General features: G+C 42.5%; 1 protein-coding gene across 1 annotated transcript; it reads left to right on the forward strand.

Annotated features, from left to right (window-relative positions):
- The first annotated feature begins 17,986 nt into the window (after window positions 1-17,986).
- Window positions 17,987-20,832, forward strand: LOC147458078 (uncharacterized). Its single transcript, XM_086512827.1, has one exon. The coding sequence runs from the start codon at window positions 18,332-18,334 to the stop codon at window positions 20,516-20,518; it is 2,187 nt and encodes a 728-aa protein (XP_086368953.1). The 5' UTR covers window positions 17,987-18,331; the 3' UTR covers window positions 20,519-20,832.
- Window positions 20,833-72,089: the final 51,257 nt, after the last annotated feature.

Consider the following 72,089-nt stretch of genomic DNA (forward strand, 5'->3'; position numbering starts at 1 on the left):
AGCCGGTCCCCCCTCCAATAGGCATTTGTATTATGATTTCTCCCATAAAGAGAGACTTGTTACAATACAGTCTTTGTGTTCCTTGTGACCTAGGTGATGCCATGAAGATGGAAGGCTTCATGCACCACAAACATAACATAAACTTGAAGAAAGCTTTAACTATCCCAAGCTTCAGTCCCAAGACCTCAAACACCTTCGAAGGTGGAGAGAGCTAGCAGGGAATGAGGGTAGGGAAGAGGAAGAAGAAACATTTCGTAGGAGAAAGAATTAGTTCCTCACTTATCATACTCTTGTTGCTAGCATACATAATAGCATATTAATGAAGAAGAAGGAGATGGCAAGCTTAAGCATTGAAGCATGGCTCTTGGTTGGATTTGCACTCCATAGCCAAGAGTGTTGGTGTAGGCTCTCAACCTCTACTTGCTTGGAGAGGGAGCTCTTGCACTTTGCATATCACACAATGAGAGTGCTTGTGAGTGTGTGTGGGTGAGTATACCCCCTAGGCACCCCCCTAGCTTGCTTGGGTCGACCCCCCCTTGTAGCTCATGCCTGAAGCTCATTGGACCCCTCCAGGCCTAGCCAATCACAAGCAGGAGCCATTACAAGCAACATGGGTAGCCTTGGGACAAGTGTCCCCCTTTCCCCTTTGAGAGAGAGGACTTGATAAATGCTAAAACAATTAGATAATTCATGTAATTTATCATTGGACCCCTTTGAAGCCTAGCCAATAGGCTTCAAGCAACACATGAAGGTAACATGGGTAGGGGCCTGACATGTGTCCTTGCTGCCTCTTCAAGATGGGCTTCCCTTGTGTGTGTGAGTGGGTGTTCTCTCTCTAGGCCCTAGGAAAAGGGCTCGCCCCCCCTCTTGTAGGAATGCTTTTGACTTTTAGGTGATCAAGCACCTTACTCACCAAGCATGACAAAGCACTTGAACTAGGGGGGGTTCCCACAAGCATCTCAGGCAAGCTTCTCAAGGCACCTCAAGTACTTTAATCATGCAGCAAGTCAAGCACCTCAAGCATGGAGCCAGTCAAGCACCTCAAGCATCTTAATCAAGCACCTCAAGCATGAAAAACACCTCAAGCATGACAAGCACCTCAAGCAAGACAAGCACCTCGAGCTTGGGCCGGGTTCCCACCTCAAGCTCAGCCCTAGCTTACTTAAGGTCAAAAGGACTTTTACACACATTTATTGGAGGTCTTCAATGAAGCTAACCCTAAGGTCTTATGCTCCATTGGTTAGCCTTGCTCTTTGATAGACCATCTCCCTTTTGGGCCCCTTTACATTGGCCCCGTGTTGAGATAGATCTAAAAGCACATACCTATATCTTAACACTTGTTCCCGTTTATTCTCCCACATTAAGTGATCAATTTAATATGAGAAAATCATTTGGGTTAGTTAGATATTAGATTTTATGACATCTTTGCCACCTCTTGAAGCACTTATCAAACATGTTTGTGAAGGCTATATTTTGGATAAAATGCAGCGTTCTAAGTTTCCAAAGGATGGTTTATTTAGGGCCACATACAGATTGCAGCTTGTGCATAGTGATGTTTGTGGGCCCATGCAAACTCCGTCCTTGGGCAATTACCTTTACTTCGTGACTTTCATTGATGATTACTCTAGGATGCATGGGTATTTCCGCTTAAAGCAAAGCCCAAAGTTTTTATGTGCTTCAAACAATTTCTACTATGGTTGAAAATGTCTCGAAATGTACTATGGGCACCCTCCGTTCCGATCAAGAGGGGGAGTATATGTCTCATGAATTCAATGCATTTCTGGCTAGTCGTGGGATAAAAGACCAATGTACGTTGCCTTATATGCCTCAGCAAAATGGTGTTGCTGAGAGGAAAAACAGGTCACTTACGAAAATGGCACGATGTATGGTCAAAAGTCAAGCTTTTGCCGTATTCTTTTTGGCTTGAGGCCATCATGTGTGCCACTTCTGTACTAAACAAGTGTCCTACGAAAGCTTTGCAGTCTATTACTCCATATGAAGCATGGCATGATAGAAATCCTTCTATTGAGCACATGTGTGTTTTTGGTTGTTTGGCATATGCTTTGGTGCCACAAACACAGCGCAAAAAATTGGATGATAAGGCTGTCAAATGTATTTTTGTTCGTTATAGTGCTGAAAGCAAAGGCTACAGGTTGTATCATCCACAAACAAAGTGTATTCTAGTTTCACGGGATGTAGTGTTTGTGGAAGATTTTGTTCAGCCCTTGTTGTCATGTACTAGAGACAGTAATAAGCTCATAGGACATTTATGTCACTTTGTTGCCTCTTTTTAGTGGTGGAAGTTCGAATGTAAATTCAAATGAGGCAAATGTACAGCCTATGGGGGTTTTCAAAAATGTTACATATTAGCCTATTATTGATGCAGATGTACATGATGTACTTGATGAGAAAAGGGCTGAAAATAAGCAAGCTAGAGGTATGCCAAAATGGCTGGTGCATACATTGTGTGACAATAAATTGGATGCACCTTTGTCTAGTCGTACTTATTCAGTTCAGGCTCTGGCCATGCATCTTATGCATCAAATTGTTATGCTTTGGCTGTGTCTAGCTTACATGATGTTGAGGAACCTCTGTCTTTTGATGAAGCACAAAATTCAAAAATTTGGATGGTTGCCATGCAATCAGAATATGATGCACTTATAGAAAATGACACATGGACTTTATGTGTTTTGCCTCCTGGCAAAAAGTCCATTGGTACAAAGTAGGTTTACAAGTTGAAACGCAAGCTGAATGGTGAGGTTGATCGTCATAAGGCTCGACTTGTTGCAAAAGGCTATGCGTGACAGAAAGGCATCATCTAGGTCACAAGGAACACAAAGATTGTATTGTAACAAGTCTCTCTTAATGTAAGAAATCATAATACAAATTCCTATTGGAGGGGGGACCGGCTCCACCTAAATCCGGTCCTCAATTGTTGTCATGTTCTCTAAATTCTCTCTCTTGCAAAAGTATTTTTCATGCCAAGCTAACTAATTGCTATGATTATGTTGTTATCTTCAACTATGTTCACCCGCTATACTCACAAAGTAATTTCTTAAAAGTATTCTCATTAATTTCCGCTACTCTCAAGTTAATAGGAAAATTCCATTACAAGATTGAGACAAGGCAGAATAAAAAGCACCCTAAAGGCTGTATAGGTGCTACTTGGGATAAGGACAAAGTTCTCTATGGTGAAGGACACAGTGGAATGGGAGGTTGCTGCTCTCTATTGGGTGTTTGGCAATAGAGAACATATTGGTCGAGAGTGAGAACGGTGTTGCTATTATAGCAATGCAGGAGCCTTTTTGGCACAATTGTGTGCTCCCAAGTGGTGTAGAGACTAAATGGCATTGTCGAGGACAAGATGGAAAAGTTGTGTCACATTGAAGTGGCTAGCTAGTTAGTGCTGAAAGCAATTGTGAGTTCCTACAGGATGACCAAGGGAGCGAGAAGTGAGGGTAAGCACCCTCAAAGCCAAGCAATGGCTACTGGTAGAAGCAGCCAGTGGCAAGAGGTTGCCCAATCAATTGTCTGAGAGTACGTGACTTGTAACCCTCACATGCAAGCTGCTCCATCGTTAACTTGGATTGTTCTTGGTCAACCTTGCTACACATGCACTGTTCCATCCTATCGAATCTCCTCATTCCCCTTTCATATCACCTGCTTATTTCTTTGCGCTTCACAAAAGTGACCCCACATCTGAGTTATGCTTGACTTTTCTTGGAGTATCGAATATCAAAATCATGCTTTGCACTCACACTCTCTCATCGTGAGGATTTATGATGTAATGGAAACGGTCTATGAACTTGGAAAGTAGCGGAATTAGAAAATTAGGTGAAGCACTTTTGAGAGATTACTTTGTGAGCATAGCGGGTGAACTTAATTGATGGTAGCAACATAAACATGGTACTTAGTTAACTTGGCATGCACAATACTTTTGCAAGAGAGAGAGTTTAGATAACGTGCCAATAGTTGAGGACCAGATTCATATGGAGCCGATCCCCCCTCCAATAGGCATTTGTATTATAGTTTCTCCCATCAAGAGAGACTTGGTACAATACAATCTTTGTGTTCCTTGTGATGCAATGAAGATGGAAAGCTTCATGCATCACAAGCATAACGTACTTTGTAGAAAGCATTAACTATCCCAAGCCTCAATTCCAAGGCCTCAAACACCTTCGAAGGTGGAGAGAGTTAGCAGGGAATGAGGATAGGGAAGAGGAAGAAGAAATATTCCATAGGAGAAAGAAATAATTCCTCACTTATCATCACTCTTCTTGCTAGCATACATGATAGCATAGTAATGAAGATGGAGAAGATGTCAAGCTGAAGCATTGAAGCATGGATCTTGGTTGGATTTTCATTCCATAGCCAAGAGTGTTGGTGTAGGCTCTCACTTCTCACAAGCTTGGAGAAGGAGGTGGAGTTTCTCAACTTTCACCAAGTGAGAATGATCCACAAAATGAGTGTGTGTATGGTGTATATCCCCCTAGCACCCCCTTGCTTGCTTGGGGCGAGTTGTGGCTTTTCCACATGCTTCAAGCTCATTGGACCCCTCTCCCCCTAGCCAATCACATGCAGCATGCAGTCAAGTAGATGGGTAGTCTTTTGACAAGTGTCCTCCTTACCCCTGAGAGAGAGAGAGAGAGAGAGAGAGAGAGAGAGAGAGAGAGAGAGCTTGAAAATATCTAGATATTTGTTGGATGGAACTAGAAGCTCATTGGACCCCTCTTTAGTCCAACCAACAACATTCAAGCACACCATGTGGTTAAGCTTAGGGAGAGGCTGACATGTGTCCCATGTGCCCTTTGAGAAAAGGGGTGCCCTTTGGGTGAGTGTAGGTCAAAGATTGCCCTAACTTTGATACTTTCATGCATAGGAAGCTTCTCAAGCACCTTCCTCATTAAGTTTGTAGGGTCTCTTTTTGACCCAAGCACCTTATCCCCCATGCATGGGAAGCTTCTCAAGCACCTTCCTCATTAAGTATGACAAGTACCTCAAGTACCTTAGTCATCAAGCATGACAAGCACCTTAGGTGGAGTTCCCACCTCAAGATCAGCCCTAGCTTGCTTAAGGTCAAAGGCAAGTTTAGGTCGGGTTCCCACCTCAAGCTCTTGCCTAAGGTCAAAGACAAGTTTAGGTCAGGTTCCACCTCAAACTCATCCCTAGCTTGCGTAAGGTCAAAGGACTTTTGACACTAACCATTGGAGGTCTTTAATGAAGCTACCCCTAAGGTCTTTTAAGCTCCATTAGTTAACCTTGATCTTTGACAGACCATCTCTCATTTGGGCCCCTTTACCATTGGCCCCGTGTTGAGATAGATCCGTAAGCACATGTTATATTCTAAACCCTGTTCCCGTTTATTATCCCACATTAAATATCAGTTTAATATGAAAAAATCATTTGGGTTGGTTAGATATTAGATATAATGACACATGATGATGCAGATTGACTATGAAGACTCGTTCTTGAAACCAAAAACTAAAAAACACAATTTTGAGAGATTTTTTTCATCACTAGTACAACGACGCCACCTTCGGTTGCAGCACTGCCTTCGGTAGTGTAATGTAGATTTTTTCTTAGCTCCAACGGTGCATAATTGAGGCTTCAAACCCCTCTACATTATGCTGCATGATCGAGCTCCTGTATGTTTGTGTACCTAATTGTACCTGTTCTCTCTCTCTCTCTCTCTCTCTCTCTCTCTCTCTCTCTCTCTCTCTCTCTCTCACACACACACACACACACACACACACACACACACACACACACACACACACACACACACACACACACACACACACATGTTGAGCACTTGGCGGTTGTTGACTATGGTTGGACATAATGCCTAAGCCTAGACACGGGGTTAGCCACTGGCACTCCATAGGCAACATTGCAGATAGGAAGCTCGTGGAGGATTGTGCTACACTTGACATACATGTTGACTAACGTGTTGCATAAGTATGTGTTCTTTTCAAGTAACCAACTATCAAAAATATTAGCATGCATCCTAATGCCTTGGTACAAATCCTTCTTCTTAGCACAATCTTTAAGTGATCTCACAAAAGAAAGACTTACTCCCTCTCTCTTACGGCAGTCTGTCTCCTATCTTGTGATCTCTCTCTCTCTCTCTCTCTCTCTCTCTCTCTCTCTCTCTCTCTCTCTCTCTCTCTCTCTCTCTCTCTCTCTCTCTCTCTCTCTCTCTCTCTCTCTCTCTCTCTCTCTCTCTCCCGTGTTAATCACCCGCATTACCTAACAACATTCTCGCTCTCTCTCTAGATTGTCTGGCTCTCCAGTTAAGTCTCTTTTTGCATCTCTCTCTCTCTCTCTCTCTCTCTCTCTCTCTCTCTCTCTCCAGTGTTAATCGTCCGCAAGTGCCTCTATACTCTCTCCATTTAAGTATGACTACATCAGCATCTTTCGCAATGCCACATGCCTTCAAGGTGCAAGTGTACGTGGTTGTATTTGGAGAAATGCCCTCTCTCTGGATCTACTAAAAACATCCGAGATCTTCCTGACCCTGACCCTGTTGGACATATCCTGCAATCAATGCACTCCATTGGTAACATTGCGGATAGGAAGCTCGTTGAGGATTCTGCTACACTTGACATACATGCTGACGAACGTGTTGCGTAAGTGTGTGTTCTTTTCAAGTAACCAACTATCACAAATATCAGCATGCATCCTACTGCCTTGGTACAAATCCTTCTTCTTAGCACAATCTTTTAAGTGATATCACAAAAGAACGACTTATTCTCTCTCTCTTACTGCAATCTGTCTCCTATCTTGTGTGATCTCTCTCTCTCTCTCTCTCTCTCTCTCTCTCTCTCTCTCTCTCTCTCTCTCTCTCTCTCTCTCTCTCTCTCTCTCTCTCTCTCTCTCTCTCTCTCTCTCTCTCTCTCTCTCTCTCTCTCTCTCTCTCTCTCTCTCTCTCTCTCTCTCTCTCTCTCTCTCTCTCTCTCTCTCTCTCTCTCTCTCTCTCTCTCTCTCTCTCTCTCTCTCTCTCTCTCCACAGTGTGTGTGTCTCTCTCCTGACATGGGCCTCGTCGCCATCGATGATGTAACTTACTTCTGATGATAGCCGACAGTACAATGGATGCAATGACCTTGTAACTTCGGCCCATTCTTGAGCCACCCTCTTCTAGGCATAGAGGAACTAGGCCCTCTGTTGGTTGTCGATGTTGCCCTCCTCCACCAAAGGAAACATGCGCGCACACACACACACAAATGCAGATGTACATGCGCACGGTCCCATCTCTCACACTCAAGAAGGGCATGTCTCCAGAATCTAGTCTAGTGATCATCATCAATCCCTACCCTTCTCAATTTCCTCCCCCCATCTTGTAAATCAGACATTGTAAGTTGTAACCCATTTATTTGTTACTTTTCCAGCTATCGTCCATGCATGCACCTTCAAGGCTGAGGGTGGTGCACTGTCGGGAGTGGGCCATTTTGTCCTGCACCAGAGAAGATTAGAGAAGTGCCCTGTCGGGAGTGGGCCTTCTTGCCCTGCACCAAAGAAGATTAGAGAGGTGGCCTTCTTGCCCCGTGTGTGTGTGTGTGTGTGTGTGTGTGTGTGTGTGTGTGTGTGTGTGTGTGTGTGTGTGTGTGTGTGTGTGTGTGTGTGAGAGAGAGAGAGAGAGAGAGAGAGAGAGAGAGAGAGAGAGAGAGAGAGAGAGAGAGAGAGAGAGAGAGAGAGAGTGCTAGGGGCATAAATGGCATGGAATATCTCTCTCTCTCTCTGTAGTGCGATGCCACACACACACACTCTCTCTCTCTATCATTAATGGAATTAGCCTTTTACCTTGAGTTGGAGCGGAAAGTGAATAACATATTGAGCATTTCCTTGAGCATTCCTTTGTGTGTAGATGTAGATTGAGAAAGAAAGTGCTTGGATTGAGAGAGCAACAATAACACATTACTTCATTAACATGGCATGATCATACTTGTAAAAGAGAGTGAGAGTTTAGAGAAATTGACAACAATAGAGGACCGGATTAGTTGGAGTCGGTCCCCCCTCCAATAGAAATTTGTATTATAGATTCTTCCATGAAGAAAGACTTGTTTACAATACAACTGATTGTGTTCCTTGAGAGCTTCTTGATGAGGAAAAGATGGCAAGCTTCATTCACCAAGTATAACATGATTAGCATGAACTTGGAAAATGCCCAGCTTCAATCCCAAGACCTCAAACACCATGAAAGGTGAGGAGAGCTGGCACGGAGTGAAGAAGAAGAGAGAAGTAGAAGTAGCTCTACGAGAAAGCAATAACCCCTTGCACATATTCACTCATAGATCTTGTAGCATAGCTTAGCATAGTGATAATGGACATTAGAGAGATTGATAAGCAAGCATAAGCATTCTCTTGTGTGGATTTGCATCCATAGCCAAGAGCTTGTGGTAGTAGGCACTCAACTTCTCAAGCTTGGAGAAGGAGATGGAGTTCTTGCTTCACAAGAGTGTGTGAAGGGAATAATGAGAGAGAGAGAGAGAGAGAGAGAGAGAGAGAGAGAGAGAGAGAGAGAGAGAGAGAGAGAGAGAGAGAGAGAGAGAGAGGTCGACCCCCTTTCCAAGGCTTCCCCTGAAGCTCATTGGGCCATGTAGCCCTCTAGCCAATGAGAGCTTGGCTCCCTTTGGGGCAAGATGTGTAGTCTCTTGAGAAGTGTCCTTCTTTCCCTCTTGTGAGGTTAAGCTAGCACCCCCCTTGCTTAAGCACAACCCTTTCCTGCTTGAGCAATGTGTCTCTACACTTGACATGTGGCCCCTTTCCTTTCATAAGAGTATGGGTCCTTGGTGACGTGCATACTTACTACACACATCCCTCCTTTGCAGGGCTCGCCCCCCTCTTTGTAGCAAGATATTTGATCTTGGTAAGCAGGCAGGCCCCTGCTTAAGCACATCCCTAGCTTAAGCAAGCTGCCCCCTTGCCTGCTTGGACCTTAGTTGACTAAAGAGTAAAAATTAAAGACTATGGCTTAAGGATTTTAACACTTACCTTTGGAGGCTTTAATGAAGACAACCCTAAGGTCTTTTGCTCCATTGGTTAACCTTGCTCTTTGATAGACCATTTCTCATGTGGCCCCCTTTACCATTGGCCCCATGTTGAAATAGATCTATAAGCACATCTATATCTTAACCCTTGTTCCCGTTTATTCTCCCACATTAAGTGATCTGTTTAATATGAGAAAATCATTTGGGTTGGTCAGATATTAGATTTTATGACATTACCTCTCTCTTGAAATCATAGTCGTCCTCGACTATGAGGTAGAAGAGATAAAGTCGTAGTCACTATCAATTTTACTTAGCGGGTAGAGGATCCCTTTTTACCCTACGACATCTTTCCAAGATGGATGACTAATCCATTTGGTGCTTGGGAGACATAGCTGCCGCAAGCATGTCTACTCTTTAGTCCATTTCATTCTCCCAAAGTAGAGTGACAATTTCTACTTGGTGTTTGAGAGACGTCGTCATCACAAACATGATTCTATTCATGCATACAATTAAAATTTGTGCACAATAAAAAGAGAATTAGTCTTATAAGACAAAAAAATGAGTCATTTAAAAGAAATTTGTACATTTGCTTACTCTAATGTAGCATTGTAAGCATTGACAAGGTTCATACTATCCTTAAGCTGTATTCCTTGCATCCATCTAGCATCTTCAAAAGGATAATTTTTGAATTTAATAAGATACCATCGTATAATCTTACCATGCCGTAGTACCTTGTCTTCATGCCAAAGTGTAGCTTCATGTTGTAGCACCTCTTCTTGGTCTTCAACTCCGGGATGGTCTTCAATAATTGGTTCACTTGGTGGCTCTCCTTTGTAGGGCTTGACTAGGCTCACATGAAAAGCATTGTGTATGAGCCAATGGTTGGGCAATTTGAGTTGATAAGCCATCTCATTGATAGGCTTCAAGATTTGGAAAGGACCATAGTATCTTTTTGCTAGCTTAGCATAATAATTTTGATGGCCCGTAGGATCTTTGCCCGTCGTTTGCCTTAATCGAGCCTTAGGAAACTTAAGTAAGACCCAATCATTTTCTTGGAATGTTAAGGCCCTTCTGTGCTTGTTAGCAACAGCTTTTTGCCTTTGTTGAGAGATGGATATAGCCTCCTTAATCTTTTGAAAAGATTCTTGTAGGTCACGGCTATACTCATCGGCGGCGAAGATCTTCCCATGTACTTTGAGTAGCAAGGGACTTTTTGGTCTTCCCTCAATGATCTCAAAAGGTGCCTTTCCTGTAGAAGTATGTACAGTATTATTGTAAGCATACTCTACAAGTGGTAAGTACTTTTCCCATTGTGAGCGTTGATCTACTTCTGTAACATAATTCTTTAGTAGATCGAGTATCGTAAGATTAGCTATCTCACTTTGGCCATCCGTTTGTGGGTGGCAGGCAGAAGAGAAGTTCAATCTTGCTTCTAGATTTTCAAAGAGACCTTTCCAAAAATTATTGGTCATTCTAGGATCTCTATCTGACACAACGGATGTGGGTAATCCATGGTGTTTGAATATATGTGATATGAAGAGAGTTGCCATTTGGTGTGCCTTAATAGTCTTTTTGACAGGAATAAAGTGTGCTTGTTTGCTAGACCTATCAACTATCATCCATATTCCCGTATTCCCATGGATAGACTTAGGTAATCCAAAGATGAAATCCATGGATATACTCTCCCATGGTGAATTTGGGATAGGCAATAGCTGGAGTAATCCAGGTTGCTTCCCTCTATCATATTTGGTCTTTTGGCATACTACGCATTTTGAAACATACTCTTGTATGTCCACTTTCATGGTAGGCCAATAGAAATACGTCTCTACTCCTGGAAGAGTAGGTTGAATACCTCTATGCCACGCATAGGAAGGAGCATGGGATTCATACATAACTTTCTCACGAAGGGAATGGGTAACACATAGCCTATTGCCGTGGAGAAGATAACCATCCTACCAGGTGAATGGTTCCTCTTTCTTCCCCAAAACAAGGGCCGATATTATGTCTCTAAAATCAGGGTCAGTAGCATACATTTCTATCATAGAAGATAGGTCATTGTGAGTAGCTATAGACACTGCATTAACTTTTGGTCGTTGTAAACGTTCACCAGCCACTTGATTGTGCTTACCAGCAATGTGAGCAATATGAAAATTAAGTTGCGAAAGAAAACTTGCCCGTCTCATTTCTTCTTTGTCGACATAGCTTTGGACATGAAGCCTCAACTTCCCAATCAAGGTAGTAACAGAGGCTTGTTGTCCCTTGAAAGCTGCGTCAGCCGTTACCATATCTCCCATCTCGAAAGCTTGAATGCCCAACTTGGTGGCCAACTCTGTTGCTATGAAGTTGTGAGTAGAGCCAGAGTCAAACAAGATGAATGCATCATGCTCTCTTACCTTTCCCCAAGCATAGGAGAGTGATGAGCCTTTGCAATGAGCATCCTCTTTTGGAGCTTCGATGGTGGAAGCCCTAGGAGTCTCATTGCGATTATTCTTCTCGGGACAAGAACAATAGCCGTGTCCTTGCTCCCCACACTTGAAACACTTATGGTCCTTGCGAAAAGCTTCAAGCTCTTCAGGAGAGAGTTTGTTTTTACCTTTGCAAACTCCCTTCTCCTTGGACCGATTGTTGTTGTTGGAAGTGCCTTGGGAAGAATTTTGAGCATTGGTCTTCCCCTTTGCATCATTTTTGCCTTTGTTGTCCATGGATTTGACATTACATCCAGCCCCTTGATGGAAATTGATATGTGAAGTAACCATGGTGTCATGGATTACTTCGCTAATAGTACCAGGGCTTTGAGAGTTGATGTATTCGGCCATCTCTTCAGGTAATCCCGCACATAATTGTTGCCTTTGCTCGGCAAAGTCTATCTTTTGAAAGAGAGTAGCCTTGAGATGTAAATACCAAAACTTGTCTACATACTTGTGGATAGACTCATGAGAGAGAAGCTTCAAGCTGCGCCATCCAGTAAGCACTTTGTCATTTGCATCGCTTGCAAGGAATTGCTTCATGATGGAAACACGTAGAGTTTTCCATGTCTCTAGGGCTTCACCGTTGCCACGAAGGCTAGCCCACCATTGATGAGCTGATTTTTGAAAGTGCATAGCCACATGGCGTAGCTTTGAGGACTCTGTAAAGCCCTCATCTCCAAAGGCCGCATGAAATTGCTGGATGAAGGTCAACACTTTGTCAGTAGCACCAAAGGTGCCATCATCATAAGTGAGCAAAGAGATACTCTTTCCTCCCTCCTTGAACTTCTTTAACTTTTGGGACCTTCTCCATGCAGGGAATGATTTGCGATGTCCTCCCCTCTTGTATTCTCTAGGAGAATATCCATAGCTTTCATCGGAAGAGGAGGAAGGTGAAGATGAAGGAGAAGAGGTTGACCTCTTCCTAGCCCTTTTCTTCCTTTGTTTCCTCTCTTCTCTTTCGGAATGACGAGGAGAAGGACTGTGTGCTGATCTTTTCCTCTTGGGAGGAGTAGGCGATCGTCTAGACCACTGTCTTCGTGGAGCCACATCTTCAAAGGAACTTAAATTTTCATTGCTTTCTTGCTCTTTGGATTCATCCTCTCATATGGGAAAGAGTCTTCTTTTGGGGTTCTCTTCAAGAGGCCTCCTAAGCTCTCTCTCCTCTTGGAGAGGAAGGGAAATTCCATAAGCACAAAGTTGTTGAGTAACTTCGGCTTGCAAAGCAGGGTTGCCCATAGCTTGCTGCAACCTAGTGATGAGATAATTCACAAACATGGGAGCATCCTCATTAGCACCTTCATGTGCAAAATCAAAGCTATCAATGTTCATTTTTCTCTCTTGATTATTGTCAGCCATGTTAACAAAATTTATGTATGTACTTAGTGTATGCTTTGGCAATTTAAAACCTTAGTTGCCACTCCTCTTAGCCTTTGAAAATTGGCTCTTAAGTATCTACACCCACGGCTCGAAGTGGTTAATTATAGAGAGTAGAGGAGTATGTCTAACATAGCAGAGTTGCCGAGGGCTAGCTCCTTTCGGACTTCTTATGGCTCAATAATGGTAAAGCCATAGGCAAGTCTAAAAAGACTCCATTATTAAGTCTAAAACTCCCGAGGTGTGCACCATACCCCACATAGTGGGCTCAACAAAACCGATAATAGATCCCAAATCCACTTACCCTAATATAATTAACAACATCAACCATTTATAGGCTACTTAAGGACCTCTCTCTTTAAGCAAGAAAAGAGAAACCAAATGCTCTGATACCAATGTAATGGAATTAGACTTTTAACTTAAGTTGGAGCGGAAAGTGAATAACATATTGAGCATTTCCTTGAGTATTCCTGTGTGTGTAGATGTAGATTGAGAAAGAAAGTGCTTGGATGGAGAGAGCAACACTAACACATTACTTCATTAACATGGCATGATCAATACTTGTAAAAGACAGTGAGAGTTTAAGGGAATTGACACCAATAGAGGACCGGATTAGTTGGAGCCAGTCCCCCCTCCAATAGGCATTTCTATTATAGATTCTGATTCTTCCATGACGGAAGACTTGTTTACAATACAACTGATTGTGTTCCTTGAGAGCTTCTTGATGAGGTGAAGATGCAAGCTTCACTCACCAAGTATAACAACAATAAACATGATTAGCATGAACTTGGAAAATGCACAGCCTCAATCCCAAGACCTCAAACACCATGAAAGGTGAGGAGAGCTGGCAGGGAGTGAGGAAGAAGAGAGAAGTAGAAGTAGCTCTACGAGAAAGCAATAACCCCTTGCACATATTCACTCATAGCTCTTGTAGCATAGCTTAGCATAGTGATAATGGAGATTAGAGAGATTGATAAGCAAGCATAAGCATTCTCTTGTGTGGATTTGCATCCATAGCCAAGAGCTTGTGGTAGTAGGCACTCAACTTCTCACGCTTGGAGAAGGAGATGGAGTTCTTGCTTCACAAGAGTGTGTGAAGGGAAGAATGAGAGTGAGAGAGCTCGTGGGATGCTCAAATGTGTGTGTGTGTGTGTGTGTGTGTGTGTGTGTGTGTGTGTGTGTGTGTGAGAGAGAGAGAGAGAGAGAGCTAGGTCGACCCCCTTTCCAAGGCTTCCCCTGAAAGCTCATTGGACCATGTAGCCCTCTAGCCAATGAGAGCTTGGATCCCTTTGGGGCAAGATGTGTAGTCTCTTGACAAGTGTCCTTCTTTCCCTCTTGTGAGGTTAAGCTAGCACCCCCCTTGATTAAGCACAGCCCTTGCCTACTTGAGCAATGTGTCTCTACACTTGACATGTGGCCCCTTTTCTTTCATAAGAGTATGGGCCCTTGGTGAGGTGCATACTTACTACACACATCCCTCCTTTGTAGGGATCGCCCCCCTCTTTGTAGCAAGATATTTGATCTTGGTAAGCAGGTAGGCCCCCTGCTTAAGCACAACCCTAGCTTAAGCAAGCTGCCCCCTTGCCTGCTTGGACCTTAGTTGACTAAAGAGTAATATTTACAAACTATGACTTAAGGCTTTTAACACTTACCTTTGGAGGCTTTAATGAAGACAACCCTAAGGTCTTTTGCTCCATTGGTTAACCTTGCTCTTTGATAGACCATTTCTCATTTGGGCCCCTGTACCATTGGCCCCGTGTTGAAAAAGATCTATAAGAACATCTATATCTTCACCCTTGTTCTTGTTTATTCTCCCATATTAAGTGATCAGTTTAATATGAGAAAATCATTTGGGTTGGTTAGACATTAGATTTTATGACACTCTATAACGTGATGCCAGGGATGGCGTTCTCTCTCTCTCTCTCTCTCTCTCTCTCTCTCTCTCTCTCTCTCTCTCTCATCTTTCATGGGGCTTGGGCCCGTTTTGCTACTCCCAGGAGCATTTCTTGCCTTGCGTGGCATGAGGCCATGGTGGTAGCCCCTTTCATGTGCTTGGGTCCGTTCTGCTACACTCTACAACCACCTGCATTTCTTGCCTTGCGTGGCCTAAGTCTCCATTGAGCTCCTAATTCGTAGCCCTGGTCATTGTCTGCCCTCAAAATTTGTGTGAAGGCGTCCTCAGACTCTCTCTCTCTCTCTCTCTCTCTCACACACACACACACACACACACACACACACACACACACACACACACACACACACACACACACACACACACACACACACACACACACACACACACACACACGTGCGCGCGCACTACAACCAGCTGCATTTCTTGCCTTGCGTGGCCTAAGGCCTCCATTGAGCTCCTAATTTGCAGCCCTGGTCATTGTCTGCCCTCAAAATTTTTGTGAAGGCGTCCCTAGACTCACAGTGTCTCTCTCTCTCTCTCTCTCTCTCTCTCTCTCTCTCACACACACACACACACACACACACACACACACACACACACACACACACACACACACACACACACACACACACACACACACACACACACAAGCATACATGCATGCACCAACAAATCTTAAGCGCGCGCGCACACACACACACACCCGTATGACTTTGCTCCGCTCTCAAACTCCCATGCGCAGTGACGTTTGAATGGATTCTGGAATAATGGAGAGGATCAATGATCGGCACGGGTTTGGAACATTGTGAGAGAGTGTCGAGACCAGTCGGATGCAGGAGGTGAGGCCACGTGTCGTGGGGGGAAGGCATCATAAGTAACATGGGTGAGAGTCATGGGATCTACGACGGAGAATCAATCCACCGTTGATCCCATCTCCGCCATGCAAAAATATTTAGCCTCCCTTCCGATTGCATCGCGACTCGAACCCCCTACCTCTCGCATTGGACTCGTGCTCCCTATCCAACCTGCCTATCGCAACACGTTGAAAGCATTGCGACGCTGGATCTATAAATCCTTGCCTCTCCCTATTGCATTGATCCGATGGTCCAAAGCCCCCCGCCCCGCCAAAAAGACCCCCCTGCCGTAGATCCCACACTCCCACCCCGTGTTACTTATAAACGAGGGCGTGCTCGTTTTATGATAGTATAGATTCATACGATAACTCAATTTGTTATCAAATAGTAAACTTTTCACCTGCACATAAAATAAATAGCTACATCTTCATGAATATACTTGTCAACAAATATAAATTGCCCATAACTCCATCCAATCGATGAAAAATGCTAGTGGAGGCAATCATGCAGGGGGGTCTCAAGTTCTTTCAACTATCTACTTTGCAAGATACAAATGTTTCTTCAACAAAGTGGGAGACCTTTGATGGGACTGCTTGGTACCTCGGGTGACGGGTCGATGGATAGGGTGTTGATTGGTACAAGTGCTGAGGCGTGATTGGATGGCCGCCGTCCGTGGGTGAAGAAATGCAGAAGGGGACCAATAATAAGAAGAGAGAGAAATAGGACGTTTGTTGACAGTTGATTTGAAGGGAAAGAAGAGACAAAATGGAGAATAGAGAGAGAATAGAGAGTAGAGAGGATTGCTTGAAAGTTGACACCGTCACAAGGGGTCAGAAGACTGTATTGTTGTGGGAAAATTACCAAAATATCCCTCTAATTTTAGGAAATTTCCAAAATACCCCTCAAATTTCAAAAATTTCCAAAATACCCTATTTTGGTTGGAATGTTCAAGATTTTCTAATCTTCATTCATTTTCGACAATTGAGATCCATTTTTGAGTGCTCAGCATGTAAGTTGTCACCGGTTACCGTCGCAAAAAAAGCAATTATGTCTAAAAATAATGAAGCAATTCATCTCCAAAGCCTACGTAACCAATTCAAATTGTAGTTTTAGCATCTTGTACGATAGACAATCACTCTTCTTGTGAAGACCTACAGGAAAATTTATTTTTTGAGAAATTTAATCTCACAACCAGAGGTATTTTGGGAATTTTGGAAAATTTGAAAGGCATTTTGGGAATTTATGACAAAATATCGGAGGCATTTTGAGAATTTTTGAAATTTGAGGGGTATTGTGGGAATTTCCTCAAATTAGAGGGGTATTTTGGTAATTTCCCCTATTTTTTTTTGGCGAAACTGACTTTTGAAGTTTTGATGAACCATATCCAGTGCGTTGGCCGGCCCATCGGTGGAACACACTAGAAAGAGAACGTATGAAGATAGACTCTAGAGAGAGGGTATGATATTCTCGGGAACCAGAGTCTGGAGAGAGAAGAGAGAAGAGAAGACAGTGGACTCTGAGTGGAGTATGAGCGTACACGTATATATGTGGTGCAATGAGACCTTGACGTGAAATCCTGAGCGTCTAAATTAGGGAATTTAATTAAATATAATTTAATAAAACTGGATAGAGGAAACAAGGGAAAATAGTTTCGGGGAATAAAATCAAATAAATAATAAAAGCAGTCTTACGTAAATTAGAACACTCCAGATTTCGAGAAGGTGACTCTCAGAATAGTAAAATCCTTGCCAACAGGGCACTCGTGCGGTGGATGCATAGAAAATGGTGGGGGTGGGGGTGCGGGGGGCGTGGTACGCGATATTTCGCTTGCATACTCAGGGTCCACGTGGCATGGTGATGGATACGGGAAAGGGCAGCTTGTGGCTGAGAAGTGAGCAGAAGAGAATCGTGATTGGAGAAGGTGCTCATGACGTGTCCGCTTTGCTCACGTGGCCATTTCTAGCGGGTCCCGTCTGTCCCTTTTCTGTAGATGAACTCGCGCGTGGGGGACTCTGCTTTCCATAGTTTAGCAGTGGACGCACAATCGCACACATGAACTACAGATTCGCGAGATTTTTACCAAAGCCATACACGTCAGCATGTCTCGACAAGCCCGCCGACATTGTCCTTGCTGGCCATACCTCATTGGTCGCCTGCTTGGCTCGATCGACGTGGGCCTGTTCTACAGCGCAACGTGGAAGGTCCTCACTTATCTGCCGGCGGCCGCAGCGATTGCGTTGTGAGTCTTGTGACGGTGGGCGTCGTCTTCGGCCATTCGGCCAAATTGGCCCCTTGTTTTAAACCAATGTGAAATGGATTTTATGGGTTTATAGTTGGGGATGGCTCTATTTAGGATTTGGTACTGCCAATCTGGTTGCCAAGTTGGCAGCTGAACACCGCTTCTCAAGCCCGACGCCTTTCCGCAGGTCACGCCTTCACCCGCTTGCCTGCTCCCCTGCCCAAAAACAAACTCCCCTCAGGCGAGTCGGAGTCGGAGTCCCCTGCTTCTCTCTCCTCTCTCTCTCTCTCTCTCACAATTGCACTTCTTTTTCCTCGATTCTTCTCTGCGCCCAACTTTCCGCCCCCTTCCGCCTCGCGCACACGCGATCTTGGATACACACGCACACTCACACCCACCCTTCGCACACACCCACCTCAGAGACTCTTCTGTGCAGGGATTCAATGTTACTGCCTCCCGATCCTCTCCGTCTCCATCCCCGTCTTCCCCAGCTATGCTTCCCTCCAAAGCAGAGCGGATCCTCTCCCGCTACCGCCCCATCGCCCCCAAACCCTTGCCCCTGCCCCCCTCTGGTAGCTTCGGCACCGATGCATCCTCCACCTGTGCTTCAGTTGACTCCTTCACCTCTTCGGCGAAATGCAAAAAGTCGCGTAAGCGGAAAGCAGACGATGCCACCTCTACAGCGAAAGCCCTCAAGGCTCCTAAGCCCATCGGCTCAGGACTCAGCAACACAGGGGGTGCTAGTTCTTTGACACAGGGGGCCTCCGATGGTACTGTCCCGCGCAGAGATCCAAGGCTGGCAAGCCAGGTTTCTTATGCAAGTATTCCCTTCGGAATGGAAGATTGTACTGAAATGTCAAACGGGGTGGCGAAGGAGGTGAGGGGTATGGCCTTGGATACCAGGTTCGCAGCTTACAGCGCCTTAGCTTCTCCTGTGTATGTCGGGAATGCAGAAAAAATGGTTCCAACCCAGGGATTGTACATGTCTGCAGAGGCGAGAGCTCAACAGCAGCACCACTATTCTGTGATGCATCAGCAGCTGAGCCCGGGTTGCAATCCTAATTGTGTGCCTGTAATGGATAAGGATGCAGGGTTTATGGAGAGGGCAGCGGCTGCCTCTGTGTCTGTTATGCCAGAGAAGTCTGCTTCATTGGCAGTATGTGATGTGGGATGTGTCAAAGGTTTGGGCTATAGTGGAGGTGGCTTCACGGAAATGATACGAGGTATAACTCGCCTTCCGACTGCAGCGGATGTGCAGTCTCTCATGCAAGCAAGGGCATCTCCATCTGCTGCTATTGGACAGGGTCCATCTATAGCTGTTGGGACCCCTGGGGTTTTACGCAGTTCACCCACATCCAGCAGGGAAATGCCGCATCAGAGGTTGGATCCACCTTCCCTGCCTAATACCGCAGTTCACAGCTGGATGCCAGGATCATCATCGAGTGCTGAGGTTGATCAGGTATGTGGCATTGATGCAGAGTTAGTTACCCTTCCCCTACTTCCAGATATCCCATCCAGGATGTGTCCTTTATTGACTTCGGCAACTTCATTAAGCATTGGCTCCCCTTCAGCTCAGGCCCCTGCCCCTTCTCATAAGATGGAGCCTTCTTGGCATCACCAGGTGTCCCCAAGAGTACTTGAGCCGCCATTGGCAGCCTTTGCTAGCAGAAGTGTCAGTCTATCACAGACATGCCCGTTGCTGTCAGAAGGTACTAAGAAGGTTGTAAGTGGGTTAATGGCACCAAGCATGAGCTCCCCAGTACTACATTTAACTTCCATGGCTGATGGAGCTGCAGTAGATGAAAGTTACTTGGAGCAAGTCTATGGGGGCTCAACGGACCCTGTGCTTCTCGTGGATGAAAACAACGAAGCTCTATGGTACAATAAGGCATATGATAAAGCTATGAGATCTGCATCAGATAGATTGACTGGAAAGGCAGTACCGGCCGGGCCGTATATTGATCCGCTCGGGCACCCAACACCTTTGGGCAGCTTTGTCTTTCCTGTCTATGGCATGTCTGTGAGGGCGACACTGTGGGGATTTCTGAAAAAGCTGGTGATTCAGGAAAGTGACCTTGCCGTGGAGCATGGTGCACCACCGCTATCTAGCCAGTTGCGTCTTAGCATGGAAGATGCAGCACAGAGAATGTCGCCTATCCGCGTCAAACCTGTGAGCCTGGTTAGCCCCGTGATTTGCTCTGGTAGCTCCAGGGTGACCAATATTACACTGGAGAGTATTACGGAGCTTCACATGGATGCCCCAGTCACATCAGAATGTGTCGAAGCCGCGGAAGTTCGGTTGGGGGTGGGAAGCGAGCCTGCCTTCATCACAGATTGTCTGAACAGGGTGAGATGGGCGAATGTAGCTTTGACACGGATGCTTGGCAATTTTGATGGTTCAAGTTCGCACGTAGTACCATGCAGTAAGGGACTCATTAGCTCCATGCCCGGTCTTGCTGAGGCCCTCGGTTTTGTCATATGCTGCACAGAGAAGGTTCCACACTCTGCATGGGCATTTTCCTGTCGATTAAATCTTGAATGGATGAAAGGTGGTAGGAGGCGGTCTATGACTGTTCCCTGTGATGTAACCCGCCTCGCTAGCAGAACGAGAGTCTCTGAAGTGAGTTGGGTTTGGCAGTTTGACATGGCAGTTAGCCTCTGCCTGAATGCATCATCATGAGAAAGCATCACCATGTGCATTTGAAAATCATGGAGAGAACTCTACTTTAACAGGCAAGCACATACGGAGTTTGGACCCATCGGCAGCATTTGCAGATATCTGGAAAAGGCCATCTTCATGCATCATATCATCAGCATGCGTCCTGTTTATTAGTTTTGTCTCTGCATGGCTGTAAATTCCACAACATCCCTCAATTCTTTTATTGCTTTGCCTCTTACAAAGACGTGTAACAGCTGCTCATCCGCACGCGTGAAGTCCTGAGTTAAGCTAACACTTTGTATGATTTGCGATAGTTGAGAGTACTCTTATGTGTAGCGGCTCCTTTTTTCTGGTTAGGGCTCACCTTTGCCGGTGTGCTGTGTATGCACATTGTGATGATATTTTCTTTTAGCTTTAAATTTCAGTAAATGCAAATGTCAGTAAGATAACAGGTGATTTTCCTGCTGGAAGAAGTGGAGGAGATGCTTTAGTTTCTTGCTGAACTTGACCTGGTGGTTCTCTTGTAAGGTTGTTACCGTTAGGTGTTGATGGTGCTTGTCGAGCGTGAGTACGGGTCGTTTTCTCTAGGGTGGTTGACCAAGAGCAGGAATTCTGTCCAAGAATGACATTGAGACACAGCAAGGGATCACATTCTACAAGGTGAGTGTAATTTTTTCAAAGATTCCAGTGGTCTGAGTTTAAAAATTTCTAGAAGGATCAACCATGATATTCATTATAGGGTTTATGAAGTATTCTTGTGTTGGTCATCACCCATTTATTTCAGTTTAATTCACCTTAATATGTCGCCCAAGTTATCTATTCCAAGACTTCTAGTGCCGTTAAATTAGAAAAATGTGATTAGTTTATTGCTTAATTTTAGAAAGTTTAAGTCATGCTATTATTATATGGTTCATCTTTCACAGCAACTCTTCGGTGGAAGAACTACAATGGAGGTTTGAAGGAGAGATGACAATCGCAATATATAGTGACTGATGTAAAGCAAAACAAAGGAGTGAGGCAAGGGAAACAATTCTGACCTTCATAACTGGATAGCTAGAAAATGGAGGAGGCTATTGCCTATTTAGAAGCCTTGAAAATGATGCTTGATCTTCATTAGGTCAAGAAATATGGTAGTTACATGTCTTGGAGATTCTTACTCTTAGGAGGTATGGGTGATGAAAGGAGGGTATAATGGGTGAATGTGTCAACGTCGACAATGCGGAAGTGTAGAGACCAAGGGGGGAGAGAGAGAGAGAGAGAGAGAGAGAGAGAGAGAGAGAGAGAGATTCTCTTGAACAATCAACCTTGGCAATGAACTTGTCACGAAACGGGCACCACGTGCCAATAAAAAGAATAGATTGAACAGACTTTTAATTTTCCAATAACAACTTTTAATTTTCCAATAACAACTGAGCTGAAAGAGACGGATGACACGTGACACGAAGTGGCGGAATTCCACCCCAGAGAGTATTGGCCCTAAACCTTGGCCCCCCTAGGTATTTCTTTACATTGCATCAACATAGTATAAGCCGGTACTCGAGACTTTGAGCCTTCTCCAGGAAGCATACCGGAGAATGAGCCCTAACTTCATATTTAAAGGCCCTTGGCTTTAAAAGCAATTACAGTGAAAAGCCTTCAAACTCAAAAGCATCTGGTCCATTTTCAAAGCCATAAAGCTTCCAACGTAAATTCTCGGAAATCTGTACACTAGTCAGCGCAAAAGTGGAAATCTGCGCAGCTTGCCATGTTAGTGGAGTTTTTGAAAATTTGCCACGTCATCGGCTTGTGTGTGTGTGCGCGCAAGTCTTGCTTTACTTTAATCCTTTATGTCACTTGCGGTCCCATCTGACGGGGTCCCCATAAGTTGGTAGGACTTCTTCTGTTACTTGTTCTTCTTAGGGTTTAGGCCCCTCGGCCAGCATCTGCAAGTTGGCTCTATTCTTTAGGGCTTTGACACGTCAGTAGTTTGTTACATCTCCCCTTTTTGAAAGAGAGTAATAGTTAGCAATTATAGTATATCTGCAAAACAACTTAAGTTAGCTTTGTTGCCTTTTTTTTTGAGGTCATTCTGAGGGACATTTCGAGGGACAAATCAATTTGCTCTTTTTGTTAAGGAGTTAGCTTCTCCTTTCGGCTCTTTTGATCAAGGAGTTAGCTTCTCCTCTAGTCGAGATCAGGACTTTTGATATTTCAGCGTAGTAAAATACTTATCTTCCACGGGTGTCTTGATGCACTAAAATTACATACCCAGGCAATCTTATCCAATTAGGAATAATCAATAATTGGCACATCACAATGCAACACAAATGTTTACATATGCATGTTGCAAGACACAACAAACGTCGTTGAGCACTCCCTCGAGACAGACGGTGTGCGATATGAAGCTACTCAATGACTACCTCGTCACTCCCCCCCGCAAATAACCTAAAAAGATCCGGACCACGAGCTTAGAGGATTGTACAACCAAACGCTCCCCAGACCGTAGTCTGTGTCGCTTGGAGGTTCAAGCATACAACCAAACGCTCCCCAGGCATCGGCCTGCGTCGGTTCGAGGTTTTGTAGCATACAATTGAATGCTCCCCAGGCATCGGCCTACGACATTTCGAGGTTCAAACAATACCTAAACAATATTCCTCACTTCTCCACCCGAGAGTATAATCACCAATTATTGAAACCAGTACTAAAACCAGTTGAACAATTCAAATTGGCACCAAGACAGGTTTAAAACATATAGCATTCATTTTAAACAATACTTTCTCAAACAATGTTCAAAAGTATCAAACTAGAAAACAAGTAGAGAGGTCATTCAGGGCTTTGTTCGGACAACCGAACTTTGAGGGTCTTGCCCTTCTGCATCACGTTGATCGTTCGGTTTCGAATCTGGACAGTTGCATCATTCTTGTCGTGCCAGGGCATGCCCAAGAGAACGTTGCAATTGCTCAACTTCATAAAGTGAAAATCGGCTTTTCCATGATAATCTTGTATAGTCACAGGAAGTGCACCAATGAGCGGTACCACTTTCTGAGTTTGCCCCGTGGCTAGCTCAGCTTCAATTTCTCCACCCTCTTCATCATAATCAAAGTGCATCTGCTTCAAGAATTCTGAATGGATGAAGTTCTCCGTAGCTCCGAGGTCAAAGAAAATAAGGGCTTTCAAGCCGTTGACTTTTCCATAAGCTGTGCATAATTCATTAAAATTGTCGAGATGTATACCATAAATATCGGGTACTAGTCTAATAGCAGGCTTAGCCTTCTTGGTTCGAGGTGGCCTCGGGGATCTGTCCGATGTGGGAGCAGAAGGTTGCACTGAGGGCGTTGAGGGTCGCTGAGGACATGTATTGAATGTATGCCCCGTTTGGAAACATTTGAAGCATCGGCCTTCTTGTAACAAGGTGTCTTGTTGACTTCATGTCAAACGAGACTGTTGAGGTTGGTTTTCACGAGATTCTCGAGAATTTGTTCGTTGTTGTCAGGAGTTCTGGTTAGTGGCCGGAGGTTCTTCTGTGGTAAACTCCAAATTTCCTTTCATGAGCTTGTAGTTGACCGCGGCATGGTCCATAAGCTCTTGCATGGTAGAGACTTACTTGGAGAGACAATATTCCTGCAATGGTGATGGTAGTCCAATGGTGTAGCGCTCGCACTAGTCCTCCAAGGGAATGAACTTAAAGAAGGATATCGGAAGGTACACGTCAAGGAACCTTTGGTTACAATCGTCCATGGTTTCGGTGGGAAGCATTTTCAAGTTGCCCCGCCAAAATTTGGACTTCAAACATCAAAGTCATGTTACTACGTGCAAAAATTGTCTTGAAAGCTTGCCAGGTCTTTGGAACATGTTGTTATGTCGCGATTGAACTCCACCATTGCATAGCATTATCTTTAAGAAATCCCGTTGCTCGAGGAATCTTGGATTCTTCTGTATAGTTCCCCAAAGCATAGATGTTGTCGAATTACATGACCTCAACGGCCTCATTGACGTTATGTCAGACGAGGCCGTTGAGGTTGGTTTTCACGAGATTCCCGAGAATTTGTTCGTTGTTGTCGGGCGTTTTGGTTAGTGGCCAGAGGTTCTTTTGTGGTAAACTCCAACTTTCCTTTCATGAGCTTGTAGCTGACCGCGGCATGGTCCATAAGCTCTTGCATGGTAGAGACTTGCTTGGAGAGACAATATTCCTGCAATGGTGATGGTAGTCCAATGGTGTAGCGCTCGCACTGGTTCTCCAAGGGAATGAACTTAAAGAAGGACATTGGAAGGTACACGTCGAGGAACCTTTGGTTATAGTCGTCCATGGTTTCGGTGGCAAGCATTTTCAAGTTGCACCACTGCCAAAATCCGGGCTTCAAACATCAAAGTCATGTTACTACGTGCAAAAGCTGTCTTGAAAGCTTGCCATGTCCTTGGAAGATGCTGTTGTGTCGCGATCGAACTCCACCATTGCATAGCATTATCTTTAAGAAATCCCGTTGCTCGAGAAATCTTGGATTCTTCTGTATAGTTCCTCAAAGCATAGATGTTGTCGAATTGCTATAGGAACTGCAATGCTTTCTTGCGATCTTTAACCTTTGAAAAAGTGAAAAAATTTGACTGTCATGTCCCATCTTTTGAAATCTTTGGGTTGGTTAGGCGCATATCCTGGATATGGATAATAAGGGTATCCATATGGGCCCCAACCATTGTAGCTTGGTGGCGGTGGTGGTGGAGGTGGAGGCAATGGCGGTGGCAAAGGTGGTTGCATTGGACCAGGGTCTGATGGCTGCACCATATTCCTGAAGAGTCCCCCAATCAGAACAGACGGCTGAGAAGGTTGCCGGTTGGAAGCTCTCGTACTTTCTAGTGCCGGAGGAGGTACCACCTGGGGCATCAGAGGGAGTAACATGTAGCTCAAAAATTGTTGAAAACTTTGTAGGATCGGAAGATTCTCCCGAGGATGCCGCGAAAGAATGTCGTGAAGCTCGTTGAGCAGAAACTGCAAATATTCTGCTGAATTCATGAATTCCAAGTCTTGGGTTCTTTATGGCTTATGCTCTGTAAGACACGGCGATGAAGACGGGAGCACGCCCGATGCGCGATGAAGTAAGGTTGGGAGTCGCTAATAAGTCCGGGTTGAAGGGCGAAGAAACCTCAAATAAAATCTCAATAGCTCTTTCTACTCTTTTGTAGGACCGGTATGCTTTCAGAAAAGCACACACCTGATGCTCTGATACCACTGTCACAAGACGGGCACCACGTGCCAATAGAAAAGAATAGACTGAACAGATTTTTAACACTTCAATAACAATTGAACTGACAGAGAGAGACGACACGCGACACGGAATGGCGGAATTCCACCCTAGAGAGTATTGGCCCCAAACCTTGGCGCCCCTTTCGGTATTTCTTTATATTGCATCAACACAGTACAAGCCGGTACTCCAGACTCTGCACCTTCTCCAAGAAGCATGCCAGAGAATGAGCCCTAACCTCATATTTGCGTGTCTTTGACTCGTTTGCGTGCACGCGAAGCAAAGGCAGTTCCTTGCTGGCTTGCTGGCTCTAGCCCAAAAAAGTAAAAAGTAAAAAAAAAATGAGCCCTAACCTCATATTTAAAGGCCCTTGGCCTAAAAAGCAATTACAGTGAAAAGCTTTCAAACTCAAAAATCATTTGGTCCAAAAGCAAAGCCAAAAAGCTGCTAGTGTAAATCTCGGAAATCCTTATAGTAGTCAGCACAAAATGCAGAAATCCGTACAGCCTGCCATGTCAGTGCAATTTTTGAAAATTTGCCACATCATCAGTTTGTGTGTGTGTGTGTGGGTCTTGCTTTATTTTAATCCTTTATGTCACTTGGGGCCCCATCGAACAAGGTCCCCATAAGTTGGTAGGACTTCTTCTTCTGTCACTTGTTTTTCTTAGGGTTTAGGCCCCTGGGCTAGCATCTGCAAGTTGGCTCCATTCTTTAGGGCTTTGGCACGTCAGCTATTTGTTACAGAATAACTGAATGTGTATACAATGGAGGCAACCCATATAGCAGCTGAAATAAATTGCCTTGCCCAGACTTTGACGAATAAGTAAACTAAATACCTAAAAACCAATAGAAATAATGGGATCACATTGGGCAGTTCACTTGATTTGCCAAAAATCTTTAACATCCTCTCTGAAGCTCATAGTGTACATCAATAGTGAGACCAAGTCGATGTAGAAGCTACCATGAACACCCCAACACTGGCCGGGATATTGGATACACCTTGGTTTTGCTACTCTCAACATTGTACCTTAAAAAAATGCCATCTTGAGCATCGACATCCTTTTAGAAACTTTGAACTGTAGACCATGCTACATCCAAGAATCCCCATTTGTGAACTATGAACACATCACGTCCAAAATATAAAACTCCAAGATAATGAAATGTGGAACACATCCTGACCATAGTGCGAACTATGTCCGCGCTCAACGTTGTTATATTGCTACACATTTATAATATGAAATATCGTGCTCTTTGAGTCTCTCTCTCTCTCTGTCTCTCTCTCTCTCTCTCTCTCTCTCTCTCTCTCTCTCTCTCTCTCTCTCTCTCTCTCTCTCTCTCTCAGACTTGGACACTCCAAGTCAAGAATCAATCGCGACAGCACCAAATAACCACTTCAAAACAATTCACAGATCACAATAGATTTGCACTGGCCCGGTGGAGTTCCGTGCCTAGAGATATTGGCCCCAAAGACTGGCGCCCCTTTCGGTATTTCTTTATGTATTAAAATCAATGTCAGAGTACAAAGAGAGGTTAGGGTTTCACTCTCAGACTCTACGTCTAGATGCTCTATAGAGTGAGCCCTAAATCGTGTATATAAAAGATTACAAGGGATGCTCAAAAGCAGAGCCCCAAAAGCTTTCAGTTCAAAAGCAGTTTCTCTCTCTCTCTCTCTCTCTCTCTCTCTCTCTCTCTCTCTCTCTCTCTCTCGCAATGAGAGCAAAATAAAGCCATTATGCCTTTCTCTCTCTCTATCTTCTAAAGCGTAGCCAAAAGCTGGGATTTGCGTCGCTCAAAAATTTATTTATTTTTTTTCCACTTCTGTGATTTCTAAAAATTAGGGTTTTTGCAAAATTAGGGTTTGCAAGAATTTTAGGGTTTTTGGCAAAAATTAGGGTTTTTGCTGTCGGTAGCCACGTCATCTCTTTGTGACATACCTCCCTCTTGAAAGCATTGTAATCGATCGTGATTACGCCTGTATGTCACAAAGTGATGACGTGGCGGACAGCAGAAACCCTAATTTCTGCCAAAAACCCTAAAATTCCTGCAAACCCTAATTTTTGCCAAAAACCATAAATTCCGGAAATCGCGGAGGCGGATTATTAAAAAAAAAATTGTTTTTTTTTTAATAGAAAAGGATGAGCGACGCGAATTTTGCTTTTGCTTTTTTTAAAAAAAAAAAAAAAAGAGAAAAGACTCTCTAAGAGAGAGAGAGAACTGATGCTTTTGATTTTAAAAGCTTTTGGGGCTCTGCTTTTGGGCATCCCTTGTAACCTTTAAATTAGTGGTGAGGGCCTCACTTCTCAGAGCATCTGGACGTAGAGTCGGAGAGTGAAACCCTAACCGCTCTCTTGTACTTTGATGATTGATTAATACAAAAAGAAATACCGAAAGGGGCGCCAGTCTTTGGGGCCAATATCTCTAGGCACGGAACTCCGTCGGGCCAGTGCAAATCTATTGTGATCTGTGAATTGTTTTGAAGTGGTTATTTGGTGCTATCGCGGTTGATTCTTGACTTGGAGTGTCCAAGTCTGTTACAGTGGTATCAGAGCACGGCCGATTTCTCTTTTACGGGAAATCCGATCCCCGAAATTTTTTTCCCGCGGCACCTATGGCTTCAGGCAATGATCAGTCGACTCCCTCTGCATCTGGAGATGCGGGGTGGGATCACAACGAAGATTCAGACAGAGAGTATGGCCCGCCTTGGCCTACTTAGGCGGAGCGGCGAGAGATAGAGCGCCGCCAGTTGATCAGCGATGCAACAATGATGATGCTCAATTTTGCCAAGGACCCGAAGATGGCAAAATATATGAACGAGACCTCTTTGAAAGAGCTACAGATGGAGTGGCAGAGAACCACAACACCACTCCCGAAACCCGCTCTCAAGAAACCTTCTGCCTCCAAGAAATATACGGAGAAGGAACTGGAGAACGTGGTTGATGCACGGATTGCTCAGCTTTTCGACGTGCAAAAGAAAGGCAAAAAGCACGGCAAAAAGCAGAACAAAGGTACTGACTTCCCGGGATATTTGGGTCGTCGGTCGACATTTGACAAGGCAAAGAAATTGAAGAAGCGCGTCAAGTTTGAAGACCTACCCAGTTCTTCTTCTTCTTCTTCTGACAGTTCTTCTAGCTCCTCGGATTAGAGCGAAGAAGACAGAAAAAAAGCAAAAAGCGAAGCAAGACACAAAGCTTCGGAACGGGCAAGAAAAAGGCAAAGAAGGCTACATCTCGCCCAGAGACTGACAGTTCTACTGAGGACTCGTCTACAGACAGCTCAGATTCCGATGACGAAAAGTTTTATGCGAACAAGAAGAATTTTTACAAAGCCAACCAGTATGACTTTCTCGAAGATAAAAGCAAGAAAGTCCGAGAGTTTAAGGAAGGTGGCCACTCGATCAAGTTTGGTACTTTTTCAGGATACTCAGATGCTTCGAAGGCTTTGTCTTTTATACAGCAGTTTGACATCGCTTTCGCGGGAGGACGCTATTCAGAGCACTCCAAGATTCGGAGAGCTGCCTCTTACTTTAAGGGGAATGCTCGTACTTGGTGGTCCACGCTTCTATTAAGCAAGACTGTGCCAGTTACATGGCTGAAATTCAAGAGGCTTTTTATTTCTTCTTGGTTGACTCAAGAGTTTGAGCGAGATATACGAGCTGCTTGGAACCATCTCCGGATGACCAAGAGCGATACAGTGAATTCTTATTGTGAAAGATTCTGGAGCTCTTTTCTACCCGCCTCTTCATTCAAGAAGATCTCGTTCAGAGAACAGATTAAGCGGTTTACCTTGGGTCTACCTACAGAGATCCAAGATCACTGCTTGGAACAGAAGTAGGCTTCTATTCAGGAGTTGATGAGTCATGCGAAGCGGGGCTTTGCCATTCACTCTGGCAGTCTGACCTACCCCACAGATAAGGCCATGACACAACGAGCCGAACAGACTTCTGGGAATGAAAGTAGAATAAAAAAGAGCAACCCAGAGAACAAAAGGATGCACGACCCAAGCTTACTCTTGAGGAGAGAGCTCGCTTCATCAGAGAGGGGAAGTGCTTTGGATGCGGGAAACATGGACATATTTCCGCAAAGTGCCTTGATAAGGCACAGAAAGAACAGAATGATAAAGACGACGACAGGTCTGAGAGTTCGAGAGCAGCTGAGGAATGTGGCAGAAAAGGCAGATAGAAAAGCAGAACTGGTACCACATGGCGTGGGACTTGCACCGAATCAAATGAATGAAAGTACAAACTTTGCCGTTTTTTTTTGGGGCAAAGTGAAGGATGAGGAAGCTCTTTTGAAGGAGCCAAGGCCAACTTCTTTTCACTTGGAATTGGCGGCTCGATTTGGAACTGCGCCCGACAGACTGACGCCACAAGTGGAGGTAGTTCGACTGGCACCCGGATGGGATGTTGCCATTACACCGAGCATTGGCAAACTTCGTTTGCAATGACAGGGGTGTTCAGGGCACGTGAGTGACGTTCTACTCGGGATCCCTTGGTACCACAAGAACTACGCTGTGGTTGACTACCGGGCCGAGAAAGCGACTTTGATAAATGAAGGGCTTAGAGATTGTACTTGATGAACTTCAGTTTTCTTACTCATTCTTTTGGGAGAACTGAACGATGGATAAAGGTTGAATATGTTTTGACCTGAAGAAAAGAACGCCAAGATTTTTTTTCTCCACGCTCATGTCGATTGCTTTTGAGAGGGCCTGAAGATCATACCATTGATCTGATATCTGGAAGCACGCCACCGAATCGGCCACCTTATCGTGTGAGCCGAGTACAGAATGAAAAGATTATGAACTCAGTGAAAGACCTCTTGGAAAAGGGTCTTGTCCAGCTTAGTACTTCACCGTATTGCTCTCCAGTGTTGTTGGTTTTGAAGAAAGACAGATCTTGGAGAATGTGTATCGATTATAGCACTCTCAACGAAATCACCATCAAGAACAGATTTCCGATTCCTAGGATCGATGATATACTCGACAGGTTACAGGGATCCTCGTGCTTTAGCAGGATTGACTTGAAGAGTGGATATCATCAGATCAGGATAGCACCAGGAGATGTCTACAAGACAGCTTTTCGGACGACTTTTGGGTTATTTGAGTTTTTGGTGATGCCTTTTGGCTTAACCAATGCTCCTGCGACATTTAACCGGATGATGGACAGGATTTTTCGAGAGTACAGGCTATTTGTTGGCACTTTCTTTGACGACATCATTGTTTTCTCCAAGAATGAGGCAGAACACAGAGATCATCTGCTTCAAGTCTTTCAAGCATTACGAGATCACACATTAGTGATTAATGCTAAGAAAAGTGAATTTTTCCTACCGGAGATACATTTTTTGGGACACATTGTGTCAACAGCAGGAGTGCAAATGAACCCGGCCAAGATAGAGACTATCCGTGATTGGCCCGATTTGAGGAATGTCCATGAAGCTAGAAGCTTCTTGGGACTGTGTTCGTACTACAGGCGGTTCATACGAAAGTTTGCAGAGGTTGCTTCCCCTTTGCATACCTAGACACAGAAAGGAGTACCTTTTTCGTGGGGACCCACAGAGGTGACTGCCTTTCGGACATTGAAAGAGAAATTGACTACGGGACCTATTTTGACTTTGCCGGACTTGCAAAAGTCATTTGAAGTATTTTGTGATACTTGTGGTCGTAGTCTGGGTACGGTCTTGATGCAAGAAGGCCATGTTATAGCTTACGAGAGCCGTTTGTTCTCTAGGCCGGAGATGACAGCACAGATCTATGGGAAAGAGCTTTTGGCGGTTATCCACGCTCTTACTCAGTGGCGGCATTACCTACTCGGAGCGGATTTTACTGTCTTTTCAAACCATCAGAGTTTGCGCTACTTCTTGTCACAGAAGCAGCTTTCGAAAAAGCAGATGCGGTGGGTGAACATCTTGTCACAATTCCACTTCCAGATTGTCCATGTGCAGGGACAGAAGAATGTGGTGGCAGATGCTTTGTCTCGGAAACCGTTGGTTCTGGCTATTTCCGCGATACATCATAGGAGCTTCGAGGATATGGTCGATTAGTATGCCACAGATACAGGTTTTGCAGATATTTTCACACGGATACGGGATGGGGAGATAGTAGCTGGATACACCCTTCGGGAAGGCTACTTGATGAAAAAGACTATATTGTGAGTTACACAGCCGTTGAGGGAAAAGGTTATGACTGATTGCCACTGTCCACCTTTTACGGGTCACCGCGGCATTGCTACCACCATGAAAGGGGTAGAGAGAGATTTCTTTTGGCGGAGACTGAAGAAGGATGTGGAAGAGTTTGTGCGCAGTTGCTTGGTATGCCAGAAGGTCAAGTTTGACAGGCATAAGGCACAGGGATTGTTACAGCCTTTACCCATACCCACCCGCCCCTGGGAAAATATTGAAATGGATTTCATTTTTTTTAATCTCCCGAGAATACAGAATGATCACGATGATTTTCCGATTACATGGCACGCCTGAGACGATTGTCTCCGACAGAGACCCCAGATTTATGAGTTTGTTTTGGAAGGCAATTTGGGAGAGCATTGGCATGCGGTTGCAGTTCTCGTCATCGTTCCACTTGCAGACTGACGGGCAATTTGAGATTGCCAATTCAGTGATTTTAGATTTATTGAAGTCTTGTATCTCGCATCAGAAGACTCAATGGGAAAAGAACTTACCTTTGGTGGAATTTGCCTACAATAACACGATACACTCTTCGACGGGGAAGATGCCATGAGAGATTGTTGAAACTGCTGCGAAGGTTCCATCCTTCCTGAGCACGAAAGATTAGAAATTTGAAGCGGATGAATATTCGCGAGATTTGGATACGGCTTTTGCCAAGGTTCGCGAGACTTTACAGAAGTCTCAAGAACGACAGAAAAAGGAAGCGGATCGCCATCGTCGCGACTGGAAACTGAAGGAGGATGATTGGGTGCTCTTACTTTTGAGAAGGCACGCCTAAGAAATAAAAAGGGAAAGGAGAGGCTTTTTCCAAAGCTTAGTATGTGATACTACGGACCTTTCCAGATTACTGACAAGATAAATGATGTCTCCTTCCGATTGGAACTGCCAGATACTTGGAGGATTCATAATGCATTGCATGTGAGTCTCTTGAACCCTGTTAAGGGTGATGTGCCTGATGAGCAACCCGAAGTGGAAGAAAACGAGGAGATCCTTGTTCCTGAACAGATTTTGACACATAACGATACGAAGAAAGGTAAAGTCCGAAGGCGGTTCTTGGTTAAGTTCAAGAACTTTCCTGCATTTGATGCGAAGTGGATGGAGGAGGAGGACCTAGCAGATACTCCTCGGATTGTGAAACTTTACGTCGATGTTTTGGTTTAGCATAGTCTACTCCAAACGGAACCCAGAATTCAGCTTGGCCGGAGATCTGGTGCAGTGGGATGCACAAGAGGGGAGTCACTCCACTCCTTTGTCAACAGATGCCTCGATTTTGATACTAAAGTCACTGATGTCTCTTTGAGCTTCAGGGATACTGAGAGCTGACAGTATTCTGCTAGATGACTTTATGAAATGGAATTCCTGATTATGATACTGATTTGTTCTTGACTTCTTGTGAGTGCAGGAACTGATAGCCGAAATGACTGCAGCATTTTGGTCTGATTGATCTCGAATAGACATGGTTGCAATAGGGGTTAGTCAATCGGACATCGTTGAGGTCCCGATTGGACCTAGATGTGATTGCTAGCTACATTGCCGATAAATCATGGTCTAAGATCCGAATGAATGTTGAATGTCATGTGATGTCCTGTGATGTCTGGTGATGTCCTGTGATGTCGTGTGATGTGACTGTCGATTTTGTACATGTGCTAGATGTGAGTTCCTAGTACGTAGGTACTAACAGTCAGTGTCTGCTAAGACGGTTTATGGCTTTTGTCGGTTTTGCAGGCGTAATCGCGGTCGATTACAATGCTTTCAAGAGAGGGGTATGTCACAAAGTGATGACGTGGCGGCCAGCAAAAACCCTAATTTTTGCCAGAAACCCTAAAATTCCTGCAAACCCTAATTTTTGCCAAAAACCATAAATTCCGGAAATCGCGGAGGCGGATTATTAAAATTTTTATTATTTTTTTTTTTTATAGAAAATGATGAGGGACGCGAATTTTGCTTTTGCTTTTTAAAAAAAAAAAAAAAAACAGAAAAGACTCTCTAAGAGAGAGAGAGAACTGATGCTTTTGATTTTAAAAGCTTTTGGGGCTCTGCTTTTGGGCATCCCTTGTAACCTTTAAATTAGTGGTGAGGGCCTCACTTCTCAGAGCATCTAGACGCAGAGTCGGAGAGTGAAACCTTGACCGCTCTCTTGTACTTTGATGATTGATTAATACAAAAAGAAATACCGAAAGGGGCGCCAGTCTTTGGGGCCAATATCTCTAGGCACGGAACTCCGTCGGGCCAGTGCAAATCTATTGTGATCTGTGAATTGTTTTGAAGTGGTTATTTGGTGCTGTCGCGGTTGATTCTTGACTTGGAGTGTCCAAGTCTGTTACACTGTAAAACCGACAAAAGCCATAAACCGTCTTAGCAGACATTGACTATTAGTACCTACGTACTAGGAACACACATCTAGCACATGTACCAAATCGACAGTCACATCACACGACATCAGGGGACATCACTAGACATCACAGGACATCACGTGACATTCACATTCATTTTGATCTTAGACCATGATTTATCGGCAATGTAGCTAGCAATCACATTTAGGTCCAATCGGGACCTCATCGATGTCCGATTGACTAATGCCTATTGCAACCATGTCTATTCGAGATCAATCAGACCAAAATACTGCAATCGTTTCGTGTATCAGTTCCTGCACTTAAAAGAAGTCAAGAACAAATCAATATCATAATCAGGAATTCCATTTCATAAAGTCATCCAATAGAATACTGTCAGCTCTCAGTATCCCTGAAGCTCAAAGAGACATCAATGACTTTAGTATCAAAATTAAGGCATATGTTGACAAAGGAGTGGAGTGACTCCCCTCTTGTGCATCCCACTGCACCAGATCTCTGGCCAAGGTGAATTCTGGGTTTCGTTTGGAATAGACTATGCTAAACCAAAAGCATCGAGGTAAAGTTTCACAATTTGAGGAGTATGTGCTAGGACCTCCTCCTCCATCCACTTCGCATCTAATGCAGGATAGTTCTTGAACTTAACGAAGAACCGCCTTCGGGCTTTACCTTTAGTCTTCGTATCTTTGTGTGCCAAAATCTGTTCAGGAAAAAGGATCTCCTCGTTTTCTTCCACTTCGGGTTGCTCATCAGGCTCCCCATCATCATGCACATCACCCTTAACAGGTTTCAAGAGACTCACATGCAATGCATTGTGAATCCTCCAAGTATCTGGCAGTTTCAATCGGAAGGAGACATCATTTATCTTTTCAGTGATCTGGAAAGGTCCGTAGTATCGCATACTAAGATTTGGAAAAAGCCTCTTCTTTCCCTTTTACTTTCTTAGGCGTGCCTTCTCAAAACGTAAGAGCACCCAATCATCCTCCTTCAATTTCCAGTTGCGACGATGGCGATCCCTGCCTTTTTCTGTCGTTCTTGAGACTTCTGCAAAGTCTCGCGAACCTTGGCAAAAGCCGTATCCAAGTCTTGCGTATATTCATCTGCTTTAAAGATCTTACCTTTCGTGCTTAGGAAGGGTGGAACCTTCGCAGCACCTTCAACAATCTCAAATGGCACCTTCCCCGTCGAAGAGTGTATCGTGTTATTGTAGGCAAATTCCACCAAAGGTAAGTACTTTTCCCATTGAGTCTTTTGATCCGAGATACAAGACTGCAATAAATCTAAAACCACTGAATTTGGCAATCTCAAATTGCCAGTCAGTCTGCAAGTGGAACGATGACGAGAACTGCAACTGCGTGCCAATGTTCTCCCAAATTTGCCTTCCAAAACAAACTCATAAAACTGGGGTCTCTGTCGGAGACAATTGTCTTAGACATGCCATGTTGTCGAAAAATCATTGTGACGATTCTGTGTTCTCGGGAGATTAAAAAATGAAATCCATTGCAATACTTTAACTCTGATGGTCCATAAAAACAGTAAAATCCGCTCCAAGTAGGTAATGCCGCCACTGAGTAAGAGCATGGGTAACCGCCAAAAGCTCTTTCTCATATATTTGTGGTGTCATCTCTGGCCTAGAGAACAATCGGCTCTCCTAAGCAATGACATGGCCTTCTTGCATCAAGATCGCACCCAGACTACGACCACAAGCATCACAATATACTTCAAATGACTTCTGCAAGTCTGGCAAAGTCAAAACTGGTCCCGTAGTCAATTTCTCTTTCAATGTCTGAAAGGCAGTCACCTCTGTGGATCCCCATGAGAAAGGGACTCCTTTCTGTGTCAAGATATGCAAAGGGGAAGAAACCTCTGCAAAATTTCGCATGAATCGTCTGTAGTACGAACACAGTCCCAAGAAGCTTCCAACTTCATGGACATTCTTCAAATCGGGCCAATCACGAATAGTGTCTATCTTGGCCGGATCCAGTTGCACTCCTGCTGCTGAGACAAAGTATCCCAAAAAAGTGTATCTATGAAGCAGATGATCTCTGTGTTCTGCCTCATTCTTGGAGAAAACAATGATGTCGTCAAAGAAAGTGCCAACAAATAGTCTATACTGTCGAAAAATCCTGTCCATCATCCGGTTAAATGTCGCAGGAGCATTGGTTAATCCAAAAGGCATCACCAAAAACTCAAATAACCCAAAAGTTGTCCGAAAGCCTGTCTTGTAGACGTCTCCCGACGCGATTCGAATCTGATGATATCCACTCTTCAAGTCAATCCTGCTAAAGCACGAGGATCCCCATGAGAAAGGGACTCCTTTTTGTGTCAAGATATGCAAAGGGGAAGCAACCTCTGCAAACTTTCATATGAACCGTTTGTAGTACGAACACAGTCCCAAGAAGCTTCCAACTTCATGGACATTCTTCAAATCGGGCCAATCACGGATAGTGTCTATCTTGGCCGGATCCAATTGCACTCCTGCTGTTGAGACAAAGTATCCCAAAAAAGTGTATCTCTGAAGCAGATGATCTCTGTGTTCTGCCTCATTCTTGGAGAAAACAATGATGTCGTCAAAGAAAGTGCCAACAAATAGTCTATACTGTCGAAAAATCCTGTCCATCATCCGGTTAAATGTCGCAGGAGCATTGGTTAAGCCAAAAGGCATCACCAAAAACTCAAATAACCCAAAAGTTGTCCGAAAGGCTGTCTTGTAGACGTATTCCGGCGCGATTCGGATCTGATGATATCCACTCTTGAAGTCAATCCTGCTAAAGCACGAGGATCCCTGTAACCTGTCGAGTATATCATCGATCCTAGGAATCAGAAATCTGTTCTTGATGGTGATTTTGTTGAGAGCTCTATAATCGATGCACATTCTCCAAGATTCGTCTTTCCTCAAATCCAACAACAGTGGAGAGCAATACGGTGAAGTACTAGGCTGGACAAGACCCTTTTCCAAGAGGTCTTTTACTGGGTTCATATACTTTTCATTCTGTACGCGGCTCACACGGCCGGTTCGCTGACGTGCTTCCAGGTATCAGGTCAATGGTTTGATCTTCATGTCCTCTAAAAAGCAATCGGCATGAGTGTGGAGAAAAATCTTAGCGTTCTTTTGTTCAGGTCAAAACATATTCAACCTTTATCCATCGTTCAGTTCTCTCCCAAAAGAATGAGTAAAGAAACTAAAGTTCATCAACTACAATCTCTGAGCCCTTCATTTATCAAAGTCGCTTTCTCGGCCCGGTAGTCAACCACGGCGTAGTTCTTGTGGTACCAAGGGTTTCCGAGTAGAACGTCACTCGCGTGCCCTGAATACCCCTGTCATTGCAAACGAAGTTTGCCAATGCTCGGTGTAATGGAAACATCCCGTCCCGGTGCCAGTCGAACCATTAGGAAAGAAATGGACTCATTTTCGGGCCTTTTAGCTCTAATGAGAGAATGCTCCTTAGCCAATAGAAAGAAGGCTAATGTTACGTTGAAAAAACCTTTTTCTCATTTTGAAAATGTCCATGAAAACCATTTTGGTGAAATTGTCACTATCATCGAAAAAGTAAGGCGCTTGATAATGACATCTTGCACAAGCGCCAAACGCCTTTTTATGGCCCGCTATTGCTATCCTATAAAGTGAAGTACTTGTACTTATGCATCTCGCACAAGTATCAATCCCCTTTTTATGAAGTACTCGCAATTTAAATTCGAACAGATCGTACTTGATAGTGATTGCTAGGTACTATTTAAGACTATGAAGGAGTCAGAACCGAGCGAATGGAGGCCCTTGAGGGGTCTCTGGGACCTCTATTCTCTTGGTTCTGATCTCATGAGGCCCTAGGATTAAGATATAGCATTTTTAAGCCCACGGATGCATCCGAAACGTCCAAAAACCTTAGGATAGCTCTTTTAAACGTTGAAATCTAACGTCTCTAGCTCAAGATATAGCATTTTTAAGCCTAGGGCCTCACGAGGTCAGTACCAAGCGAATACAGGCCCTTGAGGGGTCTCCCTTTAGGGCCTTATGAGGTCAGTACCAAGCGAATACAGGCCTTTGAGGGGTCTCCCTAGGCCTTTGAGGGGTCTCCCTTCAAAGGGAGACCCCTCAAGGGCCTGTATTCGCTTGGTACTGACCTCATGAGGCCCTAGGCTTAGAAATGCTATATCTTGAGCTAGAGACATTAGATTTCAGCGTGTTAAAGAGCTATCATAAGGTTTTTGGACGTTCCGGATACATCCGTGGTATTATTTTTGTATTTTGAAAACAACTCTTATGTGTTTTCTCTCATTGCACATCACATCACTCATTAAGATTCATAGACATTGATTTTTGTGTACACTTAAGTTGGACTCTCGAAAAACATTTTGTACGAGCATGCATTTAAGTGATTGAGCAAACATTTACATATGTACTACGAGAGATAGAATTCCAAGAAAAAACTTTTTCATTTCTCATAATTATCTCTCTCTATGCTGAGTTGGCGTTTCTTACAGGGCCCAAATTTGAGTCCAAGTTTCTCCTAATGTACATCCGCCTGTTGCGTCAGTGTGTCGGGCGTAATTCCAAATCGAGCCGCCAGTTCCAAGTGAAAAGAAGTTGTCCTTGGCTCCTTTAAAAGAGCTTCATGATCCTTCACTTTGCCCCAAAAGCGGCAAAGTTTGTACTTTCATTCATTAGATTTGGTGCAGGTCCCACGCCATGTGGTACCAATTTTCTTTTCTATCTGTCTTTTTTGTCACGTTCCTCAGCTGCTCTCAAACTCTCAGGCCTGTCATCGTCTTTATCATTCTGTTCTTTCTGTGCCTTTTTAGGGCACTTCGCGGAGATATGTCCATGTTCCCCACATCCAAAGCACTTCCCCTCTCTAATGAAGCGAGCTCGCTCCTCAGGAGTAAGCTTGGGTCGTGCATCCTTTTTCTCTGGGTTGCTCTTTTTCTTTCTACTTTCATTCCCAGAAGTCTGTTCCGCTCGTAGTGTCATGGTCTCATCTGTGGGGTAGGTCAGACTGCCAAAGTGAATACGCAAAGCTCCGCTTTGCGTGACTCATCAACTCCTGAATAGAAGCTGACTTTTATTCCAAGCAGTGATCTCGGATCTCTGTATGTAGACCCAAGGTAAACCGCTCAATCTGTTCTCTGAAGGAGATCTTCTTGAATGAAGAGGCGGGTAGAAAAGAGCTCGAGAATCTTTCACAATAAGCATTGATTGTATCTTTCTTGGTCATCCGAAGATGGTTCCAAGCAGCTCGTATATCTCGTTCATATTCTTGCGTCAACCAAGAACAAATAAAAAGTTCTTAAATTTCAACCATTTAACTGGCGCAGTCTTGTTTGAAAGAAGCGTGGACCACCAAGTACGAGCATTCCCCTTAAAGTAAGAGGTAGCTCTCCGAATCTTGGAGTGCTCTGAATAGCGTCCTCCCGCGAAAGCGATGCGAAACTGCTGTATAAAAGACAAAGCCTTCAAAGTATGTGAGTATCCTGAAAAAGTATTAAACTTGATCGAGTGGCCACCTTCCTTAGACTCTCGGACTTTCTTGCTTTTATCTTTGAGAAAGTCATACTGATTGGCTTTGTAAAAATTCTTCTTGTTCACATAAAAATTTCGTCACCGGAATTTGAGCTGTCTGTAGACAAGTCCTCAATAGAACTGTCAGTCTCTAGGCGAGATTTAGCCTTCTTTGCCTTTTTCTTGCCCTTTCCGAAGCTTTGTTTCTTGCTTCGCTTTTTACCTTTTCTGTCTTCTTTGCTCGAATCTGAAGAGCTAGAAGAACTGTCAGAAGAAGAAGAAGAATTGGGTACTCCTTCAAAGGAAAAGACAAAGGGTACCTTTCATAAAAAATAGAAGTGCATGCCTCTGGTGAAGTAGCCATTTCTGACAATACAGATAGATTTGGTTAGGCCTTTAAAACATAAGAGTTGTTTTTGTGTGTTGCTTGAATTGACATGGTGAATTTGGACTTATATGTAAGATCTGATAGGGTGCTCTCTCGTTGCTAGTCGCTCTTGCTCTTTACTATTTTTGTTTTTTGTGAGTATAAGGCTATATATACATTCCCTAAGATTGGAATTGAGAGGTTAGGGAGGAAGGTTGAGAGGGGAGTGAGTGAATGATTGATGTTAGCAAACACTCCCCCCTTCCTTGGGTAGATCATACCTTTTGGAATGAGGTCGTCACCTTTTGAAACCAATTGTTCCAAGTTGTTATGGGTGACGGTTTTAACCAATAGTTTTCGACCGCCCTATGCGTTTCATCTAGTTGCAAGGGTGGTAAGGTACTCTCCCATGATTTTATTTGCAACATTGTTGTAGGTGGTGAACTTACCCCGGGAGGTGCAAACTCTTTCGTGCTTGTATGGATATGTACAGTGGTAGGTGGAGGTTGTGTCGAAGCTTCTATTTGCGTATAAGAACTACATGAAGAGCAAGAAGCTTCATTTGATTTCCCTGTTCCTGAGCTAGGTGGAACAAATCGTCCTTTCTTTGGTACCCAAACTAGCTCTAGAGCTGGTGTGTAACATTCCATGATTTTTTCCTTTCCGCGATTTTCAATTTGATTTGGAGCCACAGGATTGGGTTTACATGGGCCAGGTGACAGGTAAGAGTACACTTTACATTTGGGCACCTAGATTTGATCATTTCCTTCATAGTATCCTTGGGCTTCCAATAGTCGTTTAGGAATCCAACGCAACGTTTCTTTACATTTCTTGGAGTGAGTGGGACGGTTCTTACAAGGTTTCCGTTTTTTTGCATCAACCATGCTCACTACAGAAGCTTTAGGGACCCACTTGTATGTTTTCTCTGTTATATTAGGATGGTTCTTGTGTGTCTCAAGCTTTCTTTCAACTACATCAGTTGAAGCTCTAGAGAGTTGGGCTATGGGGATGTATGGTTCAACCTCCTGGACATGCAATGTCTTGGGTTTTATTTCCTTAGGCAATATCTCAAGGACTATGGCTTGAGTGGTAGGGCTAAGAGTTGGTTTTTGCGTTGTAACACCCCCAGTCCCCCAATCAATAGTGCATTTGGTGGCTATCATCCACGTGCGGCTTAGGTTTATATTACCCTCCATAGTTCCAGTAGGCATGACCAAAAAGTCTTGAGCTACAATTCCATTGTCATAACTGACAGAAGTGTGCCAGATTCCAAAAACCGTAGTTTTTTTCTTGTTGACACCCTTGACTTGGATAATACTCTCAGATAGAGGTGGCTTCCCTAACTGACACCACACCCCATAGGATAGCAGATTATATTTAGCACCCGTGTCCAATAAGGCGTTATATAGCACTTTCCCATAGGCACTATTTAACTCAATAGGGTATCGTAGAGGTGTGTCAGAGTCCAACCCATCCTCTTCGATTTCCACGTGGAATGCATTTGTGACTCCAAGGTTAGCCTCTCGTTTTTGTCTTATACGTTGTTGTCGCTCCTTAGCCTCAGCTTGAGCTTGTATCTTGTTTAACTCGGTTTGTGCTTTGGCGGCCTTCTTTTGATGAATGGCCCGTAGTTCTTCTTGGCTTAAAGGATCATAATATCTTTTGAATTTACTCCCATTGAGGAATCCAATGGTTTCAACTCCATCAAGAGTTTCCACACGAAGGGTACCTTGTGGGGTAATTTCACATACTCTATATGGTCCTTTACCAGCAGATTTCAACTTTTTCTTCTCTTTACGTACTCCATACATAAGGACTTTATCACCAACTTTGATGTCCTTATCCTTCACATGGCGATCAAACCACTTCTTTCTCCTATCCTTTTCCACAAGAGCATTTTGCAAAGCCAACTGTCTCTCTTCGTCTAGTTTTTCTAAGATATACAAACGCTCGGTTAAGGGGTTACCATTCCATCCTTCCTGTGAAGCTACCCTAAGACTAGGAATGACAAACTCCCAAGGCATAACCGCTTCTTGGCTGTATACCATTTTGAATGGCGTACAATTAATAGCCACTTTATAAGTAGTACGATAAGCCCATAGAGCAGATGTCAACTTCAAATCCCAATCAGTGCGATGAGCTTCTACCGTCTTGGTTAAAATAGAGATTAGAGTCTTGTTGGTGCTCTCGGCTTGTCCATTAGCTTGCGGGTAATAAGGTGTAGACTTATGGTGGGATATCATAAAGGTCGTGGTAAGCTCTCTTATTACCTCATTTATAAAAATAGGTACCATTATCACTAACAATTTCAAAAGGGCAACCAAATCTTGTGATAATGTTCTCAAAAAGAAACTTAGCTGTTGTCCTCGCGTCAGCTTTTTGTGAAGCCTTAGCTTCAGCCCACTTTGTTACATAGTCCGTAGCAACTAGAATATATCGAGATTGAGTGTTGCGAGCTGCGGGACTAATTGGACCTACAAAGTCTAAGCCCCATTTTTCAAATGGTTGGGTTACTTTAATAGGATGTAAGGGCATTCTGTCTTTGCGCTGTGTGGTCTTGTAACGTTGGCACTCATCACACCCTTTTGTAACAAGTGATGCATCCTTAAATAAAGTTGGCCACCAATAGCCTGATTGCAGCACCTTTCTAGCAGTCAGGTCTCCTGAAAAATGTCCTCCTGCTATGCCCATATATGCTTCTTGCAAGATATACAGATATTCATCCTCGCGGGCACAACGCCTAAGAATATCGTCCTTGCCTAATCTATACAGAGTTCCTGCAATCAAACAATAGGGCTCACATTCTTTTACTAGCCTTCGAGCGATATCCTTACGAAGTTCCTTGGGTGGAAAACCATTAACTAAAAAGTTAACAATGTTCTCACTCCATTCAGGCATAGTCTCAACTATGAATAGGGAAGTATCGGGTAATTCATCATCAACTCCTGTAGGGGCTTCACCATTGGGTATGCGAGACAAATGATCATCCATGACGTGCCTTTTACCGGGTCTCACTACAATCGTGAAATCAAACTCCAGGAGAATTAACAACCATCGTGTGATTCTTCCTGTGGAGCATGGCTTGTTTACTAGATACAGCAACGCTTGATGATCCACATAAAATACAAACTTGTTTTCCAGAAGGTAGTAGCGAAATTTCTTTACTGCATAAACCATTGCCAAACCTTCTCGCTCTGTAGTGGTGTAGTTCCTTTCAGCATCGTTCAATTGATGGCTTGCAAAGCTAATGGGATAGTCCAATTTATGTTCTCCTGGTTGAGTGAGAACACACCCAATAGCAAAGTTTGATGCATCAATATGCACATGGAAAATGACATCCCAGTTAGGTGTCCTTAAAATCGGAGCACTTGCTAGTGTTTTCTTCAATTGTTCATAGGCCTGGTCACACTCTTCAGTCCATTTAAATTCAATGAGAAGCTTGTACAAAGGACGTGCTATCTCAACGAAAAATAAAATAAACCGTCGATAATAACCCACGTGTCCCATGAACCTTTGAACTCCCTTGTAATTGGTTGGTGGTGGTAACTCTAGAATCACTTTAATTTTGCTCTCATCGGTTGAGATACCATTCTTAGATACTATATGCCCTAAAATAACTCCATGCTTGACCCAAAATTGGCATTTGAACGGGTTCAATGAGATACGATATAACCTTCACTTTTCAAACACCTTCCGCAAACATGATAGATGTTCTTTCCAAGAAGAGTAAACACAAAGGTCGTCTAAGAAAGCTTCACAAAACTCTCTCAAATATTCTTTAAAAGCAGTGTTTATTAATCGTTGGAATGTAGTAGGGCATTTGTTAAGCCAAAAGCCATCACACGAAATGCAAACACGCCAAATTCTGTGATGAAGGCAGTTTTAGCTTGGTCCTCTAGCGCTATCGTGATTTGGTTGTAGCTTGATTACCCATCTAGAAAGCTAAAGCTTCCTTGCCTGCAACTCTTTCGAGTACATGTTCGGAATATGGTAGGGGGTAATGGTCTCTTTTAATAGCTGCATTAACTTTTTTGAGGTCCACGCACACCCTGAGTTTCCCATTCTTTTTTGGCACGATAACTATTGGAGACACCCATTCAGAGTGTTCAATAGGATATATGAACCCACATTTGATAAGCTTTTCTAGTTCTTCTTGAATGATCTTTGCGTACTTAGGATTCATCAGGTAGGGTCTTTGTTGTACGGGATTCGCAGTGCTAATCATAGGGATTGTATGTTGGACCACAGAAGGTGGAACACCTTTCATATCATGGTATGTCTAGGCGAATACGTCCTTGAATTCCTTGAGAAGCTCTTTGAGGACCGCCTCTTCAACTTCTGTGAGGTCTTGGGCAATAAAAACAGGTTTTGATTCTTCACCGGGGTCAGCTAATTCTATCTCTTTAACTATTGCCGGACCATCATAGATTCCATTATTCCCATCGATAGGTATTCTTTGGGATTTTGTGTACACAACCTTTGCTTCCCCTGTGGTGTAAGATTTGAAATGTTCTGGTGCAGGATGCAAGTCTGTGGATTCTGGTTGTGCTTTGGTTTGTGCTTCCATTTTTGCTTTCTTGTATTGTCGAGCTAACTCTTGGTTTTGACGCCTCCTTGCAGTGCGGCTCAACTTTGGCTTGTCTATGATCTCTAATTGGGCTATGTCATGGGGTCGTGGTCTACACCACATAACATTTTGGAGATATTCACCCCAATCGTCTACCAATTTTCGATGAGCATCACATGCTCCTATATAACTGAGCCATTCTGCTGAGGATCTCTTCTTTTTTATCCTAGCACGTACATTGGCTCGATATCGACGCCTCTTAAAGTTTTTCTTTTTCTTATTTGAGACCTGCTTTTGATTTGCATTTAGATCTGGCTCACTAAAGGAGTCCTTGTTGGTGTCCTCTTCATCCTCGGAGGAGCTATCATCGGTTGATGTGCTTGGTCCTTCCGAATGTTTTGACTCTGAACTTGCTCCACTCTCTAATTCATGAGATTCAGAATCCGTTTCACTCTGGGAGTCAGTGTCTGAGTCGTGCTGGTCAAAGTCTTCTATTGAGCTATCGGTGTCACTGTCAGATTGGTCTACAATTGCCTTGCCCTTAGAAGATGCATGTATGGCACTTATCATGTTCAGAGGTGCAATTTGTGGTACCTCTTCCCCCTCTGGTGTGACCCAAGTGGTTCCTCTATTTCCCCAGGTATCTATGGTTGCAGCTAGGTGTACCCAGTCTACGTTGTCAGATTCCGTCATACCCGGTAACACATCCATGTAAGGAGAATCTTGGCCAATGTCTGTATCCTTCTTACAAGTGTAACAATATTGTAGTGGGGCCGAGTGAACTGTGGTGTCAGAGCGATGATCAATAATGGTTTTACTCCCTAAGGGGTGTACCTTACCAGTCACCGAATCCACTCTAAGGACAGAGTCTTGGAATTGCAAATAGACATGATTTTTAGACCAATCGTGAACCATTTGTGCTTCCCTCATGAATGGTCGTCCTAAAATCATTTCATATGACATAAGGTGTTTAGAGAAATCCATTACAATGAACGTATGTCGTACCTTGTGTCCTAGAACTTTGATCTTAAGATCCTTGAGCATCCCCATAGGTTTGGCTATGGTACCATTTGCCATCTTTACCACAATGTTAGTAACACTGAGGCGGGGTTTTCCCATGGATTCCCAACAATATTTTGTAACGATGCTAACTCCCGCACCACCATCAAGAATTCCCTTTATAGTTAATCCCTTGGTAGTGATGGGTAGGGTCGCATTAGACTCGTCGCCTTCAAAATACTGCCCTAATTCGTTAATGGGTACCTCGATCACAGACTCGTGTCCATCTAAGTCAAGTGATTGCACATGATTTTCCTCATCAATCATAATCGAGTCAGGCCTATTTGGTTGCGCAAACTGCGGTAATCCCGTTCGTAGCTCTCCGTTAAGGAATGCTCGAAGTGCAAGGAATAACTCAGGATCTCCATACATCTTTGCTATGATCGTGGTTCGGACCTCAGAAGACATGAAGTCCACTAGTTTGGCAACATTCATTGGCATTTTGCAGGGTGTAGGTCCTTGACTAGGAACTGGTGAGGATGGAATCTCATATTCCTCAATGGGATCAGGTATTCCTTCGTTAAACATCCTTTCCAATAAGAAGGGTGTATGCTCACTTTCTGATGTTCCGTCCTCACTCCCTTCTTGGATGATACTAGATATGGCTAACGGTCTATGGTTCATGTGGGGTGGATAAACTTGCGTGGGAAACACTGTGTCATGAATTTTGACATGCATGGGTTCTGGTTCTAGTTTCCCTTGAGTCTCCTCCACTAAACCTCTTAGATGTTTCACCTGCTCAATCTCGTCTACTGGGTTTGGGTACGTCCCAATCTTCTTTTTACGATTCTTCCCTTTTTGCCCCTGCGGTTTATCTTGGGGGTCTTGGATTGGATTTGGAAACACTTGTGGTGTTTTCAGAGGCTCTTTATGGTTTTCTCTTATTCGGTTTTCATTTGGTTCCATGTTACGGTTTTCTTTGTCGGTCTTTTCCTTTGTGGTATTGGTTCTAGTCTCCATTGTCTCGATTGAATCTGAATCATCCTCGAGGTCATTCATATACACGGGGTCATCTCCTGTTCCTATGTTTGTTTTGGAACTTGGCTTTGAATTTCCTGTATTTTGCGACCTCTTCCTTCGTGTCTTCTTTTTCTTTGCTTGGATAACTGACGCGGTATCTCTCTCTTCGAGGATATGGCTTGGCCCTTGAAGCATGGACCGTGTAATCGCATAAGCAGGTGCGACGGGTGGTATTGGCGATGTCACACTAGCAATTTCGACCAAATTTAGGGTTGTGATTTTAGGCGCATTTGGGTTATAGGGGCATTGGGCAATCAAGTGATCTATGCCACAACGATTACATGTGAGTATTGGCATTGCAGACGTGCTCCCTTGATTCATTTGCATCTGTGCAACATTCTTTTGCAGCCTAATAGGGCACTCCGCTGCTCGATGTGGTCCACCACACTCGTAGCATTGAAGAGGTGGCCTCCTAGCCTGGGTGTTGATATTTTGACCTCTGGATGCGAGAGCAGCAGCTTGATAAACCGGCTTGACTTGCCCCCAACAATCTTCCATGTAGTATATAGGACACTCTTCCAATGTATCAAGTCCGTAGGCAATACTAGTGTCTATTTCCTCCTCACAGCCATCTGCATAAGCATTTGATGGCTCGCAACCCACTTGGTTCATAGGGGCGACTCTTGGATGCGGGGGATGCGGTCCTAGCACAGGAGGTGGTAGCGGTGTAGCTTGTACAACATTTTGAGATCTAGGGACCATGTGTTGCGGTAGTTGCTCAACAGGTGGAGCAGGCATCAATACAGGAGCTCGAGGCGCATCCGTCCAGGCTACAGGTGGTCTATTTGCCATCATACGTTTGATCATTACACAATCCTTAGCTTGGTGACCATACCTACCACATGCGTTGCAAGTTCCATTAAATTTTACTCTAAACGTAGGGCACTCACTAGTGCTATGTGGACCCAAGCAAATGGAACACCATTGTTGCTCCCTTCTTGGATACATGTGACTATTTTGAGGGGGTCGATTATCCTTAAGAGACTCTTGGATTGCCTTGGTGAGGTCTGTCAAGAATGTCTCAAATACCTTTGGCTCATTGGCAATGGGATTTGCACTCATGGGTTCATACTCAATGGCTTGTGAGCTAGTGGATCTCGTGTCAGTAGACACCCTCATGCGTGCTATCATCAAGTTGTCCTCTAATTGGATTGCATTGGCAGTGACATCTTCCCAGGTTGTGATACCTCTAATCACTAGTCCATTATAGATTCCTTCATTCCTCAACCCTCGAATGAATCGATCAAGCAGTTGGTTATTGTTGAAGCGCTCATTTACAGGGCAGCGAGAGTTTAAGTGCTTTAGACGACTAATGAAGTCCCTTACTGACTCTCCTTCCTTACGTTCGGCCTTCTGTAGCTGAGATGCTACACCCCAAAGCACACCTTCTCGTATGTACTCCTTTAGAAACAACCTTCGAAGGGTAGGGTAGATTGTTTTCTCGTCCACCCTTAGGGTTCTATACCAATCTCCAGCCTTCCCACTTAATGTCAAGCTTAAGGCATTGCACTTATGTAGTTCGTTGCGTTCCCCTAAGGAATCACATACTTGTTCAAACACTTCAATGTGTTTTCTAGCATCTTCGTCCCCATTGAATTTTTGCGTGAGTTTGGCAATTTGTACTGCCTTACTTCTAAGCTCTCTATCAGATGCATGACGCATATTTTCCGCGATAGATCGACCTATGGTTTGAGCAAACGCTGCCAAGTCACCTATGTGAGGAGGCAGGGCCGGTGGAGGTACTCTTGGAATCATATGTGGGAGAGGGACGGGTACCGGTCTTGGCATATGTGTGGATGATGCAGGATATGGAACATAACCGGGCATAGGTCCACTCGGATAAGGGCTAGGGAGCGGCACTCGAGGAGCATAAACAAGTGGTACAATTGGAGGTGTGGGGGCCATGTGTGCATAAGGGGCTAGAGGCACATACGGTTGAGGCCCCATATTAGGTACTACGACACTAGGTAGTGGCACTGCGCTAATCGTAGATGTCATCGGTACATTCTCTGTCAGGCTTATCCCTGGAGTGAGCATTGTGTTTTCCTTAATAGAGGGTTGAGCCAAGTTAGGGAAGCTAAAGTTGTCGCTCGGAGGCTCAGATTGCATAGAGACCCTAGGTGAAATGACGTAAGATGGGTCCATGGGGCTCATTAGAGGAGTCTCCATTTGTGATAGAGTAGGCTGTTGAGCCTTGCTCGTATCCAAAAATCTCATGGGGCCAGTTGAGAGTATATTTACCCCTCGGTTTTGCCTTTCCGATTGAATAATGCCATGGATAACATTACATATCATTTTCTGTTGATCTTCGATGCTCGTGGCACTAGAGGTGGATTGTACAATCTCTATCTATCCTACATGGTAGGTGTGGCCAGAGTGTAGATCCGTCAACACCTCAGTGTGGAGGTCGTATGTCCAATGATCGTTAATGAACAATCCTTCTAGAGTCGACGTGTTAACGGTTTCTTGTGAGGTAGAAGCAATGTTGCTCCCCGTGGTTTTACTTGTCACCAACGGTACTCTAGAGGGAACTTCTTAAGGAGGCAGCTCAACAGGGCCTTCTTGGTAAGAAGTTGGCAGGATATCCACATGGACACTCTTTGGGGGTGTGGGGTCCACGTGCGATGTGAAAGGAGAGTCCACTTCCCCACCCCCTTCGTGTGCTTCATTTGCATCAGGTTCCGAGCGAGTAGCTCTACCTAATGTTTCCATGAAACGGCTAAACATACTAGTACTAGGCTGTGGAGCTTCGGGAGGTGCATGGCCTTCTCCCTCAGTGTTTTGGGTAGGGTATGATTCCATGATTTTTGAGTCGGAGGAGGAATCACTAGCGGCTATTTTAGGGTCTTGGGTGGTGCTACCTTGTGTCCCCGCTGAGGGTCTAGAGTCTCTCGTGGATGGGTAATGGGTGTCCGTATGAACAGAGGCACCCTGAATATGCTCGTGTTCTAGCACCCGCCCAGAGCGTAAGTGCATGTGCTTTTGATACCCTAAGGTGTCAAAAAGCTGCTCTAGGAGGCCTTGTGACTAGTTTTTTGCGTGTTTTTTTGTTTGTTTTTTTGCTAAATTTTTTAGAGCGTGTCGTGGAATGGGCTGTGTGATAGCTCGAAACGAGCGTATTGCTAGGAGGGACGCGTTGTGCTTTACAGCCCACCGTTTGGTTCTATTTTGCTCCAGAAAAGCCCGAAACAGTCTTTTCCTAGCTGGGGAACTAGGCTCCAAATAGCAAGTCTAAAGGTGCAAGTGGGAAGAGAAGAGAGGAGAGTGGAGGACTTGTCCCACATGCTCTCATTCCCTCTTGAGGGGGTAGGGTATATATATAAGAGTGAGTCTAGTATATATGATAAGACTAAGGACTGGGGCTTGGGCTTGGGCTTGGGCTTGGGGAAATGATCCCGATCCCGATGTAACTTTTATACAAACCAACCCGTTCATTTTTATAACTCATGTTTTTTATTTTCGAAAATCTAACCTCCCCCTTGCTCACGTTTTTATTTTTCGAAAAAGATTTTTTTTATTTTTTTTAAATTTTATTTTTTTATTTTTTTTAATATATATATATATATATATATATATATATATATATATATATATATATATATATATTTTAAATATTATTTGGTACGCGTTTTGGTGCGCGTTGACCTCACCTAACTATTTACTGTCCCACCTACCTACTGACCTGCTAATCAGTGGTTCACCTAATTACTAACCTGCTTAATTAACTAACTGTGCGCCTAACTGTGCACAAACCAGAAAACACAGAAAATGCAGAAATTGAAACTTGACAGAACTGTGCAGTGCAAACCAGAAAATGCAGAAAACGCAGAAACGCAAGAAATGCTAACTGTGTAAGCTGAAATCTGAGCTTAATAGAACTAGCAAAACAGAGCTTAACAGAACACAGAAAACTTGAATGCAGTCAACAACATTCTGTCTTTCTCTACTGTTTTTGCATAACAACAATAATCAAACTTAAGCCGCGCCTTTCCTACATAAAAAATAGCTTCAATACAATTTACAGGTCGCCATTGGAGCTTCACGCGCAGCAGCTCCCTGACAACGGCGCCAAAAATGTCAAGGCTAGGGACTTGCTACGCGTCGTGTGCGAGCCACAAAAGCTCCTAGCACACAGTCATACAACAGACAAGCTCACAAGGAAGAACGGTGTCTCACTCACCTTCCTGCATAGTTGCGAATGAAGGATTCCCGCGCCGCGAAGAAGAGGGAGACTCCGCTACGCCGCGCTCAACCGCCTCGCCGCCGTCGTGCCGCCGCAACGCTCGATCGCACACACACTCTCACACTCTCTCTCTCTCTCTCACACACGCACACACACAAGGAGATGGTGAAGGAGAAGGTGGAGATGGAGCAAGAGCAGCTTCTATTGCACAATGAGAGAATGACTCAATTTTAGGTTTAATTGGCTTTTATGTGAGCTCACCCCATTCACACTTGGGCGCCCATGCTTAGCCAACTAACCCTAGCATGTTCGTGTTAGAGTGCGCCTCTCATCGGCGATCACTCTACCTTTCCCTATTGGACCGACAAGCCAGGTGCCTGACTCTACTTAAATAAATAATACGGTTATGGTGTCCGTCGTAGGCGATAGGGTGTCCGTGAGCCACGAGGGTTAACATGTATTAAAATCAATGTCAGAGTATAAAGAGCGGTTAGGGTTTCACTCTTGGACTCTCCGTCCAGATGCTCTATAGAGTGAGCCCTTAACCGTGTATATAAAAGATTATAAGGGATGCCCAAAAGCAGAGCCCCAAAAGCTTTCAGTTCAAAAGCAGTTTCTCTCTCTCTCAATGAGAGCAAAATAAAGCAATTATGCCTTTCTCTCTATCTTCCAAAGCGTAGCCAAAAGCTGGGATTTGCGTCGCTCAAAAATTTTAAATTGTTTTTTTTCCACCTCCGTGATTTCTGCCAAACAAGATTTTTCACAAATTTAGGGATTTTTCGAGCTCGTTTTGAGATCCCAGAAAGAGATCCATGATCCGACCAACAACAATGAAGTTCCTTGCCAGATGCATGTGCATTGAACTCCGATCTACGGGTCCAAACACTGATAACTTGAACTCCAACACAAGGGTCCAAATTAATTTTTGGGAGCACTGTATGCCCCTCTCTAGTTGAAGATAGTGGTGACACTTGTCATTTGACTAGAGATCTGACGTTGAGGCCACTGTGGGCGCCACCACATGTGCCATGCCGATCTCCTCTGTCAAATATTTATTACCATAATCTCTTTCCAGCTTGCCTTTTCCTTTGTCTTTGTCTATCTATGAGTTCCTACTTTTGCCTTTGGCTTCACACTCCCAAGCCAAACAAAGTGTCAAGTCACATTAATAACAACTATGGTCGTACCTCGTGGGTACCAAGGCAGCTAATTGAGTAATGGTATTGCCATCCTTGTCCAACTTGCCTTTGCCGCTATCCTCTAGCAAACTTGTCCACTTGCTTTTGACTTCACAATTTAGCCAAACAATTTATCGGATTTCTTGAGAACTGTGCTGGTGCATAGGCCGCTAACTGGATGATGGATTCGCTATCCATAGCCACTTGTTGGTTTTGGTGCTGTCGTTGGCGTCCGAGCAAGGGGGGAGCCAAGTTGAAGTTGCAAGATCTGGAACTTTGAGAAACCTTCTCGCACTCCAAGGGGTTGGCCGTACGAACCAAGCCGAAAAATAATCCAAGCTGTTCCACTCCTCTGCTCCACAAAACCCTTCAACAATGGTTGTAAGATTGGCACAAAGCCTCTTCTTCAAGGCTCAACACGGCTCCTTTGTGTTCTCCAAACCTTCTGCAGAAGGTGGACAAGAATCCCTCCTAATCACCAAAACAGTCTCAGTGGGGGTGTTCCACTACCTCAAAGTTCCCTCAAGAATAGCGTTTTGAAACGTTGTTGAAAAAAATGCTTGGGGCACTGGCAGGGAGGGACGTCGTCGACAAGGAGGGGGTGGGGAGGTTGGTCACAACGTTTCAAAATGCAGTGGCTTTTGCAGGGTTTCGCCGACGCCGCCAAGAGAGGAGACCGTCTAAGCAAGTTGAAGTCGCCAAAGGAGACTAGCGGTGTTTCAAAACGCTCGTAGACCCACCACCAAAGCTGCCGCTAGTTGGGCGTTTCAAAACGCTCGTAGGACTAGTAAGAGGGGAAAATATCGGCACCGGCTAGCAAAACGCTGGCGTTTTGAGATGCCGCTGTAGAGGGTTGTGGATGTTGACGAAGAGATCTCTTCTTCTTCTCTTCACTTTGCAACTCCGTCTCCACCAAGGTTCTTCATGGACGAGCTACACCAAGAAGCTCTGATATCGTGTCAAAGTCGACGATGCGGAAGCGTAGAGACCAAGGGGAGTGAGCACGAGACTACAAATCTTTTTTGCAGGCTAGAGGGAAAGAGATTCAAGAGAAGTTAGAGCTACTACTTGAGGACAAAGATGCTGAGCAGGGTCTAAAGATTGATTGCAATGAGGTTGAAGATACAATATCACTGCTAGCTAAGCGATAACGATGAAGAGACAATATGATAGTCAACCCTACTTAGGCCCCAAGCATCCCTAACAGTTCCATAAGCCTGCTATTGTGGTTTCAAAGAGTGACAACTCCATCATAGATGATATTGTTAAAGGAATGCAAGAGCTAAAGTTAAAGCTTGTAAGGCGAGAAGAAAAGGGGCAGCCATCGAGTTAATCTATAGAGTAAATACCTCAAAACAAGGTAGGCTTTGTACATAGAGTGATAGTACTGACCATGCGAGGAGGGATTGTGAAAGCTTTAAATATGCTTTGATGAAGGAGCTTATTTTCTTTGAAGATGGAAATAAATGGAAGTGAAATAGGTAAGCCCTTGGGGACAAACGTTGGTAAAGGAGGGATGAAGAAGCTAGTTGAGGACATAACTACTAGCCATACCATCCCAATGGTTGAGGCAACTGCCTATGGGTTGAAGGTGGAGCCTATTAGTCAAAAGGGAGTCAAGGTTTGAGAAGAAATATCTAATGATATTAGAGAATTGTGGCCATGTGCAATAGAATTTTATAGGAAGGGTAAAATGACTAAAGAGGTTTTGCATGAGGCTAGAGATTGCATTCGGCTAGAAACAGTTTGGGATGACCCCGTAGATTCTTTGTCAGTGCATGCATATATTGCCAAATGTCAAGCCAATGAGGTCATTGTTGAAGAGAACTAGAATGATGATTTTATGGCTAGAGTTTTGGTCTTTTTTAGTGTGTCTTTAGCTTCAAAGGCTCTAGGATTCACTTGATTTTGCTTCGAATTCTTACAGTCACAGGCATGCCACTTTCCTAGCCGCATTGCACTCTTCTTGACAATGCGTTGTCCAGTGTTATCCCTCGGCATGGTGAATGTGTGGACACAAGAAGATTGAAAGAGAAGCTTGTGAATAAATGTAGAGAGAAATTGGTTATGAATGATATGATGTAAATTTTTGGGCCTTTTATAGAAAACCCAAAGTCTCTTCATTTTTAAAGGTCATTCACACCATGATTTCTAACTGATTTTTGAATAAAATATGACATCAAACAAGATATCACTTCAAAATTAAACACCATTGGTTAAATTACATATAAAACTCCGATTATTAAACATCACGAATGCACTAATTTCACTTATTGTTGAACAGAATGCACTCCTTTGCAAAAATTAAATATGGTGACAAGAACAAATACAAATTTTAATGAACCACATTGCATAAAAAATGAGTTCATATGAAGTAAACAACATAAATTTTGTTTCATGGTTCTGATGGCGGCTATGCTATCAAGTCAGGCGTTGATGGAGGCCCCATGGATAGCAAGGAAAATAGTGACCTGTGGAGCGGTTGGCCATGGTATGGCCAACCAGGCACTATAGATGGACGTCTATTCGAGGGTGGATTAAATGGCGCAATGAGATCATGGGGATGCGATGGGTGCAATGTGGGTGGTTGTGTCTTTATGGATCATGAAACATCGCCGAAATGCAGAGTTGACCCTAACCCACTTGGAAGCCGTTGTTGTGGCAACATACATTGTCGGAAAGTGTGCGGTCTAGTTGAGAAGGTGTGAAACCTTTGGCTGTGAGAGTTTGTGATGAGAGTCACAAACACTATGGAAAAGTTTCTATGGAAGTCACCAACCCTCTTCCTAAATATGGCTTAAAGTCTAAGAGCATTCGTGATAGAAAAGCCACAACATCTAGACTTTCCTATTGTGTTTGAAATCTGGTTGTTTTGTAAGTGAGTTCGTGAGTGATGAAAGGATCACCAATTCACAACGACTTTTACTTAAAAAGAGAAATTAAAAATACTAAATTTTCAGCCATGAAACCTCAACTCTCATACAAGCACAAATCCCATTCAAAACCCAACCCTCTTTCATAGAATCTTGTAGCGCCGCCCGGAATTACATAGTCATAACTTCAAATTGTTGTTTTTATGAAAATCAACGTTTGTAGGCAAGATGAGTGTACCACCATGAAACTCTTGGAATATGTACATTATAAAACCAAATTAGACATGTTATCAAGTGTGAAAACACACAACCGTGCCACATCTAGGTCCATAACTCCATAGATAGGTATATACATGATAGAAACCGTCGTAGTAGCTGCTTAACATATATCACAATATGCACATTATTGCTTTTATTCCCATGCAGCAAAAAGTATCAAAAGTAAGGTGAATGTTTTTATTTTGCACTGTGTACATGCCATGGCACAACATCCACCTCCTCTAAACCTGCACATCCTTTGGTATGTGCTACAATAGTATTTGTTAAGCATTAAAACTCTTGGCTAGACACCATATCTTCACTTTCATCCTCAATTTGCATATAGTTGGATCCATCATCCTCTTCGCTTGTTTGTGCATTAAATGGATTAGAATCCTCTCTTCTTCTAAAAAATTTAACCCTTTTTTCTGCAATGGGAATTTTTATTTCTGCCCCATCCAATTCACGCAAGGGGTAAGTTGCATTTCCATGCACATGCTTAACAATATAAGGACCAAACCATCTCTTTGCAAAAGATTTATTATTGTAGAGTGTTATTTTTCAAGGCTACTCTCATACACCAACACCCAATCACCTTCTTCAACATCTTTTGGTCTTAGCCCATGTCTCTTGTCAAATTTGTCTTTGTTTTTTAACCTTGCATCCTTTAGTCGAGATTTTGCAAGCTCAATGTCTTCAAGCCTTCTTTTCAATTGCCATATGCCCAATGCAATAATTTCTTCTCTGCTCATTCCATCTTCCCATGGAAATACATTCCATGTAGGAACTACATCTTCAAGTGGCATCATAGGTCTTTGACCATACATCAATTCAGTAGGCATGTAGCTAGTGACTGAACTATATGTCGTACGATCAACCGATAACGCAAATGGAAATAGCCTTGGCCACTCTCCAAGCTTACCTTCACAAGCTTTAGACAAAGTTTTAATTACTGAAGGATGCCCTCTTTCATTCTTTCCATTGCCCTCTAGTTTATAAGCACAAGTTGAAGCTAGTTTGATGCCCATCCTAGAGAAGAATTCCCTTTCTTTTTCAACAACCAATTCTCCTCTATCTGTAATTATCTTTCCCACACATCCATATCAATAGATCACATCTTCAAGAAGGAACTTGCATAGAGATTCTTTTGTATTCTTTGTTCTCAATGTACGCCCTTCAACTTGGTTAGACAAATCCTCTCTTGCAAGCACCAATTACCTGAGTTGCCAAAGTCCCAAAGGCATTGTGACCGAGTCCACAACCCATTTGTAATGTATGGGCAATGGATAAACAGGATGTGGTCCGTCATGATTGCGTACATTTGAATACATTTGACATGTCACACAAGACTCCACAAACGCAAACGCATCCTTTCCACCAATACCTTTTGTTTTACTTTGGCAAATGTTGCCCATATACCTTGTTGCCCTCCCGATAAAATTTCATGGAACACATTAGAACTTTATTCATCCCATTCATCATATGTGCAACTGAATATGTTGCTCCTTGAGGCAAGGTACACATCCTTACTAGTCCCAAAGTTTTTTTCATGGTTGTGAAATTCTAGAGTGGGATACTCATGAAAAAAGAGTAGATAGGTCTTTGTGGAATGCATTCCCTCTCCTCCCATCCTCTCTCTCTCTCTCCGTCTCTCTCTCTCTCATTCTCTCTCTAGAATCTTTTTGGAATTTGCTCATCAGATTTCAAAAAGTGCTTGCTAGAAAATGCTTACCAAAAAGAAATCCCCCTCTTGAAAACATTGGAAAATTGTATTAGAGAGAGCAAAAACTTGTTATATCAGTGTTTGTGTGGGATGATACATTAGGTCTCGACAATGAAGCTTGTAAGAAACTTGGGCTAGCGGATACTACATAGGGAGGATTTCAGAGGTTACAAAAGGCAAAATTAGAAGAACTGTAGCAAGCAAAGTGGCAGGGAGTACTATTATTAAAATTTTGTATGCAACCCTTAGCTCCAAAGTCTACTCCATGATCGGAGAGAGAGTATGGAAAGCTAAAAATGTAAACTCATCTGTAACCTTAACCCTAGGCCCATCAATAGAGGGAGGGGACAATGTTCTCACTAACCCTAATCTCATTCTTCTAATCGATAATAGAGAACAATAAGGAGCTCACACATAGTGTGAGAATAAAATCCACTAAAACCTGTCCAACTCTAAGCACTCACTTTTTTTTATAGCCACTTTCTTTTTGAGGACTTTGTGTTTGTTTACCATATAAACAATGCTCACATACCTTAAAGATAGAATTATCAAGAATCGGTAAATAATTGATACGAGACAATCAATGCTTTCAAAAATTGTTTGTATGTTTACTATACAAACAATGCTCACATACCTTAAAGGTAGAATAATCAAGACCCGGTAAATAGCCCATACGATATAATTCTTTCATTCACTTTTCACTCATATGTCCTAGCCGACAATGCCACAAAGAGGTATTTGGCTACTTGGCTATGCATATAACATTGTTCTTAACACTAACAACATACAACATGTAAAGAGTTCCATGTTTGAAACCCTTTTCTACAATCAAATAATCCAATACATAAGCACTTCCTTCAACATCTTCCACATTGTAGTACACAGCTTTAGACAATGATAACTCAATGGTAGACTTAGCTAGCTCATCTAGCGCTTCCCATTCTTTCTCATCCATGTTCTTGGATTTGACACCTTGAAATTTTATGGGCTTAACTTGCTTCTTTTGAACCAAGACATTCATGATTTTTTTCTTTCAAGAAGAAAAGTTGTCTCCATCAAACTTTTCAATGTTAAACAAAGCACTATCCAAAGAAGAAGAAGCCATAATGCCACATAAAATAGAAGAATAATCTTGACAAAACTTTACGAGAGTTTCAACTATAAATTGGGTAACTCTCAACCAAAAATCCCAATAGAATCCCGAGAGAACAAATGGTAAGATAAAGAGATGTTCAACCAATCAAAACCATAAAATTCACAAGAAAATTTTGACAGAATTTCCCTTTTACAAGGAACCAAATCTCAAATCCCAACTGTCATAAATCACTAGAATAAGGAGCATCTACTAGTATCTAAACAACAAGAAGAGTCAAGAATCACAACATCTCTCAATGCATACATATCATGAACACATATGTCAAGTACCTATGTCCACTATCATATTGCCACAATTCATGAAAAGCCCACTCAATGTGCAATGAGCATTGTTGAGTGACATATGTAATGGCCAAGTAGACATTAAATCAATCTTGAGTTTGTCAACAAGAACTAAAAATTATCCTATTTTGAGTACTTACTTGGAGAAACTTGGAGGTAGCTCCTTCCCCAAGCTTTGCATCTCCTCCACCATGGCTTCCCCACCATTAGACATTGCAGACTCCCAATACAACGCCTTATGAGTATGTGGTAGCATTTTCTTGTCATCCCCAAACATGCGGTGGGCCATGCCATCTTTGGTCTTGCCTGTGACAAGAATGTGCAAAATATCCCGCTTTATCTACATTTAATAAATCATACAAGTCCCCCAAGGTAGTGCAATAAAATCTCACCTCTCAACACTTAGACTTGCTATTGCAAAGGTATACAACGTCTCTTTGGTGAGCATTGTGGATCCCTTTTTGGACCAATCATACTTGTATAGGATATGAAAGAAGTTAGCACCATTTGTAGGGTTTGCAACTGTCAACATTTTGTAGGCAAGATCCTTGAAGGTTGACTCCACACTTTTGACAACCTTTTCATACTACAAAGTGTAAGTTTCGAGGGTTATAGACTATCGGTCAAGCTTGAAGACACATGTTAAGTACAGGAAATCTACAAGCAATGATAGTTAGAAATAGAAATATAAATCCTCACTCATTTTGAGATTGCATAGCAAGGAGGAGATCTCCCTCTCTTTTTGGCTCCACATTAAAGATTTGACAACAAACGGACACAAACATGGTGGGAGGGAATATGTGACCAACCTAAAAAAATTAAAAACTTGAATAAACATTATTAATAGTAAGTGGCCACAAATTCACAATATTATTGCACATTACTGTTTGGGATCCATGGTAGCCAGAGCCTTTAGGCAATAAATCCCATCCCACATGAAGAACTTTTTTGTTTCTAAGTTCAAATTGGTCATTGACTGTTGTCACCTATGTGGGCCTTCACTCAGTTAGGGCATACATTGGTACCTCAAGGTGCTCTCCTTCATGAGATTTCAAGGAGACAAATAATGGGGCCCTTGTGGACAAATAACAATGACGATCAAAGATATCTGCAAACTTGTCCTTTTGGTCCTCTTGTCTTTCTAAGCCTCTCATTTCATGAGCTGGCATAGTGGCACAAAGGGTGGCTCTATTGTCCGTTTCACCATAAGCTTGTCAACTACCTCGTGCAACAAAACAAGTTGTAGTTTCTGACTTAGGACTGTGCTATGTGTGGATTGAGATGTCCCCTCACCTTCAATGATAGTTGTACCACCTGCATTGCCTTCATTGACATTCTCTACAACTCTCTCTCTCTCTCTCTCTCTCTCTCTCCATTAGATGCCTTGGGGCTGCACCTTGATGCTTTTGTGGATTCACCTCCATGACAATGGTTGTAGCAGTGGCATTGATAGTAGGGATATGTGTTTGGCTATGTGACACACTGCTCATTGTGTTGTCAATGTGTCTTGACCATAGAGAGTCTTTTCTGAGACCAGGTTGCTTGTTTTGTTTTGTTTTAGGATCCATCTACACATTAAAAGAACAGGTTTAGCCATCGTGCCATATATAGGATCACCATCATGCAAAGGTAGCATAGCACAAGATTGATTTCTATACAAGAAGTCACCTCACACTAGACAAGGCAAAACAAAGCTCAAGAGGCTTCATCAACTAGATGTGAGGATAGCACACAATTGGGGTGATTTCAAGTAGGTCTCTACCCTGCACTAGCACAAGGTGACATTGCACTCAAGGAGAACCGGGTCCATAGCACCCAATTGAAGGTGTTTTTCAAGTAGGTATCCGCCCTACGCAAGGTGGCATTGAGCTCAAGGAAAACAAGACCAATAGAACCCAAGGAGGAGGTTTTCAAGTAGGCCTCTGCCCTACGCTAGCGTAGGGTGGCAACAAGCTCAAGGCCACAAAGTGTATAATATATACATACATATATAAATATAGATATATATATGTATATGTATATATACATATATATATATATATATATATATATATATATATGTATATATATATGTATATATATATATATATATATATATATATATATATATATATATATATATATATATATATATATATATATATATATATATATATATATATATATATATATATATATATATATATATATATATATATATAGAGAGAGAGAGAGAGAGAGAGAGAGAGAGACTAAAGTACTTGTGGTTTTCTCTTCTTCCAAGTAGAGCCACATGCACTGTTTTGCTACAATGTCGGTGACATCCTTTTCTTTTCTTTTTGGCCACAAATTTTGCTAACAAATTTATAATCAATTTTTGGGCCCCCCTTGGATCCTTGTGGTGACAAAAATAATTGGGGATTTTGGTCCCATTTTAAGTATTAAAGATTAGGCAAGTCTTTGCCTAGTGCAAATCATGCAAAGGTGCCAGAGAAGGGTGTCACCGTGTGCCACCCAACCCTTGTGAATGGAGAGGATGCGGAGAGGTTATTCTCTTTGTCGCTTGAAAATCGTCAATAGTAATGCGTGTAAAAGTGAATTTCAATCAATTTTTTGGAGATTCAAATACTAAAGCCATATAAGTATAGAAGATTTGCAAAACCAAATCCATTCATTTGCTTACGGAGTTACATAAGTGGTTTGCTTATTAAGTAAAAACTTTTAACTTCAAGGGACAACTTGTTGATTACTAAGTGGAAAATTTAACTTCAAGCTACATAAGTGGAATAACTTCAAGGTACAATTTTTTGGTGGGCCAAGACCACTACTTAGGACATAATTACACATTCTTGTTTTGGTCCTCCTCAAAAGGACATTTCATCCTCGTCACTATATCCTTCCTGCTATCTACAACTTGACTTGGGGAATAATTTGTCATGTTTCAAGGGGATACATAGGAAACTATGTAGAAGGTTTACAGATGCCAAACATCAACTGTGCTACCCAAAGTGTACTTCACAGTCCCAAAAGGTGTGACTAAACCAGAGCCAAACAATTTTGAACTTTTACAATGAAGCAGATTATAACGATCACCTTAGGAAGGGGGGAGATGCAAATCCATCAAGCTCAGCTTATGTACCAGGAAATGCTACACCCGTTAGAAACCCTAGAGCTTCTAGCCAACAGACCTCTTCAAAGAAGAAACCATTGAAAGATCATATGGTTGTTGGAAGTTTCCAATTGACCTAGATTCCATCAAAATCAGTAGACAAATGCCTCTACGAAGATCATCAAGGACAAAAGTTTCAGTTGATCTCCACAAATTAAAGTAAAAAGCCGACACATACAATAGTGTTCAAGCAGTTACATGTGATCAAGCTGACATGTGCATATCAAGATGCACATGGTAACGAATATCAACAAGATCATGACCTTGTACAAACCCCTATGGATGGTTTGATTGAAGTCAAAGACTGTTTGAAGATGATGCAAAGCCTCAAGCTGCCAGAACATGCGAAAAGTCAAAATCAGCGAAAGCTAAAGTCCAGAAAGCTACACCAAGGTCACCACCAAAATCTCCTCCAAAGAGACAGATTCTGCCAGAAAGGACAATCGATCTATTAAGATCAAGGGTTACCCAGATGCAGGTGGACAATGCTCAACAATTGCCAAAAAATCAGCGAAAGGACAATGCTCAACAAATCAACGAAATCTAAAGTCCAGAAAGCTACACCAAGGTCACCACCAAAATCTCCTCCAAAGAGACAGATTCTGCCAAAAAGGATAATCGATCTATTAAGATCAAGGGTTACCCAGATGCAGGTGGACAATGCTCAACAATTGCAAAAAAGTACAGTATCACATCCAATGGATCCAACATCGATTGAAGCAGGTGGTCAAAGCAAAGAAGATGCAGATAAAGTTTAACCAAAGAATGTTACCACAGCAAAAGTAGTCAATACAGAAACGAATCCTAAGACGATCAAGTGCAACATTGTTGGTGAAAACGAAGAAAAGTTGTCAAGAGAAGTAAAGCTAGATTTTCAGCTAGACAAGAACCTCATGTCTTTTCGCACTTGGAAAAGATGTGGACAACCACAATTGGAAGATGCTCCTGAATTTGTGAGCATATCACGAAACAAATGAGCAGAATGCTGGGGAATCATCTCCACCACCATTGAAGTAAATTCACAGTTTGTCAAAGCTCAATTCCACGTAATCACAGAAAAGGATATGCCAAACAACGTCATAATGGGAATGCGAATGGCTCAGAAGATGTCATAGATACAAAATGTAAACATGACGGAGTCATCATAGACAACAAAGAACGAAGACCAAGACTGGTCACTCGTGGGAGATAGCACAAAGTCCTCAAACACAATTAAAATGGAGACTTATATCAAAGTAGATCTTATTGAACATGATTCATCTCCATCGAACAGAACTTCAAAAGAGATTAAAGAAAAGCAGTCAATAGCCAATGCAGATTAAACAAAACAAAAAGCAACCACGATAGCTATTAAGCAGAGAATGCCACCAAAGCCAAAAGTTAAGAAGATCGCGGTTGCAGACAACTAGGCAGCAATATGAAGTTTAAAGATTAATCATACATTGCCAGTTAAATCAGCTGCTAAAAGTCATATTGGAAAACAGGGTCTAAAGCTACTCTCCATAGAGACACAATTAGATCAAGATGAGACCATTGCAAAATCAGGACAGAGATCTTCAATAGAACCAGCAATGAGAATAGATATAGTTCTCGTTAGTACAAAAAGAGCAAGTGTCGGATGCAATGCTCTACTGGATAAAGAAGAAAATTGTAGTATGGTTGCAGACAACATCCAGAGCATTCTAGAGATTACTCCATGCAAACATGAGAGAAAAACAATGCTAGGTATGCATACAAGTCAAGAAGAAATGGTTGCTACCCTTAGCCTTCAACACACAAAAAGACAAACACATGGGATGGATAACATCACAACGGAGCTTAAAAGAACATGAGTACTATGGAGGTAACAGACAGATATGGGCACCAAAACCGTAAGTTAGGGCATATGACGTAACATCAAGTCCCTCCCAGGAAAAAGAACCCACAAGGTATCAACCTTGACAATATCCTAGGATACCTAAGAAGCAGGTATACAATGGAACAACATCGAAAGATGCTAAAGTCTACCACAACCCTCAAGAGGATACAGAAAAAAGAGGGATCTCAAAGAATCTTCCTCTTAGACAAAGATTCTACACAGGTTATACAAAGATTTGGCTACCAGTCAAACAAAAGCCAACTGCAACTACAATAGACCTGCATGAAGATCTCAAGAACTCAACAAGACCTACAACTAAGGAAAGTCAACAAAAGAGATACAAAGGTCATCAAGAGATTTGGATTCCCAAGTCTTTCAATGCTCCGAGTCAAAAGCCAGATGCTGACAGCCAGCAGAGGCCTACAACAACATCAAAGACTTCTTACAACAGGCCTATTTGGAGAATCAAACAGGTAATGGAGTCTTCACAGTCAAAGAAGGACAACTCAACCAACGTGAATGCAGATTCAAAGAAGATAAATCAGGTATGGCAAAAGAAACCTTCAATGCCAACTTGGTCCTTTAATTATCCTCTTTTGGAGGATTCAAGCTTACTTTTACTAGAAGAAATGTTTGTAGTAAGCACAAGAATATAAAATGTCAAGTCGCTAGGGTGCAAAAAACACACTTTGGCATAGTCAGAGTCGTGCTGCTGAGCCATAAAATGAGCAAAGCATTAGTCCCAAAGCTTCAAGTCATACTAAACTATGTGCTAAGAGTCGTAGTTATTAGGCTTACGCTCAAGCTGGAAGAGTTGAGCATATCTAAGTCAGGTCGTTCATGCTGGATAAGATGAGCATAAGAGTCGAAGTCTATTAACTTACAAATGGTGGAGTGTCATAGAGTCCAACACTCATGCACAATGCACAGTAAGATGAGAGCACATATCCTCAACAAAAAAAACCATTCTTAAAGGAGTACCAGCTTGCAAAGCCATGTCATATGCTTTTATATCTACACCATCTTTTTGAAGAACCCCTCACAATCTTTCTTACAGAGCATATTGTTTTCCATGCATTTTTGTGTATGCATAAATAGGACGTCCCATCATTGGACATATGCATTAGACACTCTTTTTTGCTTCCACCTATGCACCTTGAGTGCACTACAACAGGAAAACCAATGTTCCATCATGCTACCCTTTCATTTTTGCTGCCTTTTTAATTCCATATCTATCAACAAACAATAATCCCTTCAGTACTTTATTAATATCTCCCATGCTACTAAGTACTCCAATAATGTGTGTATCCCAAAGGCACTTTTTTCCACTAGGTTTTTTCCCTTTGGTCATTCAGGTATTAGACCCTAATTTAGAACCTCATCATTCGACTTACCTTGTACATACTTTTCAAAAATAAACAACAGCCTCATCATATGCTATTACAACGGACAAATGCAACATCATCTCTAACATCAGACATATTCGGACCAATGAAGATGCTGCAGCAAATTGAACCTCATCAAAAAATTCAACGACAAATGAAGACGATGAGCCCATCAACAATCAATCAAAAACCTTCCACAGCCTCCACGGACACTTTTCAACAGTGCCCGAGGACGAGCACTAAAATCCAAAGGGGGGAATGTTAACTGAGTCAATGTCAGTTAGCAGGAGCTGCTAAAGATCAAAGACGTACGGATGCACATCAAAGATCAACATAAAGAAGCAGTAAAGATTGGAGTTACACATTTTTCACGTTTTTCCAAAATGGTCACGTATTGTAAACTCTCAATTTATTTCAAGCCATTGTAATATTTTAATGTGTTATGGGCTCAATGGGAGTTCCAAGCTGCAAAGAATAGGTCAGTTAGTGTACCTAGGTTGCGGATCCAGTAAGTGTTGGACCCTAAAGGCCTTGGGTGCCTGGACATTGCATATTTTTACCCTAGGTACATAAGGCAGTGTGTAAAGGAAATTAGGGTTCTCAAGCTCATTTGTTGAGAGCCCTCTTTGGTGATAGCTCTTGAGGTGTGTGGCTATGGAGTCCTTGAGCTTCTCCTTGATCATGTGACTTGATTAACACTAATCAATGCTTAATTCTCTTTCACTATGTCTCTCACATGCTTTTGATGATTGCCTATGATGCTTAGATTAACTAGATCTTAACTAATAGTGGTTAATCCCTCTCTAATCTTGTGTGATTGCCCTCTTTTGCTTGTGTGTGAATGTAGGTTTGATCGGAGTGTGGTGCTCAATATATCTATGTGTGTGTGCTTGCGATTAGTGTATTGCATGATAAGATTAGTGTTGTGTGCGTCTTGCAATCTTTAGTGTGTGTGATTGGGTTGATTGGAGGTGAAGAGAAGTGGATGTGGATATTGCCCTTCATTGTGGCTTAGCTCCTCCATAGGCCAAGAAGCTCACCTCATAGAGTTAACCATTCGTGTTGCCTGATTGGCTCACTAATCGTGTGAGTGTTTCCATGCCCTAGCCGGGTAGCTCATCATCCCTCCGGATTGATGATTTTGTTGGTCATTGGAGCTATTGCAACGATGGGACTCCCAACACAACCCCAAACCCTTGCTTGGATCACAAAAAAGAAAATGATTCTCTTTTGTTAATATATATAAGGGCTCTTCAAAACTTTGTTGTTCACCTTTTGTTTCTTTTCATTGGTTAACATTGTTGCCATAACATTACTATATTTCCTACACATGGAAGGTATCATTGAGTGGACTAGTGAGGGTCACCACTTGTTTATACCAATATACTTTCAAGATGGGAAGCTCTTAGTTAAAAGAGTTATGATAACTCTCATCATCAATTTTCCCAGTGCTAATCAATCTTTTTACCGACTTTGGACCCTGTCTCACATTATTCAAAGTGAAGTTACAACCATTAGCAAACCGCAACTGCACATCACCATAGTGCCCACTATGTCACACACATAATTATTTCCCAGATGGATTACACCTTTCCTTGAAGCATCATAAGTACAAAACCGTTCACTACATGAAGTAACATGAAATGATGCACCAGAATCAATGATCCACTTTTAAAAGGTAGTAGTGGAACTTACTGCTAAAACATCATAGTCAAGAGATGATATGAACACCACATCTTCATGTGGTTCCATTATGTTTGCTTCTTCAATCAATTGGCTAAAAATTGCAATGAACTCATTCAAGTGATCTAGCAATGAACTCATTGAATCATCAAGTGATCCGACAATGGACTCCTTTCTTTCATGCAATGTTCAACAAGCTTCTTCATCCAATAGACTTGTGATGCAACACTAGTCTAATTATAAAGATTGCGCAAAATGTTTCCGGAGATATGTGGAAAAAACCACAAACCACCAATACGTCCATTGACTACATAATGAGCATAACCTATTGTTTGGGTTCCTTGAAGTTTCCAAGGGTGACATATACACACTTCTTAAATGTAAATAAGTATAATATTTTATTTTATTTTAAATGGATTTTTGGATAAGAGGGTACCGGAGGGGAAACTTTGTGATGATGGCCAACTCAAAATCAACTATTACTACTGTAAAAAAGTGATGTATTGCACAATAGCATGCAAATATATGGACTACTACATTCTGCCAAAGGACGACCACACTACAAGATTGATGATTCACATAGGGTAACATAGGCACAATGTTCAACTAGGTACATTGAGAACAACAATTGAGAAGATGTGATCTTGGTAGGAAGCGTATTACAGGTTGTTAACTCATGTGGGCCAAGGAGAGCACAAATGTTGGTGGCTTGACTCCTTAATATTTAGATGATCTAATGGGCCGAAGGATGGTTTGGGAGACTCTAAACTAAGAAATATCTTGGAGGAGTTAATGCCATTATTTCAAAACCAAAGTTACATGCAACTTATATATCATCAAGATGAAAAAAATCTGCACATTAAAGAACTAATGCTTTTGATGCAGGTTCAATAGTATTGTCTCCATCAAAAGAAACAAAGGCTATTGTGTCATGGGGGATGGATTCAATAACATTATGAAACTACAAAAAGACATGTATCTTCTCCTTTATTCATGGGAGTAGGTTTTGAGGTCAAGGAAGCAAATAGGTCATCAAGATGGCAACAAGGGGACCTAGTTCAGCCATTGACGTAGTAAATAGAATGCAACAAGACGGTCCAAGTGACCTAAAAGATTCTTGGATTCACATTGACCACACACACATGATTGAATCTTGGGAAACCATGTTATGTACTGTGTATGACCCTTGATAAGATTTCAACCTACACTTTGAGGTTGGATATGGTATTTGTAAAAACTAAAGTTGTAATTGCGGATTGATTTTGCATTAGGGAGAATTTGAACTCTCAAAGGAACCCTATAAGGATGTTTGAATTTGTCTCTCTTGTCCAAAGTGGAAAACCCTATGAAGGCCATAAATGCTTTGAGTCAAAATCCTATCAACCAACATATCATAGGAAGGATCTTAAAAAGTAGGTTCTAAATTTTCAAAATCCGACAAATTTGGAGTTAATTTGTAGAAGTTATGGCCTCCCCACTGAAAGTGAAATGTGGGGAGAGATTTTATTTAGACGACGCAGCCATGAATCGTGCAAAGTCGTCAAGCTCATACCCACATTGAATCATTACTAAATTTAGATTCTTCAAAAGACAATCTCAAACTCAACATCCTTCTCTATCATCTCACATATTGCTGTTATCATCAAACCATGTATTCTGGTCCATTAGGGAAAATTTTGACTCTCAAAGGGGCCCTATAAGGACTTTGACTTTCTCTCTCTTATCCAAAATGGGCGCATTGTAACTTTTTTACAAATGAAATCAAATCTTGTCGAACATTTGGGATTTAGAATGTACGCGTTGAGATCTATCCATTTATATGTAGCATGCCATCAGATTTCTTATATTTGATTCCATTTTTTGATGAGGCTGGAGCAAATTGGACTTCAATCCGCAATGTTAATGCTAGGGTAAAGAATGTCCTGGAGGGTAGAGAGTTCTCTTGTCTATTACATTGGGGTAGAGAATGTTATGGAGGATAGATAGAACTCTTGTCTATTCCATTGGGAGAAGCTAATCTCAAAGCCAAAAATACAAGAATTTTTGGACGTGCAAGCAATGGCGAAGAAGTGAAACTTGCAATAGTGTAATAGCTCAAGATGAGCACATCAAGAAGTGGCGGAAAAGTAAAGTGGTGACTGAGGAGAATTGTGCAAAGCTAAGATCATGGTTCAAGTCGTGGGAGGATCAAATTTCTCACTGAGGAAGTCAATAGATCCTCACAAAGGTAGCAATATTTTTTAATGTTGAGTCATTTGTTTTTCAATTATCTTATGTTTTCCATTTGTTTATTGTTTTTCAAACTCTAAATATTTATAAGAAGTATCAATACCTTGGGAACAAGCCTGCATGCCCACCACAAATCTTGCAGAGAGTGTGCATGCCAATTGGCTAGCAAGGGAGGGATGCAAGCATCACATCTCACTTTATGATGCAGTGTCATTGATGTAATTAATGCATATTTTTAGTGTAAAAAAACTGATGGCTTTCTAACGGATTGATAGATGAGGACTGGAACATATATGAATACCTTGCTACATAGGGTGCACTCATCTCAAGGGTCCTCCACAATGTTGTCACTGGGATGGGAATAAGTGTTGAACCCACTCTTCATAGACCAAGGTATGTGATGGAAAGCAAAAACCACAAGCCAAAGGGTCACCCTTGAAATATCTCATTTGACACTCAAACGACTAAAAATCAAAGCACCCATAATGTTGATGAGGTCTTCATCTTTGATGACAAAAATGGACCAAACACAGGTTTGAAACACAAAGAAGTGACTAGGGAGGAGGAGATTGCAAATGGGAAATGGGCATTGAGAAGAATGCCTATGTATTTCCATCAACAATGCTTTGATGTGATTAAAGGGAAGAAGTGTCCAAACACATTGCACAACAAATCCCTTGAGCTAGTAGCACCCTAATTTTGGACAGAGAGGAACTATCCTAGATCCACAAAGCCAAAGGCACAATGGATTTGGCTTTGAGTTTATCTTTTTCACACACAATATGTGGTTTGCAATGTGCAAAGAGTTCTCAATCTTCCTTTGGTGTGGCCTGTGTAGAGAAAAACTAACATCACAAAGAAAGATGTGGATCTATAGGACGTGCATGTTTTTGTTAGCGGGTCGACGTGATGGACATATGTAGCATAGCTATCTGGCACTAATATAATATGTCAATACTCAGGGAAGTGACTCGGATGTGGCACGGAGACTCTTTGAGGTTGTCAGTCCTCAAGAAGTGAACCTATCAAGAAAACACACCAACTCAACAAGCAAACCACCACTCAATGATGGAAAATTTTTCCTATATCCTTTCTCACTGCTCTAGGTCATCACATCATTTTGACACTCAAACAAAGTCAAAATGCAACAAAACTTTAGGAGGAAGTCTTATACACCTAGGGGTACTATCCTACCAAGTATAGTTGCAATCCAACAAGGTACCAAAATCACGATCCATCATGATTAAGGTCATGAAAATTGAAATAGAACTATCTAGAAAGGTTGCCTAATGGTCTAAGGGCACTCTGCTAGGATCAAAACGTCAAAAAATAGTGATTTAAGAACTCAAATATGAAGATTAGGCTCATAACATGTAGTCTCGTGAACCTCAACAAAAATGACATTGCTTACATTTAATTGAAAGAGCATGGAAAGAGGAACACATTACAAGTTTCAAAATAAAAACTGGATTTACCCAATCATTAGAAAAGTTGATTACAAGTTGTAGCTGAGAAGTTACTTGAGTGTACGTACGATAGAGCTCTTTCTTCTCCAAAAAGTCCCTTTTCATATTAAAGTTATTGAATTTTATACCTAGGGATTTCTAAATGGATAGTGACCGACTTACATGGGCCTTTACAATCATTATGAAAGAATTACATCTCAAGTAATGGATCTCCTGCTCTGGAATCAAGATTTACACAAAGTATATCTATACTAGCTTGAAAAAATAACAGAGTACAAATGTGGTGTCCGGATAAGTGTTTGACCACGTGGGTGTCTATTCAGTCAATCCGCCAACAATTTTCTTTTGAATAATATACATGGAGCATCTTATGCAGGTACATCTCATCCACCTTGTAGAAAAAAATGGCACATGGAATCTCAAGGGAGTCAAAGAAGCAAATTGAAACCGCGCAAAGGCCTTGATAGCTACTGTGCTCCATGAGTAAGTAGTTGCAATTAACCACCATTTTATCCTTCACTTCCAAATAGAGAACTCTTACTCAGTAGCTATCCAAGTAGAACCCTCTTGTGCATGTTTTGATTTTCAAAATAGAGAGAAAAAGGGAAAACCTCTTCTTGCTTGCAAACATTTGTAGTATGTCTATATAAGAGTATTGGTACATCAAAATCAGCATATGATGATCATCAACTTGCATTATCCAATGAAGAGTTGGTATTTATACTCAACAACTCTCTTCAAGTAAATTAGACAGACCACAACTTATACACTCTCTTTTGATGCCACCCCATGTCATGGCAATTTTGGATCTTCTACCCTACCATTCCCTTTTTGGATGTGTCTCCACATGTACTTAGTTTGATTATGTTGATGGATTTTTAGACCCTAATCAAGTAGTTTCCTTGCTATCTTTGTGTCTCAATAGTTCAGATTATATCATCTCATTTTAGTAATTTTGGGTCTTTTGACTTCTCTTTCCCTTTTTGACGTGTCTCCAAATGTGCTTACTTTGATTATGTCGATGAAGTTTTAGACCTTAATCAAGTAGTTTCCATGTCATCTTTTTATATCTCACTTGCTCAAATTATATTCTCATTATAGTAATAGACTTGTTTTTTATTTCAAATTACTAAAAGCTTGCAAACAAAAAAATCAGAATGTGAGGCCCAAATTAGACAAGGATAATCAGGTTCCTTAGACCAAAAATCACACTCCCCTTAAAGACACTCCTCTTCAGGACCCTTACCTGATATCTCAACTCCCAAATACTACACATGAACCAAACCATGGGCATGCTAGGGAAGGAGGACTTGGACCTATAATTATTAAAATCTAGGAGTTAGAAAATCTATCACAAAAATTTCATGATACAGTTGTCATAGGCCTCTACTCCCATGGAGCAAGGCCTTCAATTGTATCCTTGAAATCATGGATAGCTCATCAATGGGAAAATAGAAACCCTTTTCACATATCATGTTTAATACCTCCCTAGAGATTACTACCTCTTTTTTTATATATTGACAATGCTCTTCAAGTCATCACTTATTAGAAAGCCTAGGAGGGCCTCTTTATTTTCCATGAGATTATGGAAGTGATTAATATTTTGACGAATAGGTGCATGTTGTATGTGTAAGAATGGTGGGTATGTAAGAGAGGTGTAACAGTGGTCGAAGGATGCGCTTTTCTCCCAAAGAGGGGATAAATTTATAATTTTTGGCCTTCCAAGTTCCACAACTCTTATAAATGATCTTCGATTTGAGCAAAGATTATAGATCTATGATCTACACACCGAGATCTTTCTATGAAAAATTGAATTCAAATAAATTAATTGTTTTGTTTATTTGAATTCAATTGTTGTCCTTTGATTTCTTTGTTAATACTAAAGGTTTGAATCTCTTAAACTACCAAATAAAGAGCCCTCCTA

This window comes from Adiantum capillus-veneris, chromosome 5 (genome assembly GCF_014529385.1).
Source record: "Adiantum capillus-veneris isolate H3 chromosome 5, ASM1452938v2, whole genome shotgun sequence".
In the NCBI taxonomy this organism is placed as follows: Eukaryota; Viridiplantae; Streptophyta; class Polypodiopsida; order Polypodiales; family Pteridaceae; genus Adiantum; species Adiantum capillus-veneris.

Coding starts and splice junctions, on each gene's coding strand:
- LOC147458078 (XM_086512827.1), top strand. CDS start 18,332: ATGCTTCCCTCCAAAGCAGAGCGGATCCTCTCCCGCTACCGCCCCATC.